A 72089-nucleotide genomic window follows, 5' to 3' on the forward strand; every position below is an offset into this window, starting at 1 on the left:
GTGACGCCGCTGCTGCAGGAGAGCTATAAAGTGTATATAAACCTCCGACAGTAATCAAAATCAGCAGGCATCAAATAAGCGAGGAGCGCAGGTGTCACCCCTCATACAGATTCCGTGCTCGAGTTGAGTACACTTAAAATGAAAATACGCTGCAGATTAATGCCAGAGGCGCAGGAACCGGCTAATCGACGAGGACGAGCTTCAGATGATTGTGAGAAGAATCTGCAGCTGGAGGAGCGACTGCAAATCCAAACAGCAGCGAGCGCGGTGTGCCGAGAGTAACCGCTTCCCTGCCGGGCAGAACCACCGCGGTGTGCCGAGAGTAACCGCTTCCCTGCCGGGCAGAACCACCGCGGTGTGCCGAGAGTAACAGCTTCCCTGCTGGGCAGAACCACCGCCGTGTGCCGAGAGTAACAGCTTCCCTGCTGGGCAGAACCACCGCCGTGTGCCGAGAGTAACCGCTTCCCTGCCGGGCAGAACCACCGCGGTGTGCCGAGAGTAACCGCTTCCCTGCCGGGCAGAACCACTGCAGTGTGCCGAGAGTAACCGCTTCCCTGCCGGGCAGAACCACCGCCGTGTGCCGAGAGTAACCGCTTCCCTGCCGGGCAGAACCACCGCGGTGTGCCGAGAGTAACCGCTTCCCTGCCGGGCAGAACCACCGCGGTGTGCCGAGAGTAACCGCTTCCCTGCCGGGCAGAACCACCGCCGTGTGCCGAGAGTAACCGCTTCCCTGCCGGGCAGAACCACCGCCGTGTGCCGAGAGTAACCGCTTCCCTGCCGGGCAGAACCACCGCGGTGTGCCGAGAGTAACCGCTTCCCTGCCGGGCAGAACCACCGCGGTGTGCCGAGAGTAACCGCTTCCCTGCCGGGCAGAACCACCGCCGTGTGCCGAGAGTAACCGCTTCCCTGCCGGGCAGAACCACCGCAGTGTGCCGAGAGTAACCGCTTCCCTGCCGGGCAGAACCACCGCGGTGTGCCGAGAGTAACCGCTTCCCTGCCGGGCAGAACCACTGTGGTGTGCCGAGAGTAACCGCTTCCCTGCCGGGCAGAACCACCGCAGTGTGCCGAAAGTAACCGCTTCCCTGCCGGGCAGAACCACCGCGGTGTGCCGAGAGTAACCGCTTCCCTGCCGGGCAGAACCACTGCGGTGTGCCGAGAGTAACCGCTTCCCTGCCGGGCAGAACCACCGCCATGTGCCGAGAGTAACCGCTTCCCTGCCGGGCAGAACCACCGCGGTGTGCCGAGAGTAACCGCTTCCCTGCCAGGCAGAACCACCGTGGTGTGCCGAGAGTAACCGCTTCCCTGCCAGGCAGAACCACCGCTGTGTGCTGAAAGTAACCGCTTCCCTGCCGGGCAGAACCACCGTGGTGTGCCGAGAGTAACCGCTTCCCTGCAGGGCAGAACCACTGCCGTGTGCCGAGAGTAACCGCTTCCCTGCCAGGCAGAAGCACTGCGGTGTGCCGAGAGTAACCGCTTCCCTGCCGGGCAGAACCACCGCGGTGTGCCGAGAGTAACTGCTGCCCTGCCAGGCAGAACCACCGCGGTGTGCCGAGAGCAACCGCTTCCCTGCTGGGCAGAACCACCGCAGTGTGCCGAGAGTAACCGCTTCCCTGCCAGGAAGAATCACCGCGATGTACGGAGAGTACCCACTTCCCTGCCAGGATGAATCACCGCAGTGTGCCGAGAGTAACCGCTTCCCTGCCGGGCAGAACCACTGCGGTTTGCCAAGAGAAACCGCTTCCCTGCTGGGCAGAACCACCGCGGTGTGCCAAGAGTAACCGCTTCCCTACCAGGCAGAACCACCGCGGTTTGCCAAGAGTAACCGCTTCCCTGCTGGGCAGAACCACCGCGGTGTGCCGAGAGCAACCGCTTCCCTGCCAGGAAGAATCACCGCGATGTACGGACAGTACCCACTTCCCTGCCAGGATGAATCACCGTGGTGTGCCGAGAGTAACCGCTTCCCTGCCGGGCAGAGCCGCAGCCATGTGTGGTGAAAGGACAGCCAATGATACTCACATTGTCACTCTCTCACTACTTTGTGGCGATTATGTGACAAGACTATGCGCAGTATCACTGATCAGAATGAGCACAGGAGTGATGGTACGGCAAATTGCCGAGAGCGGCTGAGGTTCAGGATAACCATGACCCGGCTTCTCCCATTGTACATCTTTTCATCTATTACACTGAGGCACAGAAAGGCTGTATGGCAGGAATGGCACACCAGTCTCATAAGGGGATCCGGGTCACAGGGGCCGGCTCTGGCCGCATGGTGCTGATGGCACATCCATCACAGATAGGCTGTATGGCAGGAATAGCACACCAGTCACATGAGGGGATCCGGGTCACAGGGGCCGGCTCTGGCCGCATGGTGCTGATGGCACATCCATCACAGATAGGCTGTATGGCAGGAATAGCACACCAGTCACATGGGGGGATCCGGGTCACAGGGGCCGGCTCTGGCCGCATGGTGCTGATGGCACATCCATCACAGATAGGTTTTATGGCAGGAACGGCACACCAGTCACATGTGGTGATCCGGGTCACAGGGGCCGGCTCTGGCCGCATGGTGCTGATGACACATCCATCACAGATAGGCTGTATGGCGGGAATGGCACACCAGTCACATGGGGGGATCCGGGTCACAGGGGCCGGCTCTGGACCGCATGGTGCTGATGGCACATCCATCACAGATAGGCTGTATGGCGGGAATGGCACACCAGTCACATGAGGGGATCCGGGTCACAGGGGCCGGCTCTGGCCGCATGGTGCTGATGGCACATCCATGACAGATAGGCTGTATGGCAGGAATGGCACACCAGTCACATGAGGGGATCCGGGTCACAGGGGCCGGCTCTGGACGCATGGTGCTGATGGCACATCCATGACAGATAGGCTGTATGGCAGGAATAGCACACCAGTCACATGAGGGGATCCGGGTCACAGGGGCCGGCTCTGACCGCATGGTGCTGATGGCACATCCATGACAGATAGGCTGTATGGCAGGAATGGCACACCAGTCACATGAGGGGATCCGGGTCACAGGCACCGGCTCTGGACCGCATGGTGCTGATGGCACATCCATCACAGATAGGCTGTATGGCAGGAATGGCACACCAGTCACATGAGGGGATCCGGGTTACAGGCACCGGCTCTGGCCGCATGGTGCTGATGACACATCCATCACAGATAGGCTGTATGGCAGGAATAGCACACCAGTCACATGAGGGGATCCGGGTCACAGGGGCCGGCTCTGGACCGCATGGTGCTGATGGCTCATCTGTACCGCAGATGCTGGAGGTTACACATCGTCACTGATCAGAGGTTATTTGTCAAAGATGATGTTTTGTTTCATTATCTAATTTATATTAATGACTTTTTTAAGTAATTTATGTATAACGAGGACGGGGGTAATGAACATAACGCTCATCTGGTTTGTGACAACTACCATACACAACGATGATGATGATGATGATGATGATGGTGGTTACAGTGATGGCACCTGTGAAGATAAGTGACCTTCCCCCATAGGACTTCACAGTGGGACGCACGTTTCATCACTTATCATAGGAGACGCTGGTGGTGCTGCTGTGCTCAGCGTGTTCGCCTTTGCATCATCCGGTAGCCGAGGGCCATCGTCTGCCATTCTGGAAGGACTCTGACTTGGATGCCGCTCCATAGTCCCTGCAGGAAGCTGCCATTTTTCTGCCAGGTGCAGCTGTCAGCGATGTCCTGATCAGGGTCTGCTGGTTGTGGGCTGGTGGGGGTGATGGGCTGCAGATGTCCTCACATCTAGGGCCAGGAAATCATATGAAGACTTTCAGGAAGCCTTCTATATATACACATGAAGAAGAGATTGTGAAGAGCCACGAGTCCATCATCAGGAACCCAGATCCTGCAGCAATCAGCAGCTGCACATGTATAACCCACCATTGTAGCATCAGGGAAGGTGCAATGAAAGGGTTAATCTGTGCCCCCAAGCACCCTGTGCTCCAAACTCCCTGTGCCCACAAACATCCTGTGCTCCCAAATACTCTGTGCTCCAAACATCCTGTGCCCACAAACACCCTGTGCCCCCAATACTGTCCCCACAAACATCCTGTGCTCCCAAACACCCTGTGGCCCCAAACTCCCTGTGCCCCCAAACACCCTGTGCTCCAAACTCCCTGTGCCCCCAAACACCCTGTGCTCCAAACTCCCTGTGCCCCCAAACACCCTGTGCTCCAAACTCCCTGTGCCCCCAAACATCCTGTGATCCCAAATACTCTGTCCCCACAAACACCCTGTGCCCCCAAACACTGCTCCTCCAACAGCCTGTGACCCAAACACCCTGTGCCCCCAAATACTTTGTGCTCCCAAACACCTTGTCCCCCTAAACACCCTGCAATCCCAACACCCTGCGACCCCAAATGCCATGCAACCCCAACATCCTGTGCCCCCAAACACCCTGTGCCCCCAAACATCCTGTGCTCCAAACTCCCTGTGCCCCCAAACACCCTGTGCCCCCAAACATCCTGTGCTCCAAACTCCCTGTGCCCCCAAACACCCTGTGCTCCAAACTCCCTCTGCCCAAAAACATCCTGTGCCCCCACATACAGTGTCCTCCAAAACACTGTGTGCCCACAAACACTCTGTGCCCCAAACACCCTGCGCCCCAAACTCCCTGTGCTCCCAAATACTCGGTCCCCCCAAACATCCTGTGGCCCTAAACACTCTGCTCCTCCAACACCCTGTGCCCCCAGACACCTTGTGACCTGCCATCTCCCTGTGCCCCCAAAGATCCTGCTCCTCCAACACCCTGCCAGTAGAGCCGCTGTGCCCGGCTCTGGATGAGGTGGTCACAGCGGCTAACAGGAGATGGCCAAAAATACCGAGAGTGACGAACATGAGCGAGAGAAAGTGGTGATTCCAGGTCTTATAGGAAGAGAAAAGAAGCAGACCTGCATGGAAAGTGGCCGAATAAGAGCAGAGCGGCTGTGAGAGGAAATGGTGAAATTCAAAGTGGATGATCAAACTTGGGGATGTCACCCCTAAACCGGCTCATTACAGTGTACACATATATCAACGTACACTGCAGAAATATTCAGATTTTTTTTAAACCTAGAGCTGATACAATGACTCACCGGTCACCAGATACCAGGGACGGAGGACACGGGCGGTCACCGGATACTGAGGATGGAGGACACAGGTGGTCACTGAATACTGAGGATGGAGGAGACTGGTGGTCACTGAATACTGAGGATGGAGGAGACTGGTGGTCACTGAATACTGAGGACGGAGGAGACGGGCGGTCACTGAATACTGAGGACGGAGGAGACGGGCGGACACTGAATACTGAGGACGGAGGAGACAGGCAGTCACCGAATACTGAGGACGGAGAAGACGGGCGGTCACCGAATACTGAGGACGGAGAAGACGGGCAGTCACTGAATACTGAGGACGGAGGAAATGGGCGGTCACTGGATACTGAGGACGGAGAAGACGGGCGGTCACTGAATACTGAGGACGGAGGAAATGGGCGGTCACTGAATACTGAGGAAGGAGGAGACGGGCAGTCACCGAATACTGAGGACGGAGGAGACGGGCAGTCACCGAATACTGAGGACGGAGGAGACGGGAGGTCAAAGGGGATTTACATTTTTCTTTTCTTCATTGACTTTGTGTTTTTGCAATTGATGATAATAGATAATACACAGTGCTATGCGAGTGTGTGTATATGTTTGTGTATACAGTATATATATATATATTGTCACGCTCCCCGGGTCCTCGGCTCCCCTCCCCGGGTCCTCTGCCCCGCTCCCCGGGTCCTCAGCCCCGCTCCCCGGCTCACCTGCCACGCTCCCCGCTCTCCAGCCTCCGGTGCCCGTCCTTCCCAGGTTCCCTGGCCTCCGATCCCGGCGTCTGACGGCTTCCCAGGCCCTGGCCGGCTCCCCTGCGTCCTCCCCTCAGCTTCCTTCCCTGGCTTCTGGCACCCGGGCGGCGCGCATGCGCATTAGGGCGCGCGCGCGGTCACTGACCCTTTCTTAAAGGGCCAGCGTCCATTAACAGGAAATGAAGCTAAACAGGTACAGGGTATATAAGGGTTTATTGTCCAAGGGGGCGGGGCCTGATCTTCGTGTTTTCCAAGCTAGGAGTCAGGTCTCCTTGTGTCTCCTTGCCATACTCACGTATCTCTCTTCTAGAGCTGATCCTGCCTCGGCATCCGGTCCTGCTGAATCCCGAACCCCGCACGCTGTCCGTCTGCCATCTGACAGTCCGTACCATCTCGGATCCCTGCGGTGACCCGTCATCTCGCTCCAAAGGTTCCGGACCCCGCCTGACCTCATCTCGGCTTCCGAACCTGAGCTACGTCACCCGGACTACCATCTGTGACTCCGTGGTCCCAGGGACTTCTCCGTTACACTCACTTGCACGGACTGTTCTGCTGCCCATAGTGCTTCAGCTACCGGACTCCTTACCACCATCTTAGAGTTCGGACCAGTGGATCCACCTCCTGGGTCTGCCCGACCGCCTGGCCCTGCCAGTAAGATCAGGCCATGGATCCCGCTGCAGCACTAGCGGCCTTGCAAGAGGAACTCCAACGCCAGCGTGAAGTCCAGACCCGCATGTTGGACTTTATGACTTCCGTGGACACCCGCCTGTACACGTTACAAGCGGCAGTTACGCCTTCAACATTCCGGGCCTCCACTAGTCAATCCACGGCTCCCGCACCCGTGTCAGCCTCTTCGGATGCTTCCCGACTCCGTTTGGCTTCACCACCTCGTTATGCCGGAGATCCCAAGACCTGCAGGGGCTTCATAAACCAATGCTCCCTTCATTTCACGCAGCTGCCACATTTGTTTGCCTCCGACCAAGCCAAGGTCGCCTTCATCATGTCTCACCTAGAGGGCGAGGCACTGGCGTGGATGAATCCCTTGTGGGAGAAGGAGGACCCTATGACCAAGGACCTTCAAGAGTTCCTGCAGGCCTTTCGCAGCACCTTCGACGAGCCGGGACGCGCCTCTGCGTCTGCTTCATCCCTTCTCCGCTTACGTCAAGGAACACTGACGGTAGGCCAATATGCCATCCGTTTCCGCACTTTGGCTTCAGAACTCGGGTGGAATAATGAGGCCCTAACAGCCGCCTTCTGGGAAGGACTCTCGAGTCGCATCAAAGACGAGTTGGCGGGTCGTGACGTGCCCTCCACCCTAGATGCCCTGATTGCCCTAGCAACTCGAGTGGACATTCGTTTTCAGGAGCGCTCCAAAGAGCTATCTCGTGAGAGACGTCCGGTACGGCATTCCTCTCCTCCACGGAAGCCCTCCGTACCTCAGTCATCAACAGCTGGGATTCCCGTCCACGAGCCCATGCAGATTGACCGAGTACGGCGGTCTGAACAACGTCGAGCAGAGCGGCTCGCCAAGGGTCTCTGCTTTTACTGCGGAGAGGACACACACCTGCTACGCTCCTGTCCAGAGAGGCCGGGAAACTCCAAAGCCTAGGGTTGGTAGGAGAGGCCACCCTAGGTGCTGGGACTCTCTCAGACCCGGTTACATGGACTGTGCAAGTGTCAGCGGGAGAGACGCGCTTCACGGCTGAGGCATACCTCGACTCTGGAGCAGCAGGCAATTTCATCCAGCAGGCCACGGTGGACAAGTACCAGTTGCCTGTTACTCTACTCGATAAGCCCCTAGTGATTGCCTCTGTGGATGGGAGACCCCTCGCTGATACCATCTCCTGGGTCACCAGGCCGGTCGAACTGCGTATCGGTGCCCTGCACACCGAGAACATCGCTCTCTACGTTCTTCCACACATGTCCCATCAAATCCTGCTGGGACTTCCCTGGTTGCGGACACACGAACCATCAGTCAGCTGGGGCACTGGCGAAATCACCCGATGGGGCTCCGCCTGTCATGAGAGGTGTCTGAAGTCTATACAACCCATCCGACGACCTCCGGTTCCAGAGAACCTACCGGAACTGCCCTCGGCCTATTGGTCCTTCGCAGACGTTTTTGACAAGAAGGAGTCTGAGGTACTTCCGCCACACCGTCCCTACGATTGCGCCATCGACTTGCTCCCAGGAACAACACCACCTCGAGGACGGATATATCCGTTGTCTCCAGCCGAAACCAGGGCCATGTCTACCTACATCACAGAAAGCCTGGCAAAGGGATTCATCCGGAGATCCTCCTCTCCTGCGGGAGCAGGCTTCTTCTTCGTTAAGAAGAAAGAGGGTGACCTACGCCCATGCATTGACTACCGGGGTTTGAATCAGATCACCATAAAAAACAAGTACCCCCTGCCGCTCATCCCCGAATTGTTCGACCGGCTCAGAGGAGCCCGTGTGTTCACCAAACTGGATCTTCGGGGTGCCTACAACCTAGTTCGTATCCGCTCTGGGGACGAATGGAAGACCGCGTTTAATACTCGCGATGGGCACTATGAATACTGCGTAATGCCCTTCGGTCTGTGTAACGCTCCTGCCGTATTCCAAGAATTGGTGAACGACATTTTCCGGGACCTCCTCTACATCTGTGTAGTAGTTTATCTGGATGACATCCTTGTCTTCTCTCCGGACCTCCAGACCCACAGAGAGAACGTACGGCTGGTTCTACAGAGACTGAGAGAGAATCGTCTCTACGCCAAATATGAGAAGTGTGTCTTTGAGCAGTCTTCTCTCCCTTTCCTGGGATACATCATCTCGGGTACAGGGCTGCAGATGGATCCAAAGAAGGTCTCCTCCATTCTCAACTGGCCTCCCCCTTCTGGACTGAAGGCAATCCAACGGTTCCTGGGATTCGCCAACTACTACCGCCAGTTTATCCCTCACTTCTCTGCCCTGACTGCTCCTCTCTCCGCCTTGACCAAGAAGGAGGCTAATCCAAAGGACTGGTCACCTGCGGCCGACGCCGCGTTTTGCTCTCTGAAGCGAGCATTTGCCTCCTCTCCTGTACTCCACCGACCGGAGTTAAACGGCCAGTTCACCTTGGAGGTGGATGCCTCCTCCTCAGGAGCCGGAGCAGTGCTCATGCAGAAGTCCTCCTCCGGGAAGATGGTGACTTGCAGTTTTTTCTCCAAGAGCTTCTCAGCGCCTGAACGCAACTACACCATCGGTGACCGAGAACTATTGGCGGTCAAACTGGCTCTGGAGGAGTGGCGCTACCTCCTGGAAGGAGCAGTGTACCCCGTGATTATCTACACGGACCACAAGAACCTGGAATACCTTCGGTCCGCTCAGCGACTGAACCCACGGCAAGCCAGGTGGTCCTTATTCTTTGCCCGGTTTGATTTCCAGCTCCATTTCCGACCCGCGGACAAGAATGTACGCGCTGATGCCCTGTCTAGGTCTCTCATGCCCATGGAGCAGGAGGAAGAGAGTACCCAACCTATCATCTCTCCTAGCAAGATTATTCCGGTGGCTCCTGTCACCCTGGCCCAGATACCGCCCGGGAAGACCTATGTCTCTGAGACCGACAGGCAAAAAGTCTTACACTGGGGTCATGCCTCAAAAACAGCCGGTCATGCAGGTCAGAAGAGAACATGGGGTGCGATTGTACGCCATTACTGGTGGCCATCCCTTCGCACGGACGTCGCTGCTTTCGTCTCTGCCTGCTCCTCTTGTGCCAGGAACAAGACGCCCAAGCACCTGCCATATGGCCGTCTTCTGCCTCTGCCTATACCCTCAGTTCCATGGCAACACATAGCGATGGACTTTATTACGGACTTGCCATTATCCTCCGGGCACACAGTCATATGGGTCGTGGTGGACCGGTTCTCCAAAATGGCTCACTTCGTCCCTATGGCCGGACTGCCCTCTGCTCAGGAACTCGCGGAAGCCTATATACATCACATCTTCCGCTTGCATGGCTTTCCATCCCACATCGTGTCCGACAGGGGAACTCAGTTCACCTCCCGCTTCTGGAGGGCGCTCTGCAAACATCTGGGAGTGACTCTGGACTTTTCTTCTGCTTACCATCCTCAGTCTAATGGCCAAGTGGAGAGGGTCAATCAAATCTTGACCTCCTTCTTACGTCACTATGTCAACGCCCATCACGACGACTGGTCCACGCTTCTGCCTTGGGCTGAATTCTCCCATAACCACCACATCAGTGAGTCGTCCTCCAAGTCTCCCTTCCATGTCGTTTACGGACTTCAGCCCTCCATCCCGTTGCCTATATCCCCTTCTTCGGATGTCCCTGCTGCTGATACTGTAGCCCGTGACTTCGCTACCATTTGGGACTCTGTCAAGGCGTCCCTTGGGCGCGCTTCCCAGCGGATGAAGAAACACGCCGACAAGAGGCGCCTGGACCCTCCGTGTTTCTCCCCTGGTGACCTGGTCTGGCTTGCTTCCCAGTACATCCGATTGAAGATACCTTCCTACAAGCTGGGTCCTCGCTACATCGGGCCGTTTAAGGTCCTCAGCAAGATCAATGAGGTCTCCTACAAACTGAGGCTTCCGGCCACGATGCGGATTCCCAACTCCTTCCACGTCTCTCTGCTCAAGCCGGTTTTCCTTGGTCCCTTCTCCTCTGCTGCCAGTCCGGCTCCTCCTCCTATTGCCGAAGACGACATCTATGCGGTAAGGGATATCGTGGCCATGAAGACTGTTCGAGGCCGACAGTTCTTCCTGGTGGACTGGGAGGGGTATGGTCCTGAGGATAGGTCCTGGGAGCCCAGGGAGAACGTGGGCACTCCTCTGATCCGTGCCTTCATGTCCCGGTTGCGGGGTGGGGGGGGGGTACTGTCACGCTCCCCGGGTCCTCGGCTCCCCTCCCCGGGTCCTCTGCCCCGCTCCCCGGGTCCTCAGCCCCGCTCCCCGGCTCACCTGCCACGCTCCCCGCTCTCCAGCCTCCGGTGCCCGTCCTTCCCAGGTTCCCTGGCCTCCGATCCCGGCGTCTGACGGCTTCCCAGGCCCTGGCCGGCTCCCCTGCGTCCTCCCCTCAGCTTCCTTCCCTGGCTTCTGGCACCCGGGCGGCGCGCATGCGCATTAGGGCGCGCGCGCGGTCACTGACCCTTTCTTAAAGGGCCAGCGTCCATTAACAGGAAATGAAGCTAAACAGGTACAGGGTATATAAGGGTTTATTGTCCAAGGGGGCGGGGCCTGATCTTCGTGTTTTCCAAGCTAGGAGTCAGGTCTCCTTGTGTCTCCTTGCCATACTCACGTATCTCTCTTCTAGAGCTGATCCTGCCTCGGCATCCGGTCCTGCTGAATCCCGAACCCCGCACGCTGTCCGTCTGCCATCTGACAGTCCGTACCATCTCGGATCCCTGCGGTGACCCGTCATCTCGCTCCAAAGGTTCCGGACCCCGCCTGACCTCATCTCGGCTTCCGAACCTGAGCTACGTCACCCGGACTACCATCTGTGACTCCGTGGTCCCAGGGACTTCTCCGTTACACTCACTTGCACGGACTGTTCTGCTGCCCATAGTGCTTCAGCTACCGGACTCCTTACCACCATCTTAGAGTTCGGACCAGTGGATCCACCTCCTGGGTCTGCCCGACCGCCTGGCCCTGACATATATATACACAAAACTAAACCTTAGCAGGATTTTTCGACCTTTTTGGAGTACGCTTAAAATATACGTTCTACTCCAAAAATAAGCCGTAGCTGCATACTATGCTGTGATAGCATCCTGATATAGGGTTTATGCAGCCCTTTCGGGATATGTAACTGTTACTGGTGTACGCTGCCCTGTTGTGTTGCTGTAAGTGCCTAAAGTTAATGGAAAATAAGTATTCACCCCCTTCCCCCGCCCATATTCCTGTCTATCCCTCTGTGCAGCGTCCTTGATTCAGTAAGACTGCCGTATTACTGCCGAGGATGGCGGCACAATGCTCGGACCGGCCGGCAGCTGCGTAGAAATAGACGCTGACACACCTGGGTCAGAAGAGCCGCCGGTCCGAGCATTGTGCCGCCATCCTCGGTCAGTCTGACTGAATCAAGGACGCTGCACAGAGGGGTGGCCGGGATTATGGGGGAAGGGGGTGAATATTCATTAGTCTTTAACACACGTTGCAATCACTGATACAGGGGGGAGGGCGGGGGAAGGGGTAAACATTTTCCATTAATGAGCGATCAGTAATAATATAAGACCGTGCCTTATTTTTGGGGATACGCGGTATATGGAGACATCTGTACACGTCCACTTTCTGACAGCGGGGATACACATACATTTGGTGTGTTTGGTGCTGTGATTCCGCCGTCGTCCCTGTTACAGCAGATGAATTTCGGTATGTGCTGAATGTTGAGCAGGTCGGAGCAGATGTGACCTGCAATTTGTGAAATGGAAACAAACCGAAGAAAAAGTGTTTGCCATCTGTGGATCCAACATGGCAGTCTGGCAGCGCAGCCCTCCTGGAGCAGACCTGCGGTGATCTCATCTGTGCGCGGCGGCCGGGGTCAGACCATTCTATGCAGATCCGCGGAGACGAGTGACGATAAAAGAGCGCTTTATCCCACAAGTGTAAATGATGCTGATTATTATAATGTCAGATCTGTACATGTTTCTTCAGGACATTAAGGCTGGCGGATATTTAATGAGCGGCGGCCGCTATTGTTTACCCTGGAGAGAGGCGAGATTGTGCAAAGATACAAAACACTGTTATTAAGAAGCCTGGACATCATTATTACTGTGATTAGCACAGCACAGCCGACACAGGGGAATGAAGGTCACACAATCCAGATGTATAGACGCTCATGTCACTTCCCGTAGGGTGTGTAACTCCAGGGTGCCTGAATCCCGGCCATATCCAGCCCTGTGCCCCCTGTAGACACTGATACACTATGGTATCATACAGCAGATGCAGGCTTATGCTGGGGACCGTGTTCAGCAGATGGTGCTTAGTGAATAGCTTGAGAGCGCTGCACTTTGTGGCCCCTTTGGCCTTGTTTGTGTCAGTTCTTTCCTCTTTGGCCTTGTTTGTGTCAGATCTTTCCTCTTTGGCCTTGTTTGTGTCACTTCTTTCCTCTTTGGCCTTGTTTGTGTCAGTTGTTTCCTCTTTGGCCTTGTTTGTGTCAGTTGTTTCCTCTTTGGCCTTGTTTGTGTCAGTTCTTTCCTCTTTGGCCTTTTGTTTGTGTCAGTTCTTTCCTCTTTGGCCTTGTTTGTGTCAGTTGTTTCCTCTTTGGCCCTGTTTGTGTCAGTTGTTTCCTCTTTGGCCTTGTTTGTGTCAGTTGTTTCCTCTTTGGCCTTGTTTGTGTCAGTTGTTTCCTCTTTGGCCTTGTTTGTGTCACTTCTTTCCTCTTTGGCCTTGTTTGTGTCAGTTGTTTCCTCTTTGGCCGTGTTTGTGTCATTTCTTTCCTCTTTGGCCTTGTTTGTCTCACTTCTTTCCTCTTTGGCCTTGTTTGTCTCACCTTTTTCCTCTTTGGCCTTGTCTGTGTCACTTCTTTCCTCTTTGGCCTTGTTTGTGTCAGTTGTTTCCTCTTTGGCCTTGTTTGTGTCAGTTGTTTCCTCTTTGGCCTTGTTTGTGTCAGTTCTTTCCTCTTTGGCCTTTTGTTTGTGTCAGTTCTTTCCTCTTTGGCCTTGTTTGTGTCAGTTGTTTCCTATTTGGCCCTGTTTGTGTCAGTTGTTTCCTCTTTGGCCTTGTTTGTGTCAGTTGTTTCCTCTTTGGCCTTGTTTGTGTCAGTTGTTTCCTCTTTGGCCTTGTTTGTGTCACTTCTTTCCTCTTTGGCCTTATTTGTGTCAGTTGTTTCCTCTTTGGCCTTGTTTGTGTCATTTCTTTCCTCTTTGGCCTTGTTTGTCTCACTTCTTTCCTCTTTGGCCTTGTTTGTCTCACTTCTTTCCTCTTTGGCCTTGTCTGTGTCACTTCTTTCCTCTTTGGCCTTGTTTGTGTCAGTTGTTTCCTCTTTGGCCTTGTTTGTGTCACTTCTTTCCTCTTTGGCCTTGTTTGTGTCAGTTCTTTCCTCTTTGGCCTTGTTTGTCTCACTTCTTTCCTCTTTGGCCTTGTTTGTGTCACTTCTTTCCTCTTTGGCCTTGTTTGTGTCAGTTGTTTCCTCTTTGGCATTGTTTGTGTCAGTTGTTTCCTCTTTGGCATTGTTTGTGTCAGTTGTTTCCTCTTTGGCCTTGTTTGTGTCACTTCTTTCCTCTTTGGCCTTGTTTGTCTCACTTCTTTCCTCTTTGGCCTTGTCTGTGTCACTTCTTTCCTCTTTGGCCTTGTTTGTGTCAGTTCTTTCCTCTTTGGCATTGTTTGTGTCAGTTGTTTCCTCTTTGGCTTTGTTTGTGTCACTTCTTTCCTCTTTGGCCTTGTTTGTGTCAGTTGTTTCCTCTTTGGCCCTGTTTGTGTCAGTTGTTTCCTCTTTGGCCTTGTTTGTGTCAGTTGTTTCCTCTTTGGCCTTGTTTGTGTCAGTTGTTTCCTCTTTGGCCTTGTTTGTGTCAGTTGTTTCCTCTTTGGCATTGTTTGTGTCAGTTGTTTCCTCTTTGGCATTGTTTGTGTCAGTTGTTTCCTCTTTGGCCTTGTTTGTGTCACTTCTTTCCTCTTTGGCCTTGTTTGTCTCACTTCTTTCCTCTTTGGCCTTGTCTGTGTCACTTCTTTCCTCTTTGGCCTTGTTTGTGTCAGTTCTTTCCTCTTTGGCATTGTTTGTCTCACTTCTTTCCTCTTTGGCCTTGTTTGTGTCAGTTGTTTCCTCTTTGGCCTTGTTTGTGTCACTTCTTTCCTCTTTGGCCTTATTTGTGTCAGTTGTTTCCTCTTTGGCCTTGTTTGTGTCATTTCTTTCCTCTTTGGCCTTGTTTGTCTCACTTCTTTCCTCTTTGGCCTTGTTTGTCTCACTTCTTTCCTCTTTGGCCTTGTCTGTGTCACTTCTTTCCTCTTTGGCCTTGTTTGTGTCAGTTGTTTCCTCTTTGGCCTTGTTTGTGTCACTTCTTTCCTCTTTGGCCTTGTTTGTGTCAGTTCTTTCCTCTTTGGCCTTGTTTGTCTCACTTCTTTCCTCTTTGGCCTTGTTTGTGTCACTTCTTTCCTCTTTGGCCTTGTTTGTGTCAGTTGTTTCCTCTTTGGCATTGTTTGTGTCAGTTGTTTCCTCTTTGGCATTGTTTGTGTCAGTTGTTTCCTCTTTGGCCTTGTTTGTGTCACTTCTTTCCTCTTTGGCCTTGTTTGTCTCACTTCTTTCCTCTTTGGCCTTGTCTGTGTCACTTCTTTCCTCTTTGGCCTTGTTTGTGTCAGTTCTTTCCTCTTTGGCATTGTTTGTGTCAGTTGTTTCCTCTTTGGCTTTGTTTGTGTCACTTCTTTCCTCTTTGGCCTTGTTTGTGTCAGTTGTTTCCTCTTTGGCCCTGTTTGTGTCAGTTGTTTCCTCTTTGGCCTTGTTTGTGTCAGTTGTTTCCTCTTTGGCCTTGTTTGTGTCAGTTGTTTCCTCTTTGGCCTTGTTTGTGTCAGTTGTTTCCTCTTTGGCATTGTTTGTGTCAGTTGTTTCCTCTTTGGCATTGTTTGTGTCAGTTGTTTCCTCTTTGGCCTTGTTTGTGTCACTTCTTTCCTCTTTGGCCTTGTTTGTCTCACTTCTTTCCTCTTTGGCCTTGTCTGTGTCACTTCTTTCCTCTTTGGCCTTGTTTGTGTCAGTTCTTTCCTCTTTGGCATTGTTTGTCTCACTTCTTTCCTCTTTGGCCTTGTTTGTGTCAGTTGTTTCCTCTTTGGCCTTGTTTGTGTCATTTCTTTCCTCTTTGGCCTTGTTTGTGTCAGTTGTTTCCTCTTTGGCCCTGTTTGTGTCAGTTGTTTCCTCTTTGGCCTTGTTTGTGTCAGTTGTTTCCTCTTTGGCCTTGTTTGTGTCATTTCTTTCCTCTTTGGCCTTGTTTGTGTCAGTTGTTTCCTCTTTGGCCCTGTTTGTGTCAGTTGTTTCCTCTTTGGCCTTGTTTGTGTCAGTTGTTTCCTCTTTGGCCTTGTTTGTGTCAGTTGTTTCCTCTTTGGCCTTGTTTGTGTCACTTCTTTCCTCTTTGGCCTTGTTTGTCTCACTTCTTTCCTCTTTGGCCTTGTCTGTGTCACTTCTTTCCTCTTTGGCCTTGTTTGTGTCAGTTGTTTCCTCTTTGGCCTTGTTTGTGTCAGTTGTTTCCTCTTTGGCCTTGTTTGTGTCAGTTCTTTCCTCTTTGGCCTTTTGTTTGTGTCAGTTCTTTCCTCTTTGGCCTTGTTTGTGTCAGTTGTTTCCTCTTTGGCCCTGTTTGTGTCAGTTGTTTCCTCTTTGGCCTTGTTTGTGTCAGTTGTTTCCTCTTTGGCCTTGTTTGTGTCAGTTGTTTCCTCTTTGGCCTTGTTTGTGTCACTTCTTTCCTCTTTGGCCTTGTTTGTGTCAGTTGTTTCCTCTTTGGCCTTGTTTGTGTCATTTCTTTCCTCTTTGGCCTTGTTTGTGTCAGTTCTTTCCTCTTTGGCCTTGTTTGTCTCACTTCTTTCCTCTTTGGCCTTGTCTGTGTCACTTCTTTCCTCTTTGGCCTTGTTTGTGTCAGTTGTTTCCTCTTTGGCATTGTTTGTGTCAGTTGTTTCCTCTTTGGCCTTGTTTGTGTCACTTCTTTCCTCTTTGGCCTTGTTTGTGTCAGTTCTTTCCTCTTTGGCCTTGTTTGTCTCACTTCTTTCCTCTTTGGCCTTGTCTGTGTCACTTCTTTCCTCTTTGGCCTTGTTTGTGTCAGTTCTTTCCTCTTTGGCATTGTTTGTGTCAGTTGTTTCCTCTTTGGCTTTGTTTGTGTCACTTCTTTCCTCTTTGGCCTTGTTTGTGTCAGTTGTTTCCTCTTTGGCCCTGTTTGTGTCAGTTGTTTCCTCTTTGGCCTTGTTTGTGTCAGTTGTTTCCTCTTTGGCCCTGTTTGTGTCAGTTCTTTCCTCTTTGGCCCTGTTTGTGTCAGTTCTTTCCTCTTTGGCCTTTTGTTTGTGTCAGTTCTTTCCTCTTTGGCCTTGTTTGTGTCAGTTGTTTCCTCTTTGGCCTTGTTTGTGTCAGTTGTTTCCTCTTTGGCCTTGTTTGTGTCAGTTCTTTCCTCTTTGGCCTTGTTTGTGTCAGTTCTTTCCTCTTTGGCCTTGTTTGTGTCCGTTCTTTCCTCTTTGGCCTTGTTTGTCTCACTTCTTTCCTCTTTGGCCTTGTTTGTGTCAGTTGTTTCCTCTTTGGCCTTGTTTGTGTCACTTCTTTCCTCTTTGGCCTTGTTTGTGTCACTTCTTTCCTCTTTGGCCTTGTTTGTGCCAGTTCTTTCCTCTTTGGCCTTGTTTGTCTCACTTCTTTCCTCTTTGGCCTTGTCTGTGTCACTTCTTTCCTCTTTGGCCTTGTTTGTGTCAGTTGTTTCCTCTTTGGCCTTGTTTGTGTCAGTTGTTTCCTCTTTGGCCTTGTTTATGTCAGTTGTTTCCTCTTTGGCCTTGTTTGTGTCACTTCTTTCCTCTTTGGCCTTGTTTGTCTCACTTCTTTCCTCTTTGGCCTTGTTTGTCTCACTTCTTTCCTCTTTGGCCTTGTTTGTGTCAGTTCTTTCCTCTTTGGCCTTGTTTGTGTCAGTTCTTTCCTCTTTGGCCTTGTTTGTGTCAGTTCTTTCCTCTTTGGCCTTGTTTGTGTCCGTTCTTTCCTCTTTGGCCTTGTTTGTCTCACTTCTTTCCTCTTTGGCCTTGTTTGTGTCACTTCTTTCCTCTTTGGCCTTTTGTTTGTGTCACTTCTTTCCTGTTTGGCCTTGTTTGTGTCACTTCTTTCCTCTTTGGCCTTGTTTGTGTCAGTTGTTTCCTCTTTGGCCTTGTTTGTGTCAGTTTCACAGTTTCACAGTTTCACAGTTTTTAAGGTTGAAGGGAGACTCTAAGTCCATCTAGTTCAACCCGTAGCCTAACATGTTGATCCAGAGGAAGGCAAAAAAACCCCAATGTGTCAAATAAGCTCCAATGGGGAAAAAAATTCCTTCCTGACTCCACATACGGCAATCAGACTAGTTCCCTGGATCAACACCCTGTCATAAAATCCAATATACATAACTGGTAATATTATATTTTTCAATTAATGCGATCAGGCTCTGCTTAAATTTTACTTGTGAATCCCTCAATACAACATCATACGGCAGAGAGCTCCATAGTCTCACTGCTCGTACAGTAAAGAGTCCTCATCTGTGATTATGATTAAACATTCTTTCCTCAAGACGTAGCGGATGCCCCCGTGTTCCAGTCGCAGGCCTAGGTGTAAAGAGATCTTTGGAAAGGTCTCTGTACTGTCCCCTCATATATTTATACATTGTGATTAGATCCCCCTAAGCCTTTGTTTTTCCTAACTAACTAACCCCAAGTTTAATAACCTGTCTTGGTATTGCAGCCCACCCATTCCTCTAATAATCTTGGTCGCTCTTCTATCTACCTGTAAGATTATGCTATTTATAACCTTCTATACTTTTGCTAACAAGAAATGCATCCATTCCTCTCTTAAATTCATTCAGTGAGTTGGCCATCACCACTTCCTCAGGAAGAGAGTTCCAGAGCCTCACTGCTCTTACCGTGAAGAACCCTCTTCTATGCTGATGTAGGAATTTTCTTTCCTCCAGTTGTTTCCTCTTTGGCTTTGTTTGTGTCAGTTCTTTCCTCTATGGCCTTGTTTGTGTCACTTCTTTCCTCTTTGGCCTTGTTTGTGTCACTTCTTTCCTCTTTGGCCTTGTTTGTGTCACTTCTTTCCTCTTTGGCCTTTTGTTTGTGTCACTTCTTTCCTCTTTGGCCTTGTTTGTGTCAGTTGTTTCCTCTTTGGCCTTGTTTGTCTCAGTTCTTTCCTCTTTGGCCTTGTTTGTGTCAGTTCTTTCCTCTATGGCCTTGTTTGTGTCACTTCTTTCCTCTTTGGCCTTGTTTGTCTCAGTTCTTTCCTCTTTGGCCTTGTTTGTGTCACTTTTCTCTTTGGCCTTGTTTGTGTCAGTTGTTTCCTCTTTGGCCTTGTTTGTGTCACTTCTTTCCTCTTTGGCCTTGTTTGTGTCAGTTCTTTCCTCTATGGCCTTGTTTGTGTCACTTCTTTCCTCTTTGGCCTTGTTTGTGTCACTTCTTTCCTCTTTGGCCTTGTTTGTGTCACTTCTTTCCTCTTTGGCCTTTTGTTTGTGTCACTTCTTTCCTCTTTGGCCTTGTTTGTGTCAGTTGTTTCCTCTTTGGCCTTGTTTGTCTCAGTTCTTTCCTCTTTGGCCTTGTTTGTGTCAGTTCTTTCCTCTATGGCTTGTTTGTGTCACTTCTTTCCTCTTTGGCCTTGTTTGTCTCAGTTCTTTCCTCTTTGGCCTTGTTTGTGTCACTTTTCTCTTTGGCCTTGTTTGTGTCACTTCTTTCCTCTTTGGCCTTGTTTGTGTCACTTCTTTCCTCTTTGGCCTTGTTTGTCTCAGTTCTTTCCTCTTTGGCCTTGTTTGTGTCACTTTTCTCTTTGGCCTTGTTTGTGTCACTTCTTTCCTCTTTGGCCTTGTTTGTGTCAGTTGTTTCCTCTTTGGCCTTGTTTGTGTCAGTTGTTTCCTCTTTGGCCTTGTTTGTGTCAGTTGTTTCCTCTTTGGCCTTGTTTGTGTCAGTTGTTTCCTCTTTGGCCTTGTTTGTGTCAGTTGTTTCCTCTTTGGCCTTGTTTGTGTCACTTCTTTCCTCTTTGGCCTTGTTTGTGTCAGTTCTTTCCTCTTTGGCATTGTTTGTGTCAGTTGTTTCCTCTTTGGCTTTGTTTGTGTCACTTCTTTCCTCTTTGGCCTTGTTTGTGTCAGTTGTTTCCTCTTTGGCCCTGTTTGTGTCAGTTGTTTCCTCTTTGGCCTTGTTTGTGTCAGTTGTTTCCTCTTTGGCCTTGTTTGTGTCAGTTGTTTCCTCTTTGGCCCTGTTTGTGTCAGTTCTTTCCTCTTTGGCCTTTTGTTTGTGTCAGTTCTTTCCTCTTTGGCCTTGTTTGTGTCAGTTGTTTCCTCTTTGGCCTTGTTTGTGTCAGTTGTTTCCTCTTTGGCCTTGTTTGTGTCACTTCTTTCCTCTTTGGCCTTGTTTGTGTCACTTCTTTCCTCTTTGGCCTTGTTTGTGCCAGTTCTTTCCTCTTTGGCCTTGTTTGTCTCACTTCTTTCCTCTTTGGCCTTGTCTGTGTCACTTCTTTCCTCTTTGGCCTTGTTTGTGTCAGTTGTTTCCTCTTTGGCCTTGTTTGTGTCAGTTGTTTCCTCTTTGGCCTTGTTTATGTCAGTTGTTTCCTCTTTGGCCTTATTTGTGTCACTTCTTTCCTCTTTGGCCTTGTTTGTCTCACTTCTTTCCTCTTTGGCCTTGTTTGTCTCACTTCTTTCCTCTTTGGCCTTGTTTGTGTCAGTTGTTTCCTCTTTGGCCTTGTTTGTGTCATTTCTTTCCTCTTTGGCCTTGTTTGTGTCAGTTGTTTCCTCTTTGGCCCTGTTTGTGTCAGTTGTTTCCTCTTTGGCCTTGTTTGTGTCAGTTGTTTCCTCTTTGGCCTTGTTTGTGTCAGTTGTTTCCTCTTTGGCCTTGTTTGTGTCACTTCTTTCCTCTTTGGCCTTGTTTGTCTCACTTCTTTCCTCTTTGGCCTTGTCTGTGTCACTTCTTTCCTCTTTGGCCTTGTTTGTGTCAGTTGTTTCCTCTTTGGCCTTGTTTGTGTCAGTTGTTTCCTCTTTGGCCTTGTTTGTGTCAGTTCTTTCCTCTTTGGCCTTTTGTTTGTGTCAGTTCTTTCCTCTTTGGCCTTGTTTGTGTCAGTTGTTTCCTCTTTGGCCCTGTTTGTGTCAGTTGTTTCCTCTTTGGCCTTGTTTGTGTCAGTTGTTTCCTCTTTGGCCTTGTTTGTGTCAGTTGTTTCCTCTTTGGCCTTGTTTGTGTCACTTCTTTCCTCTTTGGCCTTGTTTGTGTCAGTTGTTTCCTCTTTGGCCTTGTTTGTGTCATTTCTTTCCTCTTTGGCCTTGTTTGTCTCACTTCTTTCCTCTTTGGCCTTGTTTGTCTCACTTCTTTCCTCTTTGGCCTTGTCTGTGTCACTTCTTTCCTCTTTGGCCTTGTTTGTGTCAGTTGTTTCCTCTTTGGCCTTGTTTGTGTCACTTCTTTCCTCTTTGGCCTTGTTTGTGTCAGTTCTTTCCTCTTTGGCCTTGTTTGTCTCACTTCTTTCCTCTTTGGCCTTGTCTGTGTCACTTCTTTCCTCTTTGGCCTTGTTTGTGTCAGTTGTTTCCTCTTTGGCATTGTTTGTGTCAGTTGTTTCCTCTTTGGCCTTGTTTGTGTCACTTCTTTCCTCTTTGGCCTTGTTTGTGTCAGTTCTTTCCTCTTTGGCCTTGTTTGTCTCACTTCTTTCCTCTTTGGCCTTGTCTGTGTCACTTCTTTCCTCTTTGGCCTTGTTTGTGTCAGTTCTTTCCTCTTTGGCATTGTTTGTGTCAGTTGTTTCCTCTTTGGCTTTGTTTGTGTCACTTCTTTCCTCTTTGGCCTTGTTTGTGTCAGTTGTTTCCTCTTTGGCCCTGTTTGTGTCAGTTGTTTCCTCTTTGGCCTTGTTTGTGTCAGTTGTTTCCTCTTTGGCCCTGTTTGTGTCAGTTCTTTCCTCTTTGGCCTTTTGTTTGTGTCAGTTCTTTCCTCTTTGGCCTTGTTTGTGTCAGTTGTTTCCTCTTTGGCCTTGTTTGTGTCAGTTGTTTGCTCTTTGGCCTTGTTTGTGTCAGTTCTTTCCTCTTTGGCCTTGTTTGTGTCAGTTCTTTCCTCTTTGGCCTTGTTTGTGTCAGTTCTTTCCTCTTTGGCCTTGTTTGTGTCCGTTCTTTCCTCTTTGGCCTTGTTTGTCTCACTTCTTTCCTCTTTGGCCTTGTTTGTGTCAGTTGTTTCCTCTTTGGCCTTGTTTGTGTCACTTCTTTCCTCTTTGGCCTTGTTTGTGTCACTTCTTTCCTCTTTGGCCTTGTTTGTGCCAGTTCTTTCCTCTTTGGCCTTGTTTGTCTCACTTCTTTCCTCTTTGGCCTTGTCTGTGTCACTTCTTTCCTCTTTGGCCTTGTTTGTGTCAGTTGTTTCCTCTTTGGCCTTGTTTGTGTCAGTTGTTTCCTCTTTGGCCTTGTTTATGTCAGTTGTTTCCTCTTTGGCCTTGTTTGTGTCACTTCTTTCCTCTTTGGCCTTGTTTGTCTCACTTCTTTCCTCTTTGGCCTTGTTTGTCTCACTTCTTTCCTCTTTGGCCTTGTTTGTGTCAGTTCTTTCCTCTTTGGCCTTGTTTGTGTCAGTTCTTTCCTCTTTGGCCTTGTTTGTGTCAGTTCTTTCCTCTTTGGCCTTGTTTGTGTCCGTTCTTTCCTCTTTGGCCTTGTTTGTCTCACTTCTTTCCTCTTTGGCCTTGTTTGTGTCACTTCTTTCCTCTTTGGCCTTTTGTTTGTGTCACTTCTTTCCTGTTTGGCCTTGTTTGTGTCACTTCTTTCCTCTTTGGCCTTGTTTGTGTCAGTTGTTTCCTCTTTGGCCTTGTTTGTGTCAGTTGTTTCCTCTTTGGCCTTGTTTGTGTCAGTTCTTTCCTCTTTGGCCTTGTTTGTCTCACTTCTTTCCTCTTTGGCCTTGTTTGTCTCACTTCTTTCCTCTTTGGCCTTGTTTGTGTCAGTTCTTTCCTCTTTGGCCTTGTTTGTGTCAGTTCTTTCCTCTTTGGCCTTGTTTGTGTCAGTTCTTTCCTCTTTGGCCTTGTTTGTGTCCGTTCTTTCCTCTTTGGTCTTGTTTGTCTCACTTCTTTCCTCTTTGGCCTTGTTTGTGTCACTTCTTTCCTCTTTGGCCTTTTGTTTGTGTCACTTCTTTCCTGTTTGGCCTTGTTTGTGTCACTTCTTTCCTCTTTGGCCTTGTTTGTGTCAGTTGTTTCCTCTTTGGCCTTGTTTGTGTCAGTTGTTTCCTCTTTGGCCTTGTTTGTGTCAGTTCTTTCCTCTTTGGCCTTTTGTTTGTGTCAGTTCTTTCCTCTTTGGCCTTGTTTGTGTCAGTTGTTTCCTCTTTGGCCCTGTTTGTGTCAGTTGTTTCCTCTTTGGCCTTGTTTGTGTCAGTTGTTTCCTCTTTGGCCTTGTTTGTGTCACTTCTTTCCTCTTTGGCCTTGTTTGTGTCACTTCTTTCCTCTTTGGCCTTGTTTGTGTCAGTTGTTTCCTCTTTGGCCTTGTTTGTGTCATTTCTTTCCTCTTTGGCCTTGTTTGTCTCACTTCTTTCCTCTTTGGCCTTGTTTGTCTCACTTCTTTCCTCTTTGGCCTTGTCTGTGTCACTTCTTTCCTCTTTGGCCTTGTTTGTGTCAGTTGTTTCCTCTTTGGCCTTGTTTGTGTCACTTCTTTCCTCTTTGGCCTTGTTTGTGTCAGTTCTTTCCTCTTTGGCCTTGTTTGTCTCACTTCTTTCCTCTTTGGCCTTGTCTGTGTCACTTCTTTCCTCTTTGGCCTTGTTTGTGTCAGTTGTTTCCTCTTTGGCATTGTTTGTGTCAGTTGTTTCCTCTTTGGCCTTGTTTGTGTCACTTCTTTCCTCTTTGGCCTTGTTTGTGTCAGTTCTTTCCTCTTTGGCCTTGTTTGTCTCACTTCTTTCCTCTTTGGCCTTGTTTGTGTCAGTTGTTTCCTCTTTGGCCTTGTTTGTGTCAGTTGTTTCCTCTTTGGCTTTGTTTGTGTCAGTTCTTTCCTCTATGGCCTTGTTTGTGTCACTTCTTTCCTCTTTGGCCTTGTTTGTGTCACTTCTTTCCTCTTTGGCCTTGTTTGTGTCACTTCTTTCCTCTTTGGCCTTTTGTTTGTGTCACTTCTTTCCTCTTTGGCCTTGTTTGTGTCAGTTGTTTCCTCTTTGGCCTTGTTTGTCTCAGTTCTTTCCTCTTTGGCCTTGTTTGTGTCAGTTCTTTCCTCTATGGCCTTGTTTGTGTCACTTCTTTCCTCTTTGGCCTTGTTTGTCTCAGTTCTTTCCTCTTTGGCCTTGTTTGTGTCACTTTTCTCTTTGGCCTTGTTTGTGTCAGTTGTTTCCTCTTTGGCCTTGTTTGTGTCACTTCTTTCCTCTTTGGCCTTGTTTGTGTCAGTTCTTTCCTCTATGGCCTTGTTTGTGTCACTTCTTTCCTCTTTGGCCTTGTTTGTGTCACTTCTTTCCTCTTTGGCCTTGTTTGTGTCACTTCTTTCCTCTTTGGCCTTTTGTTTGTGTCACTTCTTTCCTCTTTGGCCTTGTTTGTGTCAGTTGTTTCCTCTTTGGCCTTGTTTGTCTCAGTTCTTTCCTCTTTGGCCTTGTTTGTGTCAGTTCTTTCCTCTATGGCTTGTTTGTGTCACTTCTTTCCTCTTTGGCCTTGTTTGTCTCAGTTCTTTCCTCTTTGGCCTTGTTTGTGTCACTTTTCTCTTTGGCCTTGTTTGTGTCACTTCTTTCCTCTTTGGCCTTGTTTGTGTCACTTCTTTCCTCTTTGGCCTTGTTTGTCTCAGTTCTTTCCTCTTTGGCCTTGTTTGTGTCACTTTTCTCTTTGGCCTTGTTTGTGTCACTTCTTTCCTCTTTGGCCTTGTTTGTGTCAGTTGTTTCCTCTTTGGCCTTGTTTGTGTCAGTTGTTTCCTCTTTGGCCTTGTTTGTGTCAGTTGTTTCCTCTTTGGCCTTGTTTGTGTCAGTTGTTTCCTTTTTGGCCTTGTTTGTGTCAGTTGTTTCCTCTTTGGCCTTGTTTGTGTCACTTCTTTCCTCTTTGGCCTTGTTTGTGTCAGTTGTTTCCTCTTTGGCCTTGTTTGTGTCAGTTGTTTCCTCTTTGGCCTTGTTTGTGTCAGTTGTTTCCTCTTTGGCCTTGTTTGTGTCAGTTGTTTCCTCTTTGGCCTTGTTTGTGTCAGTTGTTTCCTCTTTGGCCTTGTTTGTGTCAGTTGTTTCCTCTTTGGCCTTGTTTGTGTCAGTTCTTTCCTCTTTGGCCTTGTTTGTGTCACTTCTTTCCTCTTTGGCCTTGTTTCTGTCAGTTGTTTCCTCTTTGGCCTTGTTTGTGTCAGTTGTTTCCTCTTTGGCCTTGTTTGTGTCAGTTGTTTCCTCTTTGGCCTTGTTTGTGTCACTTCTTTCCTCTTTGGCCTTGTTTGTGTCAGTTCTTTCCTCTTTGGCCTTGTTTGTGTCACTTCTTTCCTCTTTGGCCTTGTTTGTGTCAGTTCTTTCCTCTTTGGCCTTGTTTATGTCAGTTGTTTCATCTTTGGCCTTGTTTGTGTCACTTCTTTCCTCTTTGGCCTTGTTTGTGTCACTTCTTTCCTCTTTGGCCTTGTTTGTCTCACTTCTTTTATGTTGTCCTTTATGTTGTGATGATGAAGATAATTGTTGTTTTATGTTCCAAGTAAAACATTTAATTCTCAAACAATACCTGAGTGCCCAAGATTCTGCTGAAAGCTGAGATCTGCATGTTATGTTATGTCTGATGTGTTATGTACTCATAGTGCTAACTAACCCGCCAGGACCTGGTGTTGTGCGTCATTTATAGGCCTTAATTCAGACACTGTGCGTCTCGTGTATCCGTGCGAGATGCACCTATATAGTGCTGTTTTGCCCGCCTGACCTGGGTTTCTGGCGTCATTTATAGGTTACAGTTCAGACACTGTGCATTTCACTCATTATATGATGGGCTCCCATTGCAAGCCTTATTAGTGTGCATGTCTTATGCTAAGCAGCCGCCCCTCCCCTCTAGTGTGGAGGTTGAGTGGCTGTGACATCAGCATCTTGCACCTTGGCTGCAGCCATCTTTATGAGGAAGGCTCACCACATTCTGTGTGTGCACATATCATTTGTCTTGGCTCCTTTTTGGTGTTTTTTTGAGATCTGCAGCAGTGTCTAGACTGTAAGAAGAAACATTCGGCCCAAACAGGTTTCCCGCCTGTGGATGTACACAAGAATATTTCCGTTCAATGACAGCAACCAGATATTGAGACACAAAGTATACCAGAAAGTAGAGAACCTTCATGTGATACAGGGAAGCTGTTATGGTCCCTGGGCGAGCACAGTATTATTGGGTCCACTGGACTGAAAGTACCGTTCACGTGCCTGGAGAAGTGAACTGGACTGGCCACCGAGTCTTCACTATTGCCAATGGAGGTGGCAGCAGGTGCATGTGCTGGTAAGCTGCCGGCAGAGGGCAATGCCAGGGGATCTGCGGTACCATGGTAGCTGGTGCCACGGATACCATACAGCCGCTGATTGAAGCAGCAGCAGGCGGAGTCATGGATCTGTCTGGTACGGATGGATGGATACAGCAGCAGCAACCGGCGTGGATACTTGCACCACCGGGTATATAGGTAGCCAGCTAGTGTGGATGATCGTAGCATCAACAGATTAGGATAGCACTGAATTATAAACATGAGTCAGCAGCAGCACTAAGGACCTGAGAACTAGCAACATAACTAGCTCATTGCCCAGGCAACTCCCTTAAGGGGAAGGTGCCTAAAATACCTGACACCTCTCAGCTGACCTGAGAGGCACTTCTGGATCAGTGCGCACTGGCCCTTTAAGAAATGGGGTGTGTACGTGCATGCCCTATGGGCATTTCCAGGAGGCCTGTGTGTTGTGTGCAGGCCCTGGAGGACAGCAGCATGATACGAGGATGGGGCAGTCAAGCAGGTGAGAGAACCATTGTTCCAGCCAGGGGAGGGATGCAGGACAGTATAGGGATGCTGGTATGGGCGTTACAGAAGCTTTATTTCTGAAAATTGGACGGGCACTTTAAGAATGGAAACCGCCTCCACCAGAATCTTAATTTGGGATAAGAAGTTGTGAATGTTTTCTCCAATTGTGAAGATAGATGAATGCGTTAATGATGCTGATGATGGCTCCCGGGATCGTCCTCTTACCACTTCATTATACAACAGAGATTTACCCAAGAAATGCAGAAAACTTTCAAGACGTTGTGGATCTCGGTCAATGAGCTCTGAAAAGCACCTGAGCTCCTGACTAATGAGCAAATTATTTGCAGAAGATTAGATGTCGTCTTCCGCCCCATTTCCTGCCAGTTAGTGATTCTTCATGGATGAAGCTTGAGTAAAAGGTTTAGTAATTATTCAGTGCAGGGAGCAGGTGCCGTCACATACATCGGGAGGACCGGATGTGTCTTCTGTGGCTCTCATGGTCAAACCACGCTCCAGAAAACAGGCAAAACTCGGAATATGACTTCAACAACGGATGCCATGTATCGTGTGCGAGAAATGGGCTTGGTAAGGAACTCGCGACAGTTGTACTAATCCTGTCACCGAGTTCTCATTTGCACAGTCTGAATGTTGCAGTCGTCATATCTGATAGGTTCCAAAACGTTGTAAGTGTCACAAAAATTGTCAAGAAGAAGCTGAGTGTGAATACCATCCAGACGGCACAGGCCGGTGCGCTGATGGATGCTCCCTACAGTACCTGCTGCGCTGGGTTATAAGACGTCTGGAGCGCGGTGGTAATGGGATCCGGTGACAGTAAGCATCTTATCGGATGTATATCAGCGACTCAGGAGTCTAGAAATGTTCAGATACTTTGTTGTTCTCATTTTTTCCTCTCCCGATAAGAAACAATCCAGAGGCTGCAGCATAACGCCCTGTATGTGTAGACCGGCTCGCTGTGCTTCATGCACGGTCTCCGTCTGTTCATCATCTTCAGCCACTTTTACCTCTTCTACATAGGTGGTCCGGGATTGTGGTCAGGGGACATGTCGTATCGTGCCGTAATGTTTAAGTGCTTTATTTACTAACGAAACTCTGAAGATTTTGTTGATTTTTCATTTAATTTTAGGATGTAAAGGTTCATCATTCAGATAAAGTGACAATGGTGGAGGATTAGGAGTCTGCAGAGCAATGTAGTGGTGGCCATGGATCGCCTACATATTTGCTGCTTGGCGGTTAATAGCCTTTTTAGACAGGCAAACTGCATTCGACAGATATGCGCTGACACTTTTCTGAATAGCGCATTGACCTGTTTAAGACAATGTGCAGCCGAAAATGAGGATTTTTAAGCAACTTTAACTATGAGCAAATCAACAATGAAGTCCCAGGACAAGGTCATCAAATCCAGGAACATTTCACTTATGATGAAGACTCGGCTTGTACATAGTCTGGTCTTTTCTGTAGTCACTTATAGATGCGAAACCTGGACAATAAAGAAACAAGACAAAGAAGAATCAACGCCTTTGAAATGTTCTGGAGAAGGATGTTACCAATACCAGGGATGGAAAGAAGAACAATCAAATCAATTCTGGGACAAATCAAGCCAGACATGTCAGTCAAAGCAAGGATCACCAGGCTACGACTCGTCTACACATCATACACAGAGAGCAATCGCTGGAGAAGGATATAATGGTCTGAAGAAGTGAATGAACAACATGAAGAGGAACAACAGCAACCCGATGGCTTGATACCATCAAGACAATGCAGAGAAGACCCTGGTGGGCCTATCTAGGTGGAGAGGACTCTGATGAACCTATCTCAGCAAAGAAGATCCTCATGGACCTATCTCGGCAAAGAAGACCCTGATGGACCTGTAACGTGGCGTGGGGTGGTAGTCGTGGGCGAGGCAATCGTCTGCCACACCCTGGCACACTACATACAAATAGAGGTCCTGGCTGGGTGTGTGGTGTTGTACTCTGGAGGCTATATGCATTGGCAGGCCGCATGTTGCTGATGGTTTTGGTCGGCCAGGACCAGATGGTACACAGTTCATTCAGGGAGACCACAAGTTCATAAAAAACATAGCTTTACTGAACAATAACTTGGTAACAACAATGTACATTAGATAGCGGGCACAAATCTTCTTGCACATTTCAATATCACAGAGGAGCATTAAGCACATTCTTCACTTTAGTTGTTCCAACCTCCATAAATCCTTTTCTCCCCGGCCTGGTCCTACATCCCAGTCCTTGGAAGTCATTCTCGTCCTCAAGCAGTTCCACGTCTTTTCCCTCCTAGAGGGATATTGCCAACATGGCTGGACGAGCTATAAGCTACTGAAGACACCTCAGGGACACTCCCTGAAGACACTCACTTTGTTCCTTGTCCTGCTCTTTCTTGCACCAGGACTCGTCTCTATCGGTCACTCGTTCCTTTGGTCTGTGTCACTCCGTGTCACGGTCACTTCCTTCTCTCTCAGCTGTCTCCTCTTTTCCTCGGTCACACTATCCTATGTACCGATCCGCTCTCTTCAGGACACCCACGTCATGCGGCTCTGCTGCTCCTCACACCTGAGCTCTGCTCCTGTCACAGACCGGGTTCTGACTGACGTTTCCACAGCAACCGTTTCTCTCTCTCAGCACTAGCTTATCCCCTGTTGGCTAATCCTAGAATCCCAACTGTCACCTGTCTGTCACCGGGCACCGGGCAGATTTCACTTTTCACCTGCACCTATAACACTATCAATACCTTATTAACCTCATAACGACGGCAGTACGACTTAAAACGTCGGCAAAACAGGGTACTTATTCTGTTCCGCCGCTTTAAAGTGGCGGCCCGAAAAAACCCTGTAGCGCCCCCCAGCGACCGAAAATCTCGGGGGTTTCAGCTACCGGGGGTAGCTGAGACCCCCCAGATTATGAATCGGGGTGGTTTTTTTTTACCCCGATAATGTGATGGCCGCTATACACCGTATACCGACGAACACATGAAAAAAAAAAGAAATGACCGGTAAAACTGATTTCTTTTTCATCTGACATGATCAAACGTGTCAGATGAGAAAGAAATATAAACCCCTAGTGCCCCCAAAGCCCCCGGTACCGGAAAGTCCCCTCCCACCCCCCCTCCGGAACAGTCAAAATGGCGCCGAAGCGCACAAAAAACTGCCGCCGCCGCTGGCTCTGCATTCATTTCCCTCCGATCTGAAATGATCAAACATTTCAGATCGGAGGGAAATGTCCTCCACCTGACCCCTCCTCCGGTCCACTGGAGCCCTCTGGTCCACCGGAGCCCCTCCGGTACTCTAGAGCGCTCACCCTTCCCCCCTCCGGAGCATGCAAGATTGCGGCGCGCGGCGCCAGCGCGCGGCCGCATTCATCCTGCTCTTCTGCCGCATGTGACACGTCACATGCGACAGAAAAGTCGTCCCCAGGTCCCGCCGCCAGCCCCCGGTCAGCTCCGTTACCTGGCTTCTGCTCCGTCCCCACGATCACTCCGCCTGCTAGAAAGCTGGCGGCGCATGCGCAGACAGCGGCTGTCAGCTGGATCCTTGCAAGCAGGGACGCTGACCTCGCTGCTGCACTGTGGACCGGGGGAGAGTGAGTGCAGTAATCTGCAGCCACACTCCTCACATGGAGAGCCTGCTGTTCTAGAAAATGGGGGGTACGTTCTGTGAGCGTGCCCCTCATATTCTGGAATGAGGTTACTGCAGGTCACACCGGGGCAGTGTGAGTGCAGTATTCTCAGATTACTGCACCCACACTGCTCATGGAGAGCTTGCTCTTCCAGAAAATGGGGGATACGTTCCCTGAACGTGCCCCCCATATTCTAGAAGGTCCAGAGTCGCCGAGGGACCTCCAAAATGGATTACAGCGACCGAAATTTATTTATTTTCAATAAATTGGTGAAAGAGGAATGTTTCGGGGAGTTTTTTTTTCAAATACATTTTTTTTTTGTCTTTATTTTTTTCTATTACTGACTGGGTTAGTGATGTCGGGTATCTGTTTAGATGCCGTGACATCACCAACCCCAGGGCTTGATGCAAGGTGACATTACAGCTGGTATCAACCCCGTATATTGCCCCGTTTGCCACCGCACCAGGGCGCGGGATGAGCTGGGGCGAAGCGCCAGGATTGGCGCATCTAATGGACGCGCCACTTCTGGGGCGGCTGCAGCCTGCTATTTTTAGGCTGGGAAGAGTCCAATAACCATGGCTCTTCCCACCCTGATAATACCAGACCCCAGCTGTCCGCTTCACCTTGGCTGGTGATCTAATTTGGGGGGGACCCCACGTTTGTTTTTGGTTTTTTTTTAAAAAAACGCCTGGGGAGCCCTCCAAATTGATCACCAGCCAAGGTGAAGCTGTCAGCTGTGGTTTGCAGGCTACAGCTGTCTGCTTTACCCTAGCTGGCTATCAAAAATAGGGGGGACCCTACGTCGTTTATTTTAATTATTAATTTTTGGGGGGGCTAAATACAAGGCTAGGCACCCTTTAGTGCCACATGAAAGGCACTAAAGGGCGCCAGCTTAGAATATGCAGGGGGGTGGGACGTTATATATGTTTGACATCTATCCATTCATCCATTGTAGCATTTTAGGCTGTGTGCCCACGATCAGGGTTTGCAGCGGTTTGGGCGCAGAGTGTTTTCCCTGCGTCCATAACGCTGCGTTGTTCAGTAGAAGCACAGTGGAAGGATTTTTAGAAATCCTATGCCTAATCTGCTTCTTTTCTCCGCAACATAAACCGACCTGTGGCGCAGCTTCCCGAGCCTCAGCATGTCAGTTTATGCTGCGGAGACAAGAGTGTTCTCTACAGGTAGCATAGAGCTCCACAGCAGCCTGAACCCAAATCGTGGGCATGGGCAGCTGCGTTCTCCCGTGGACAACACTCATATCTCTGCAGGAGGCTGACACTGTGTACTAGACGCCGTGTCGCTGGATCATGGCCACATAGCCTAAAAGTGACAAATTTGTTGTTACAGCAACATTTTTGTGAAGTACCTGTTGATTCAAAATGCTTACTATACTCCTGAATAAAATCCAGTTTCCAAAATGGGGTCACTTGTGGGGGGTTTCTGCTGTATAGGTACCCAAGGGGCCCTGCTAATGTGACATGGTGCCCGCAATTTATTTCAACTTTTCCAGAATTCAAATGGTGCTCCTTCCATTCCAAGCCCTCCCATTTATCCAAACAGAGGTTTTTGGCCACATGTGGGGTATCCCTGTGCTCATAAGACATTGGATAACAACCTGTGGGGTCCACAGTGTGTTGTTGCCTCTTGAAAAAGTAAGAAATATGATGCTAAAGCAACATTTTTGTGAACAAAATGAACATTTTCAATATGGCAACCAAAGCTTATCAAATTCTGTGAAGTACTCTTGGATTCAAACTGCTCAATATACACCTAGATAAAAGCCTTGAGGTGTCTTGTTTCCAGAATGGGGTCACTTGTGAGAGACCTCCACTGTTTAGGCACCTTAGGGGCTTTTCAAATGCAACATAGCGTCCGCTAATGATTGAAGCCAATTGTGCAGTCAAATGGCGCTCCTTCCCTTCTGAGCCCTGCTGTGCACCCAAACAGTTGATTTCCACCACACATAAGGTATCAGCATACTCAGGAGAAATTGCACAATAAATTTTATGCTGAATTTTTTCCTTTTACACTTGTAAAAAAAAAGCTACCTGGTTGAAGTAACAATTTTGTGGTAAAAATGTATTTTTTTATTTTCACAGCTCAACATTATAAACTTCTGTGAAGCACCTGGGGGTTCAGGGTACTCACCAAACATCTAGATAAATTCCTTCAGGGGTCTATTTTCCAAAATGGGGCCACATGTTGGGGAGCTTCACTGTTTAGGCACCTCAGGGGCTCTCCTAATGCAACATAGCGTCCGCTATTGATTCCAGCCTATTTTGCAGTCAAATGGCACTCCTTCCCTTCCGAGCCCTGTCATGCACCCAAACAGTTGATTTCCACCACATATAAGGTATCACCAAACTCAGGAGAAATTGCACAATAAATTTCATGGTGATTTTTTTCCTGTTACCCTTGTGAAAAAAAAGCTACCTGGTTGAAATAACAATTTTGTGGTAAAAGTTTATTTTTTTATTTTCATGGCTCAACATTATAAAATTCTGTGAAGCACCTGAGGGTTCAGGGTACTCACCAAACATCTAGATAAATTCCTTGAGGGGCCTAGTTTCCAAAATGGGGCCACTTGTGCGGGGTTTCTGCTGTTTAGGTACCTTAGGGGACCTCCAAATGCGACATGGTGCCCGCAATCTTTTTCAGCCAAATTTCCTTTCCAAAATTCAAATATTGCTCCTTTCGTTCCAAGCCCTCCCATTTGTCCAAACAAAGGTTTAAGACCACATGTGAGGTATCACCGCGCTCATAAAAAAGTGGGTAACAAACCTTGAGGTCACATTTTTGGAATTACCTCTTGAAAAAGTGAGAAAATTGATGCTAAAGCAACATTTTTGAGAAAATTCTTAAAATTTTCAATATGACAACGTAACGTTAACAAAATCTGTGAAGTACCTGTGGATCCAAAATGCTCACTATACCCCTAGATAGAAGCCTTGAGGGGTCTAGTTTCCAAAATGGCGTCACTTGTGAGGGGTTTCTTCTGTTTAGGTAACTTAGCGGACCTGTAAATGCAACATGGTGCCCGCAATCTATTTCAGCCAAATTTGCTTTCCAAAATTCAAATATTGCTCCTTCTGTTCCGAGCCCTCCAATTTGTCCAAACAGAGGTTTCTGACCACATGTGGGGTATCGGCACGCTCATAAGAAAGTGGGGAACAAGTTTTGGGGTCCATTTTGTTGTGTTATTTCTTGTAAAAGTGAATAAATTTGGGTTAGAGCAACATTTTTAGGTAAAATTTAATTTTTCCTTTTTTTCATTCCACATTGCTTTTGTTCATGTGAAGCACCTGAAGGGTTAATAAACTTCTTGAATGTGGTTTTGAGTACTTTGGGGGGTGCAGTTTTTAGAATGGTGTCACTTTTGGGTATTTTCTGTCATCTAGGCCTATCGAAGTCACTTCAAATGTGATGTGGTCCCTAAAAAAATGGTTTTGTAAATTTTGATGTAAAAATGAGAAATCGCTGATAAACTTTGAACTCTTCTAACTTCCTAACAAAAAAAAATTTTGTACCCAAAATTGTGCTGATGTAAAGTAGACATGTGGGAAATGTTATTTATTAACTATTTTGTGTCACAGAAATCTCTGGTTTGACGGTATAAAAATTCAAAAGTTGAAAATTGCTAAATTTTCAAAATTTTTGCAAAAATTCAATTTTTTTCATAAATAAACGCAAAAAATATTGTCCTAAATTTGGTAGTAACATGAAGTCCAATATGTGATGAAAACACAGTCTCAGAATCACCGGGATCCGTTGAAGCGTTCCAGAGTTATAACCTCATGAAGAGACACTGGTCAGAATTGCAAAATTTGGTCTGGTAATTAAGGTGAAAATTAGCTCCGTCACTAAGGGGTTAAGCATCCTACATTATATACTACATAACATTACACCTTATCACATATATATATATATATATATAAAAGAACATATTTCGTGTCTTCAAGGTTAGGAACTCGACCACCATCTTATAGACCCATCTATGTGGAGAAGACCCTGGTGGACCCAACTAGGCAGAGAAGGCCCTGCTGGACCTATCTATGCGGAGAAGACCCTGGTGGACCTATCTAGGTGGAGAAGACCCTCTCTCTAGGAAGAGAATATTGGATATTACATGACCATCTAACGTCAAAATGTGGCTGATTGGTGGTCGCTTAATGGCCGCCATCAGCCCGTGTTGTCCTTTCCTAGCTCGCCCCTCCAGTTTTCCATTGTGTGAGATGTAATGATTGCACCAGACCCTATAGTTGTCACAGTCTTCTCTTTTTGAGATTAGTGACAGGCTCAGGGTTGGACTCTCATTTATCATCTGATGCCATACACATTAAACATGTTTTTCGTTTGGCAGTTGCAGGGTTAATGTCAGTTCTCCTTGCTAGCAGCAAGCTCATTAACCTTGCCCGGGTGTTTTCTCTGATGACCACTTCCGGTCTGGATAAAAACCCTCTGCCCCCAGCAGGGGGTGCCGGTTATTCAGTTCAGTCTGAAGCAAGGCCTGGAGATGAGAGGACGCTGTTTTTGCTGTCTGCTGTGTTGTGTGAAAGTAGCCAGTTTTGTTACTTTCTCCTTTACTTTGTTACCCCTCCCTTTTAACCTTTTGTAGTTCCCTGGTGCTGGTTTTAGGTGTGCGTGAGTCTTGTTGTTACCCCGTCTGTCTGTATCTGTTGGTGGGGTTTTCGACTTCTGTCCTCGCCCTTCCCCTTGGGTGGTTGGTTGTGGCGGGAATCTTAAGATCAGGGTCAAGGACAGGAGATAGGGAGACGCTGGGGGCTCAGACCTCGCTACCTTCAAGCGTACCTCTGGGTTGAGGGATAGCCTAGGGTTTGCTTGCATAGAGGGCAAGCGCAGGGGCTCCCTTCCAGTCACCCCTTTCTGTCACTTACGTGACAATAGATCAATAGTGTACAACCTGTGAAAACAAAAACGCTCACCATGTGACAGGCAGTGCATGCTGGTAGTTGTAGTTTCCCAGTAGCTGCAGCCGGAGCAGTATATCAGGGGAGCTGTGACATATTGTTTTGGGTGTATATTGGTGCAGTACTGATCGCAGCTTTGGATGTGACTTGAGGATCAGTACTTATGTAAATGTGCGGTGCAAAGTCAAATATCCCACTTTACATGATCTTGTTCCCGGCATATATTTGCAATTCTTCGCTTTGACTTTCACATCAGATTTTCGCCTCCTCTTAACATATGAGCTGTGGCTTTATTGAAGTGGATGTGGCGGGGGCGAGGGGGAGATTTATAACTGACTGTGCTGCAATTAAAAGCGGCTCCATCACCTTTATCTTCGCGGCGTTTGTGAAGAGGCAATGTGGGAGGATTACGGCGAGTCCGCGGAGAGACGCGCTCAGCTCTATGTGGCTGATGAAATTGAGATTTTATAATAATTTTCTTAGACGGAGGAATTAAGCAGAGATATGTTATAATGCACATTTTTTATCATTTCAAGTGGATTTTTTTCTTTTTTTGTCTGAGCCATAAAATCCTTCTGTGTAACCCTTTCAGGACCGCGGTCGGCCATCCTGCCACAGTGAGAGCACGGAGTGGAAAGGTTGTGGAGCCTGGAGCGACGGGTGCAGACTGTCCGAAAACTCCAGGACGGCCACAACTATTGTCCTGTTTTATATTTTCCAATTTATCAGGGATTTTTGAATAAGGTAAATCAGTTTCAGAAAATCAGTTTGTTAGCGCTGCTTGGAGATCGGCGGCTCCCCATAATATACCGCCATGACATTCCCGTCTTTATCACCTCTAATATTTAACTTCGACAGATGCTGCGAGGAACATTAAAGCCGAGGTTTCATCGGTTCATGTTTCCAAGGGAACAATTAGATTGGAGAGAACTGAGGAACGATAAATATTAATATTATTATTTGCTGGTGCAGCTTTGACCCTGCAATCCTCGTCCCCGGCACTGATATGATAAGGAGGCAGCAGGGACAGGACGGCAGCTGGCGCTGACCAAGGTGCTGACTGCGAGCGGAGCCGAGTCCGCAGGAAGACAACGTCTTATATCAGGATCGTCCTGAAGAAGAGCAGGAAGATAAGAGAGTCACCCCCTGTAAAGCCCCCTGGAGGGCTGTGTTCCCGGACACATGATGTATACTGGGGTACAGAATGGTGGAGGGGCAGAGAATCCACCGGACAGAGCAGAAGGTGGATTTCAGGCAATCTCTGACTCCTGTAGACAGGACAGCTGAGCTGGAGTCCCGGACATTGTGCAATTATTGAGCAGAGATTGAAGGGAACCTGTCACCAGATTTTTGCCATCTAAACTAAAACTATCACAATAAGCAGCGCCTGTGCTGCATTCTATAAAGGTGCACGTTACCCCCTGATCCCCACCTGCAGGCCCCACTGATACCTTTATAAAATCTCCCGCCATGTATGTAAATCGTCTGCTCCATTGGGCGTTCTAATCTGTGCCTCCTGTCCCTCCTTTTAGCGTCCCCCTGAGCTGAGCGACATGGATGATGCCTTGGGCACCATCAATGTAGGCGGGTAAAATCGTGCGCCTGCGCAGACACATTTGTGGCTCGTGCAAGCGCACTTCACTCTGCCCTATTGCAGGCAGAACCAAAAACATAGGTGCGCCTACGCGAATAGGCATATTCTCTGCGCAGGCACGAGATTTTGCCTGGCGATATGTAAAACGAGGATGATGTCATCAACATCCCCGGGCAAAATGTCACGCCTGCGCAGAGAACTCGCCGGCATGTTTTGTTCTGTGTCCGCAAAAGGGTAGAGCGAAAAGAGCCTGTGCAAGCCGGGAATGTGTCTGCCCAGGTGCGAGCATTTGCCCGCCTACGCAGGTGGCGCTGAAGTGTCATCCATATCAATCAGCACGGGAAGATGGCAAAACGAGGGACAAGGGGCACAGATTAGGACGCCCATCGTACCGGACTGGGCAATTTGCATGCATGGCGGGAGATTTTATAAAGGTATTTACTGGGTCTATAGGGTGGTCATGGGGTAACGTGTGCCTTTGTGGAATGCACACAGGTGCTGCTTAAGGTGCTAGTTTTAGTTTAGAAGCCAAAATCTGGTGACAGGTTCCCTTCAAATAAAACAAATGGACTGTAAACAGGGCGAGTGTCCGCTCACATTCTGCATTAAGGCCCACTTACCTTCAGATTTACCTAGTCCTGCAATATTATTTTTTTATGCTCCATTTATTCCAGAATTCCAGGGTCCTGTACATGTGGGGAAGGTTCATATACCTATAATACATATATAATCATACAAGTATGAGAAAGAAAGTAACAGACAGTCTGGTGGTGGGGGAGAGGACCCGACCCTCGCAGAAATACCCAAACTCCGGACTCGGGGAGAATAGATGTTGTTTTCTTCACATTTTGCTGGGTTGAACGACTTTCTAATTGTCTTTTGTGAAGCAGAAGAAGCAATTTGCACAATTCAGATTTCATTCCAAACTCTCAATGAACTTCTCGAGTAATTTTCCTCCATTGTGCTCAGATCCTGGGAATCTCGCTGCCAGAACTGGAGAGAAAACACGAGAATGAAGCTGGAAGAGAATTCATGTTACAAGGTGATGAGTAATTTTGCTTCACATAAGAACATTGATGTTACAACTGAACCCTAACACTCTCACGGGGACGGACAAACCATGGGAGGTGGAAAACCAAAAATCCTGCACAAACTCGCCCCCCTTAAGACAATTTGCAGATTGCCCCTTTTTTGGCCCAATCACTGGCAACCATAAGATCCCTTTTGACCTCCTTAGAGACTTTTATCACATGAGGAAGAAAAATTCTCCTCCACTGTCACAGAGCACTGCAACCCAGAAAAATTCTCCTCCTCTGGCACGGAGAACTGCAACCCAGAAAAATTCCTAAATAATGGCCGAAAACCCCCAACCAAAAGAAATGGTGAGGTTCCGGTAGCCGTGGAAGTACGATTACTTAATGCAAATTCAGCAAGTGGTAAAACCACCCAGACTCCTAATTAGATAAAATAAGACACCTCAATTATTGCTCTCTCTTTTGGTTCATCCTTCCAGTCTGTCCATTAGTCTTGGGATGGCACCCTGAGGGAACCGACAACTTGATACCCAATATGGATCAAAAACTATGCCAAAAGCTAGCCAAGAACTGAAGTCCTCTATGGGGAAAAATATTTATTGGGAACACCATGTAGTCTAATGATATAAGAAATAAACAATGTAGCTAAACTCTTTGCAGAAGACAACTTAGGAAGTGGGACTAAGTGGACCATGTTGCAGAAACGGTCCACCACCACCACACAGCGGTATTTCCACCAGAACTAGGTAAATAAGCAACAAAATCCATGGACAAGTGATCCAGTGCTGTAACGCAATCTCGTTAGGCAGGAGATAACCCGCCTGGGGTGGACGAGAAGATTTAGCCCTGGCACAGGCCCTGCATTTCCAGACATACTCATCCACGTCCATATGAAGCATTCTGACACCAAAACAATGAAGAAAGAGATCTCCAAGTAGCAGAAGAACCCAGATGCCCAGCCAAAACAGAATCAAGGAGCTCCTGAAGAAGATCCCTGCGTAAAGATGATGGAACATGCAGTTAATTTACAGGCAAACCCTCCGGCGCACTGTCCTGCGCTCTCTGATATCGATCCTCAGAGCAGCCACCACAAGAATTGTCATCCCTCAACTCCTGAACAAAACTGCAAGACAAAGCATCAGCATTAATATTCTTAGATCGGTCACTGAGAAATCAAATTGAGAAGAGCCTACTGGGCCTGTCTGGTATTTAGACACTTAGCAGCATCAATATATAGTAGGTGTCATGGGTATGTCCTGCACGGGGGAGCCCTCTGGTGACTCTAGGTCCAGAAGGCCATAACGCCTTAGTATGGATCTGCAGCTTGTGTGTAAATGTAGCTGCTTTCTTTGTCTGGCTATCGTTTGTAGCCTTGATCTCATGTGCAGCTCTTTGTCATCACTCCTCTTCACTATAAAAGGTCACATGTCTTACCACCTGATGCCGGTTATAGAGTCTTCATTTCTAAGCTGTCCATTTTGGATGGAGCCAGTCTCTGGAAGAAGCTGAGGTGTTGTGACAATTGCAGCCATGGTGTTTAGCTCAATTAGATGAGTTTGGAGTGTTTCCTTATTGTGTCTGTTTTTCCCCTGACTGTCTCCCTTTCCTGTGCTGTGTTATTGTAGTGGTGAGACTAGTGCTCTCACCGCCTTCTTACTAACCAAGGTGACTTCAGGACAAGCCAGGGCCTAGGCACGTGATCGGCGAAAGGGAGAAGGACCTTTATAGGGACGTTGCTGAGTGCAGGGATCAGCCTCAGGTGAGTGCAGGAGGTGTCCCTGCTCCCCTCTCCCTAGCGCCTGGTCTCACCATTGTATCATGTTCCTGATGTACCCTGTGTGTTGCGGCACTCACCGGGGGTTCCCTTGTTACTGGCAAAACTCCGGTAGTCGCTGCGTGACAGTAAGTTGTTATGATTGGCAAAGACTGGTACCTTATGCCTAGCCCCCTCCAACCAGTGTCTCCATTCCTCAAAGGCCCTCTAGACTGCCAAACCTCACGCTCCCCAATATCACAGATTCAGCTTGAGAGAACCTCTGAGAATAAAGGCTGCTTTACACGCAGCGATATCGCTGGTGATAGCACCTGCCCCCCATCGTTTGTGCGTCACGGGCAAATCGCTTCCCGTGGCGCACAATATCGTTAGTCCCCGTCACACATATTTACCTGCCTAGCAACGATGCTGTGGCCGGAAAACTGCCTCTTTTCTAAGGGGGCGGTTCGTGCGGCGTCACAGCGACGTCACACGGCAGGCGTCCAATCGAAGCGGAGGGGCGGAGAGCAGCCGCATGAAAGTCACGCCCACCTCGTTGCCGGAGGACACAGGAACGCTGTTGTTCGTTGTTCCTGGGGTGTCACACGGAACGATGTGTGCTGCCTCAGGAACAACGAACAACCTGCGTCCAGCACCAGCAACGATATTTGGGATTAGAACGATGTGTCAACGATCAACGATTAGGTGAGTATTTTTGATCGTTAGCGGTCGCTCGTATGTGTCACATGCAACGACGTCCCTAACGAGGCCGGATGCGCGTCACGAATTCTGTGACCCCAACGACATCTTGTCAGCGATGTCGTTGCGTGTAAAGCCCCCTTAAGAGTCACAAGGATGAAGGTAACCATTCTTTTTCTATGAAAGAACATCCCCCATCTCTACAGCAGAAGCATCTACATCAACCACAAAAAACAGCTAAATATTGGGTTGACTGAAAACAGGAGCTTTAGTAAAATACTGTCGTGAGGGCAGGAAAGGCCTTCTCTGTCTCAGCTGACCATAAAGAAACGTCAGTCCCCTTCTCGTTCATGTCAGTTATCGGTTTAGTCATGATCGAAGAAATTCTTAATGAACTTCTGGTAATGAAAACCTAAAAATGTCTGCAAAGGTTAGACGGTTGAACCCACTCAAGGATGGCCGGCACCTTAACGAGATCTATTTAAAACCCTAAAGCAGAAACCAGATGACAAAAAAAATGGACCTGCTGCACTTCAAGAACCGTTTTCTCCTGGTTAGTAAATAAATGATTGTCACAAAGAATCTGACGGACCTACCGGACATGTCCCCGATGTTCCCCCTGGGAACGTGAGTAAATCAAAATCTCATCAAGATATATCACCCCAAATCTACCCACAAGAGAGCAAAAGATGTCATTTATTACATTTTGAAAAAACACAGGAGCGTTGATCAAACCAAACAGCATCACCAGATTTCCAAAAAGATCCTCCGGTGTATTAAATGTTGTTTTCCGTTCGTCACTCTGTCGAATGCGTATAAGGTTATATGTGCCCCTAAAGTCAAGTTTAGAAATCCATTTAGCTCCTGCTAACTGATTATACAGGTCTGGTGTAAGGGATAAGGATTGCGGTGTGGACTGTGATTTTAATAATCTCTCTAAAGTCCATACATGGGCGCCACCCATCATCCTTTTTTTTTTTTTACAATTAAAAGCCCTTCGGCCCCAGAAGACTTGGATGACCATGTATGCCCCTTGGTCAGACTCTTCTGAATATATTCTTTCAAGGCTCTGAGGAGGAGAGAGATTAAATAAATGAGGCTTAGGCATTTTTGCTCCTGGTAAGAATTTGATAGCACAATCCTTTGTCCTATGCGGTGGGAGAACTTCACACTCAGACTCAGAAACTACCTCATCAAAATCCGGAATGAAATCTAGAAGGTGAGCCCTTACAGAAGACAAGGGTCTAAATAGACAGCTAGCAAAACATTAGTCCCTCCAAGACTTGCCCTCCTGAGTCTCCCAGTTGAAAGCAGGATTGTGCTTGACTAGCCAAGGCAAACCCAACACCAAATTTGCAGATAAGGAGGGAAACAATAATTTAAATGAATTCAGAATGTAACACCTCTAGCTTAATAAATACACTCTTGACCTTTGAAGTCACGTGGCTTTCGGAAAGAAGAGTTATCAATCGCTGAAACTTGAATGGAATTAGCAAGGGAAGAGACATAAGCACACTTAATAGCAAAGTCCTGATCAATAAGATTCAGAGCAGAACCTGAATCTACAAATGCAGGAGTAAAAGTAAAACCTTTTTTAGACTCCAAGGACACCTGTTAAAGAAAGACTGATGTTTGTACCAGAGATAATCTCAAACTCTTGGAATAAGCATCCTCAAAGACTGCAGATTGGAATTGTAAATCATCCTGTCCTTGATCTGATCAGACCGTCTTACACTCTGAAGAGTAGGGTCATTCCACAGCCCATCGTCTAAACTCGGAGCAGTAGTCCTCCACTCTGCGAACTCCCTGGACCAATCCACAAATCTTGAATTCAGCAATGGCGATCTTATCAAGATCGTCATAAATGAGACTGAGATCGAGAGAAATGCCACTACAGAGGCCAACTGTGGAGAATCCTCAGGCAAGGAGAAAGCCCAAGCCTATGGATCACCACGAAGCAAAGGCAAAATAAAGCCTACTTGCTGACTTTCGAACACAAAGGATATCGAATGTAAAGGGAAGTATGTCTCAATTGAAGCAGAAGAAACGGAGAACTTACTTCAGTCACTGTCGAAGCAATCCGGCATCTTTACCTTTTGTTCCAACTAAATACACTGATGACCATGATCACTAGTCTCAGCTGAACGTGCATTCTGTTATTGGTCCCTAATTTAAGCTATCTCCAATGACAAGGCCTGTAGTTGTGTGGCCATGGAGCAAACCAGAACCATAACGAAGCCTCCAGAATGCACCAAATGGGCTGGCTATAATGTTATGACTGAGCCCTAACCCTTTCAGCGATGGACAAACCAGGGGGAATGTAAAACCAAAAATCCACAGGTTTAGTACTTGACCTAGATCTGACCCTGATATATCCATGCCTGACAATGGAGGGTGGCGCCCCCACTCATTGACAGCTGACACTGCATGTCCTGAACTGCACCCTAAACTATAACCCAAGTGTAACACAAAAACAACGAGAAACGTAAATGAAGTGCACACAAGCAGAGGGCGAGACACGGATAGGAACGTGAAAATACAGTCATACAGGAATGATGGAATAAAAGAAAACAAAAACAATATCAGAATATGTGGAAACCCTCCCAAACCCACATGAAACAAAATATGAGATAACTGGGAAGGGATATGCACAAAGTACAAGGAATAACAATGTCTCAGAAAGAAAACCTTAACCAAGGAGCTGGGACTCCAGACAACCCTCCATCCAAATATATATCCAGCACTGAGGCATGTGATTAGTGAGTATAAATAGCCCCTCCCAATATGGGATTGGGCAAACAAGTGAGAAAGTGCAAGCACCTGCAAAGAAGTGAAACAGGAAGGCAGAGGATAAGAAAAAAATACAAGAGATCCTTCATCAGTTGCACCAAAAGGCTGTGGTGCAACCAAGAGGGAAACCAACCAACAACCAGAGATCACCGGATGGAAGCCAAACCACTGATCTTGCCAGAGACAAACAGTTTTATCTACAGTCTTCAGCATCTCAGGACAGAGCTGTCAGTCCTCCCCACAACCTGCATCCTCCCAGGACAGAGCTGTCAGTCCTCCCCACAACTTGCATCATCTCAGGACAGAGCTGTCAGTCCTCCCTACAACCTGCATCCTCCCAGGACAGAGCTGTCAGTCCTCCCCACAACTTGCATCATCTCAGGACAGAGCTGTCAGTCCTCCCCACAACCTGCATCCTCCCAGGACAGAGCTGTCAGTCCTCCCCACAACTTGCATCATCTCAGGACAGAGCTGTCAGTCCTCCCTACAACCTGCATCCTCCCAGGACAGAGCTGTCAGTCCTCCCCACAACCTGCAGCATCTCAGGGCAGAGCTGTCAGTCCTCCCCACAACATGCAGCATCTCAGGACAGAGCTGTCAGTCCTCCCCACAACCTGCAGCATCTGAGGACAGAGCTATCAGTCCTCCCCACAACCTGCATCATCTCAGGACAGAGCTATCAGTCCTCCCCACAACTTGCATCATCTCAGGACAGAGCTGTCAGTCCTCCCCACAACCTGCATCATCTCAGGACAGAGCTGTCAGTCCTCCCCACAACCTGCAGCATCTGAGGACAGAGCTATCAGTCCTCCCCACAACCTGCATCATCTCAGGACAGAGCTATCAGTCCTCCCCACAACCTGCATCCTCCCAGGACAGAGCTGTCAGTCCTCCCCACAACCTGCAGCATCTGAGGACAGAGCTGTCAGTCCTCCCCACAACCTGCATCATCTCAGGACAGAGCTATCAGTCCTCCCCACAACCTGCATCCTCCCAGGACAGAGCTGTCAGTCCTCCCCACAACTTGCATCATCTCAGGACAGAGCTGTCAGTCCTCCCCACAACTTGCATCATCTCAGGACAGAGCTGTCAGTCCTCCCCACAACCTGCAGCATCTCAGGACAGAGCTGTCAGTCCTCCCCACAACCTGCATCATCTCAGGACAGAGCTGTCAGTCCTCCCCACAACCTGCAGCATCTGAGGACAGAGCTATCAGTCCTCCCCACAACCTGCATCATCTCAGGACAGAGCTGTCAGTCCTCCCCACAACCTGCAGCATCTGAGGACAGAGCTATCAGTCCTCCCCACAACCTGCATCCTCCCAGGACAGAGCTGTCAGTCCTCCCCACAACTTGCATCATCTCAGGACAGAGCTGTCAGTCCTCCCCACAACCTGCATCATCTCAGGACAGAGCTGTCAGTCCTCCCCACAACCTGCAGCATCTCAGGACAGAGCTGTCAGTCCTCCCCACAACCTGCATCATCTCAGGACAGAGCTATCAGTCCTCCCCACAACCTGCATCCTCCCAGGACAGAGCTGTCAGTCCTCCCCACAACTTGCATCATCTCAGGACAGAGCTGTCAGTCCTCCCCACAACCTGCAGCATCTCAGGACAGAGCTGTCAGTCCTCCCCACAACCTGCAGCATCTCAGGACAGAGCTGTCAGTCCTCCCCACAACCTGCATCATCTCAGGACAGAGCTGTCAGTCCTCCCCACAACCTGCATCCTCCCAGGACAGAGCTGTCAGTCCTCCCCACAACCTGCAGCATCTCAGGACAGAGCTGTCAGTCCTCCCCACAACCTGCAGCATCTCAGGACAGAGCTGTCAGTCCTCCCTACAACCTGCATCCTCCCAGGACAGAGCTGTCAGTCCTCCCCACAACTTGCATCATCTCAGGACAGAGCTGTCAGTCCTCCCCACAACCTGCATCATCTCAGGACAGAGCTGTCAGTCCTCCCCACAACCTGCATCATCTCAGGACAGAGCTATCAGTCCTCCCCACAACCTGCATCCTCCCAGGACAGAGCTGTCAGTCCTCCCCACAACCTGCAGCATCTCAGGACAGAGCTGTCAGTCCTCCCCACAACTTGCATCATCTCAGGACAGAGCTGTCAGTCCTCCCCACAACCTGCATCATCTCAGGACAGAGCTGTCAGTCCTCCCCACAACCTGCAGCATCTGAGGACAGAGCTATCAGTCCTCCCCACAACCTGCATCATCTCAGGACAGAGCTGTCAGTCCTCCCCACAACCTGCATCCTCCCAGGACAGAGCTGTCAGTCCTCCCCACAACCTGCAGCATCTGAGGACAGAGCTATCAGTCCTCCCCACAACCTGCAGCATCTCAGGACAGAGCTATCAGTCCTCCCCACAACCTGCATCATCTCAGGACAGAGCTATCAGTCCTCCCCACAACATGCAGCATCTCAGGACAGAGCTGTCAGTCCTCCCCACAACCTGCAGCATCTGAGGACAGAGCTGTCAGTCCTCCCCACAACCTGCAGCATCTCAGGACAGAGCTGTCAGTCCTCCCCACAACCTGCAGCATCTCAGGACAGAGCTGTCAGTCCTCCACACACCCTGCAGAATCTCAGGACAGAGCTGTCAGTCCTCCCCACAACCTGCAGCATCTCAGGACAGAGCTGTCAGTCCTCCCCACAACCTGCATCATCTCAGGACAGAGCTGTCAGTCCTCCCCACAACCTGCATCATCTCAGGACAGAGCTGTCAGTCCTCCCCACAACCTGCAGCATCTGAGGACAGAGCTGTCAGTCCTCCCCACAACCTGCAGCATCTCAGGACAGAGCTGTCAGTCCTCCCCACAACCTGCATCATCTCAGGACAGAGCTGTCAGTCCTCCCCACAACCTGCATCCTCCCAGGACAGAGCTGTCAGTCCTCCCCACAACTTGCATCATCTCAGGACAGAGCTGTCAGTCCTCCCCACAACCTGCATCATCTCAGGACAGAGCTGTCAGTCCTCCCCACAACCTGCAGCATCTCAGGACAGAGCTGTCAGTCCTCCCCACACCCTGCATCATCTCAGGACAGAGCTGTCAGTCCTCCCCACAACCTGCAGCATCTCAGGACAGAGCTGTCAGTCCTCCCCACAACCTGCAGCATCTCAGGACAGAGCTGTCAGTCCTCCACACACCCTGCAGAATCTCAGGACAGAGCTGTCAGTCCTCCCCACAACCTGCAGCATCTCAGGACAGAGCTGTCAGTCCTCCCCACAACCTGCATCATCTCAGGACAGAGCTGTCAGTCCTCCCCACAACCTGCATCATCTCAGGACAGAGCTGTCAGTCCTCCCCACAACCTGCAGCATCTGAGGACAGAGCTGTCAGTCCTCCCCACAACCTGCAGCATCTCAGGACAGAGCTGTCAGTCCTCCCCACAACCTGCATCATCTCAGGACAGAGCTGTCAGTCCTCCCCACAACCTGCATCATCTCAGGACAGAGCTGTCAGTCCTCCCCACAACCTGCATCATCTCAGGACAGAGCTGTCAGTCCTCCCCACAACCTGCAGCATCTCAGGACAGAGCTGTCAGTCCTCCCCACAACCTGCAGCATCTCAGGACAGAGCTGTCAGTCCTCCCCACAACCTGCAGCATCTCAGGACAGAGCTGTCAGTCCTCCCTACAACCTGCATCATCTCAGGACAGAGCTGTCAGTCCTCCCCACAACCTGCATCATCTCAGGACAGAGCTGTCAGTCCTCCCCACAACCTGCAGCCTCTCAGGACAGAGCTGTCAGTCCTCCCCACAACCTGCAGCATCTCAGGACAGAGCTGTCAGTGCACCCCACAACCTGCAGCCTCTCAGGACAGAGCTGTCAGTGCACCCCACAACCTGCAGCCTCTCAGGACAGAGCTGTCAGTCCTCCCCACAACCTGCAGCCTCTCAGGACAGAGCTGTCAGTCTTCCCCACAACCTGCAGCATCTCAGGACAGAGCTGTCAGTCCTCCCCACAACCTGCAGCCTCTCAGGACAGAGCTGTCAGTCCTCCCCACAACCTTCAGAATCTCAGGACAGAGCTGTCAGTCTTCCCCACAACCTGCAGCCTCTCAGGACAGAGCTGTCAGTCCTCCCCACAACCTGCAGCATCTCAGGACAGAGCTATGAATCCTGTGCCCTGTAGAGAGCTTGCTAATTGGTCACATGATTTTTGACAACTTGCCCAACTCCCTGCTGAATTATGAATGCAGCTCCTGATGTGACTGTAATGTAGGCTATCATGTAGTATTATGAATGCAGCTCTAGATGAGACTGAAGTGCAAGTTGTTGGGATGAAGGTCAGCATCAGATGCATGGAGGCATTGCCAAGGTCCCTCTGTGTTATTTGCGGATTATATCTGAGCTTACATTAATACATGGCGTTTAGTATTTATAGCTGCTTGACATTTATGCAGTTTCTGGCAGTTTTTGGGCTCTGAGCTTTTTCCCAAATAGGAATCAGCAGTGGCAGATATATAGATTCTTGACAGATATATATGTTACAGTTCACGTCCTCCGCAGGTCACATGATCTCCATATTCTGCCCTTTAATGAATCCCGCAGGAGTCTGCACACATCTGCTCAGACAGGATATACCGCACTCAGTGCAAAATGCAAAAGCGGGACCACGCGCCCCTCGCTGCTGAGCTCAGACTCAGGGTTCACCTCCAACAAATGGGCTTAGATGAAATTACCAGGCCTAAAAACTTCCTCCCATGGAAGGGGCTGGAATTCTCATCCCCGAACTTACAACCCCCATTGGATATAACACGTAGAAGGCTCCAAACTGAGCGCGGATATTTCTCTGCACATGTCCGATGTGTGAAGGATTTCCTGATAGTCTGTTATTTAATCACCAATTTCAAGATCTCTGCTTGTGAAAGCGGCTTAGATCCGGTCTTCACATAATTCCTGAGCGTTCTCTACAATTGTATGCAGTCTGGAAGCATGGACCCAGGACTGATACTACAAACTCAGGACAGGGATTTGTGGGACAGATCCTGGACACTGGAGACAATTGTAACAAAAAAAGAGTTGCACTCTGAAATGCCAACGCATGCAAGCACTAAATGCAATAATATAGATTTGCATCAGGCTGCTTTCACACCTCCGGTTTTAGCAGAGGCGGCCAATCCGGCTCTAAAACCTATGCAACGGATACGGCGACAAAACCGCGTCCTTTGTATACGTTTTTTACATGCGGCTCGTCCGGTTTTTGCCGCTTGCGGCAGGCTACTGAGCATGCACAGTGGAAAAAACGCATGCGGCGCGATGCGGTTTTTTTGCCGGACAAAAAAACGTGCCAGGCAATGTTCCATCCGGCCGCCGCATCGGCTAAATCTGCCGCATGTGGCAAAAAACGGACGGAACGCAAGCCCATGCGGCACAATACGGCACTAATGTAAGTCCATGCAAAAAAAACGCAATCGGCGGCAAAAAAAACCAATTGCGTTTTTTCTGCAAAGCACCAGATTGTGCCGCACAGGAGAAACCAGATGTGTGAAAGCAGCCTTTACTCTTTAAGGAAATATAGGAAAAATTGAGATATTTAGCATACAAAAATGGCCATTTCAAAATCTGCCCAGTAGCCACATCCAGGCATATGTCGCTACTGCGAGCCTTCTCTAAACTGAAGCCTCCCTGTGGGTTACAAACCTCCATGTGTATATGGGCATGTAAAAACCTGCTGCTGAAGAATAACATCACCTGTGGCTAATGGGGGAGGGGTGCACAGTCAGGGGGCATGACTCCATAAGGGTGCTTTCACACATCAGTTTTTTAATATCAGGCAAAATCCGGCAAAAACCTGAAAAAACTGATAGGGCGGCTTCTCACTTGCGAGTTTCTCGCAGTAGAGCAATGCGAGAATGTCATGTTAGTGAATGATTCAGTCCAAATCGGACTGAGAAAAAAATCGCAGCCTGCTGCTTTTTTGCGAGTTTCTACTGCGAGTCTCTCCAATGCAAGTCTATGGGAGCGTGTAAATAATCGGATGTCACGGGACGGCACTCACCATCCTAGTGACATCCGATTTTCTAAATACATTTATCACTTGTTTCCTAAAACACTGGAAACGAGTGATGTGTCACAATGCCTGTCAATCACTAATCTCTGTCAGTCGGTCTCTCCCTCTCGCTCTCTAATCTCTCTCTGTCTGTCTGTCGGTCCATCACTATCTCTGTCCCTCTCTCACAGTCTGTCGGTCATTTTCCCCTCCTCTCTCATACTCACCTATCCCCGATCCCCGGCGCTGCACGGCATTCACACTGCTCCGACGGCTTTTACTATTTTGAAAAAGCCGGCCGCTCATTAAATAATCTCATATTCCCTGCTTTCCCCGCCCACAGGCGCCTATGATTGGTTGCAGTGAGACACGCCCCCACGCTGAGTGACAGGTGTCTCACTGCACCCGATCACAGCAGCCGCTGGGCGTGTCTATACTGTGCAGTGAAATAAATAATTAAATAATTAAAAAAACGGCGTGCGGTCCCCCCCAATTTTAATATCAGCCAGATAAAGCCATACGGCTGAAGGCTGGTATTCTCAGGATGGGGAGCTCCACGTTATGGGGAGCCCCCCAGCCTAACAATATCAGTCAGCAGCCGCCCAGAATTGCTGCATACATTAGATGCGACAGTTCTGGGACTGTACCCGGCTCTTCCCGATTTGCCCTGGTGCATTGGCAAATCGGGGTATTAAGGAGTTAATGGCAGCCCATAGCTGCCACTAAATCCTAGATTAATCATGTCAGGCGTCTCCCCGAGATACCTTCCATGATTAATCTGTAAGTTACAGTAAATAAACACAAAAATAAACTCCCGAAAAAACTCATTTATTAGAAATAAAAAACACTAACAAATTCCCTCATTACCAATTTAATAAGCCCCAAAAAGCCCTCCATGTCCGGCGTAATCCACGGACCTCCAGCGTCACATCCAGCTCTGCTGCATGGAGGTGACCGGAGCTGCAGAAGACACCGCCGCTCCTGTCAGCTCCACGCAGCAAATGAGGTGAGTAGCTGAGCTGTCACTGAGGTTACCTGGATCCAGTGGCGGCCACCAGGTAACCTCAGTGACAGCTCAGCTGATCGTGCTACTCACCTCATTTGCTGCGTGGAGCTGACAGGAGCGGCGGTGTCTTCTGCAGCTCCGGTCACCTCCATGCAGCAGAGCTGGATGTGACGCTGGAGGTCCGTGGATTACGCCGGACATGGAGGGCTTTTTGGGGCTGATTAAAGTGGTTAACCAGGGTATATGTTTGTGTTTTTTATTTCTAATAAAGGATTTTTTCGGGTGTGTGTTTATTTACTAAAAAAAATTGTTTAAAAGAACAGAGAGTCCTCAGTGGTTGATACCTTTTAATGGCTAACTGAAAAGATGGTAATAATTGCAAGCTTTCGAGACTACTCAGGTCTCGAAAGCTTGCAATTATTACCATCTTTTCAGTTAGCCATTAAAAGGTATCAACCACTGAGGACTCTCTGTTCTTTTAAACAATTTTTTTTATCTCTACTGGCTAACACGGTACAAAGATATGTTTATTTACTGTAACTTACAGATTAATCATGGAAGGTATCTCGGGCGGCTGCTGGCTGATATTGTTAGGCTGGGGGGCTCCCCATATCGTGGAGCTCCCCATCCTGAGAATACCAACCTTCAGCCGTATGGCTTTATCTGGCTGGTATTAAAATTGGGGGGGACCGCACGCCGTTTGTTTTAATTATTTAATTATTTATTTCACTGCACAGTATAGACACGCCCAGGGAATACGAGATTGTTTAATGAGTGGCCGGCTTTTTCAAAATAATAAAAGCCGCCGCAGCGGTGTGAATGCCGTGCAGCGCCGGGGATCGGTGAGTATGAGAGAGGGCTGCTAACTTCAGTCACTCAGGGGATTAGCGGTCACTGGTGAGACCTTCACAGGTGACTGCTAATCAGTACGCGGCACAGACAGAGCCGCAGCATGACAATGAAGTCGGGTGAAGTTCACCCGAGTTCATTCTTTTTTTATTGTGCGGCTCTTTCTGTGTCTGCTGTCATCTGCCATTCAGCTCTGCTACATGGCTGTCTGTGTCTGCTGTCATCTGCAATTCAGCTCTGCTACATGGCTGTTTGTGTCTGCTGTCAGCGGCCATGTAGCAGAGCTGAATGGCAGATGACATAGTAAAAAATACGCATTACACACGCATTACACACACTAGTAAAATCATTAATTTATTCAGAAAAAGTATCGCACTTGCGTTGCACTTGGACCTAACGTGAACTAAAATCAGCCGAGTTTTTTTCAGCCCAGTCTGACCGATTTTACTCGCATAGATGTGTTTCCAGCCATACAGCATCTGTTGCTGCCGGATCCGTTTTTTCCCCCATAGACTTTTATTAGCGCCGGATGGCCTTGCGTTCCCTCCAGCTTTCGCCGGCAAAATTTGCTTCTCCGGCGGCCGGATGGAACGCTGAGAGGAGCGTTTTTTGTCTCCGTCGAAAAACCGTATTGCGCCGGGTGCAGCACCATACAGTGTATTTTATAATAGAAGCCTATAGACGCCGTATCCGGCGTAATGTGGCAAAAAAACCCAGATACGGCTTATTGAACTCAGCATGCTCAGTATCACAACGGATCTGTAAAAAAACTGAAGGAACTGATTGAAAAAACTGATGCAACTGATCCGTTTTTTTTGCCAGATCCGTCGCATCAGTTTTTTCACTGGATCGTGCCTGATGGCAAAAAACTGCTGTGTGAAAACAGCCTAATCTAGACGACAAGACTCACGGCACTCCCAAAATGCAGTCTGAACAGGTACAAAACTGAGCATGACATATAATAAAAAGAGACAGTTGCACGCTGAAATTTTAAAGACATTTTTGTATGGTGTATATCTCAATTTTTCCTAGATTTCCTTAAGGTTACTTTCACACTTGCGTTCAGCGAAGTCCGTCACTATGGAGAATAGCGCAGTCCGTTAACGCACTGCGCTATTCTCCATAGGCTTGTATGGACGACGCACTGTAACGCAAGTGTCAGCGTTGCATCCGCCGGACGACGCAGCGTCATTATTTTGACGCTGCGTCGGGTGGAAGGAACGCAGCATGTAACGTTTTTTTGAGCAGTGGAATCCTTTGGATTTCACTGCTCATGCTCTCTCTGGCTCCCTGCACCCGTAACCAGGGTACACATCGGGTAACCAAGGAACCCTGGTTACGTGTGCCGGGAGCCCGACACTTCCCCGCTCGGCTCCGCCCCCTTCCGCACTCCGTATGTATACACACACACACACAAAATCGCACACACACAATCGCACACACACACTCTCACACTCACTCACCTGTCCCCCAGCGATGCAGTCCCCGTGGCACTGACGTCCTCAGCCATGGCCCCGCTCGGCTCCACCCACTTCGCACTCCGCCCCCTGCTCTCTCCCTCCGCACACATTGTCGGCAACTGAACAATCAGTTGATCACCCGGCGGCCGCTACTGTGAGTGATCGGCTGATCACCCGGCGGCCGGCGACTGTGAGTGATCAGCTGATCACCCGGCGGCCGGCTACTGTGAGTGATCAGTTGATCACCCGGCGGCCGGCTGCTGTGAGTGATCAGCTGATCACCCGGCGGCCGGCTACTGTGAGTGATCAGCTGATCACCCGGCGGCCGCTACTGTGAGTGATCAGCTGATCACCCGGCGGCCGGCTACTGTGAGTGATCGGCTGATCACCCGGCGGCGACTACTGTTAGCGATCAGCTGCTGTCAGTCAGGTAACTCGCGGCCACCGCTGGATCCAGCGGTGGCCGCGGGTAACCTCAGTGACAGCAGCTGATCGTGCTACTCATCTCATTAGCTGTGTGGAGGTGACCGGAGCGGCGGTGTCTTCTGCTGCTCCTGTCACCTCCATGCAGCAGAGCTGGAAGCGACGCTGGAGGTCCGTGGATTACGCCGGACATGGAGGACTTTGTCGGGGTTAATAAATTGGTAATGAGGGAATTTGTTTGTGTTTTTTATTTCTAATAAATGATTTTTTCAGGTGTGTGTGTGTTTATTTACTGTCACTTACAGATTAATCATGGAAGGTATCTCGGGGAGACGCCTGACATGATTAATCTAGGATTTAGTGGCAGCTATGGGCTGCCATTAACTCCTTAATACCCCGATTTGCCAACGCACCAGGGCAAATCGGGAAGAGCCGGGTACAGTCCCAGAACTGTCGCATCTAATGTATGCAGCAATTCTGGGCGGCTGCTGACTGATATTGTTAGGCTGGGGGGCTCCCCATAACGTGGAGCTCCCCATCCTGAGAATACCAGCCTTCAGCCGTATGGCTTTATCTGGCTGATATTAAAATTGGGGGGGACCGCACGCCGTTTTTTTAATTATTTAATTATTTATTTCACTGCACAGTATAGACACGCCCAGCGGCTGCTGTGATTGGGTGCAGTGAGACACCTGTCACTCAGCGTGGTGGGCGTGTGTGACTGCAACCAATCACAGGCGCCGGTGGGCGGGGAAAGCAGGGAATATGAGATTGTTTAATGAGCGGCCGGCTTTTTCAAAATAGTAAAAGCCGTCGGAGCAGTGTGAATGCCGTGCAGCGCCGCGCCGAGGATCGGGGAACGGTGATTATGAGAGAGGGGGGGAAACTGACCGACAGACTGTGAGAGAGGGACAGAGATAGTGACAGACTAACAGACAGACAGAGAGAGATTAGAGAGCGAGAGGGAGAGACCGACTGACAGAGATTAGTGATTGACAGACATTGTGACACATCACTCGTTTCCAGTGTTTTAGGAAACAAGTGATAAATGTATTTAGAAAATCGGATGTCACTAGGATGGTGAGTGCCGTCCCGTGACATCCGATTATTTACACGCTCCCATAGACTTGCATTGGAGAGACTCGCAGTAGAAACTCGCAAAAAAGCAGCAGGCTGCGATTTTTTTCTCAGTCCGATTTGGACTGAATCATTCACTAACATGTTTAATGAACGGCCGGCATTTTCAAATTAGAAAAAGCCGCGGGAGCCGTGTGAATGCCGTGCAGCGCCGGTGATCGGGGATCGGTGAGTATGAGAGAGGGGGGACACTTCAGTCACTCGGGGGATTAGCGGTCACCGGTGAATCCTTCACAGGTGACCGCTAATCAGTACACGGCACAGACAGAGCCGCGGCATGACAATGAAGTCGGGTGAAGTTCACCCGAGTTCATTCTCATCCCGCTACTCTGTCTTCCGACATGTAGTAACGACATTTTGCATCACACACGTACATTTCACACGGACAACACACACACATGTCAGTTATTTCACTCACGCACACACGGACATTCCACACGCACATACGGCTAGCATACGGGATACACACGCAGGCCACACATACCATAAAAATGGACCTAAAAAACGGACCCGAAAAACGGCCCGTTTTACACGGACGTGGTTTTCACGGATGTGTGTTTCAGGCCTAAACCAGAGCGTGGAAGTGAAGAATGTGTCCTGGAATTAGAGTAGTGCTGTGCGGATGAAGAGGAAGAAGAAGAGGAAGGAATGAGCAAAAGAAGAAAAAGGGAAGGCTGTGTGCGCACTTTGCATTTTTACCTGCGTTTTTACCTGCGTTTCCGCAGCGTTTTTATGCCAAAAGGCATGCGTTTTGAATTTCAAGCAACGTCTATGGGAAATGAGGATTTCTTGTGCGCACTTTGCTGTTCAAAACAAAGCATTTAATTTGCATAATTTTGGGCAAAAACTCAGCGTTCAAAGAAGCAGCATGTCAATTGTTTTTGCCATTTGGGCTGCGTTTTGCTAACATTGAAGTCAATGCGAAATTGTAACAAGCAATAAACATCAAAATTCCAGCGTTTACCTGCTTTTTAACTGCAGAAAACATGCGTTTATGACATCAAAATAATGGAATGATTTGTCCCTTTACACACACACATAGTCCGACAATTAAATTAATGGAAAATATTAATTTATTGTTATTTTAGCCATAAATAGTATAAAACCGCTATAATTATATTATATACTAGAAGGTGGCCGGATTCTAACGCATCGGGTATTCTAGAATTTATTGTGTAGTTAATGTATGATTTGTGTTATATATATAGATGTTGTTGTGTGTGTTGTATTGTTTGTGGAGCACTGTGTGTCTGCAGCGTTGTGTGTGTGTGTGTGTTGCGTTGTGTGTGTTGCATTGTTTGTGGAGCACTGTGTGTCTGCAGCATTGTGTGTGTGTGTGTGTTGCGTTGTGTGTGTTGCGTTGTTTGTGGAGCGCTGTGTGTCTGCAGCGTTGTGTGTGTGTGTGTGTTGCGTTGTGTGTGTTGCGTTGTTTGTGGAGAGCTGTGTGTCTGCAGCGTTGTGTGTGTGTGTGTTGCGTTGTGTGTGTTGTATTGTTTGTGGAGCGCTGTGTGTCTGCAGCGTTATGTGTGTGTGTTGCGTTGTGTGTGGAGCGTTGTATGTGGAGCGCTGTGTGTCTGCAGTGTTGTGTGTGTGTTGCGTTGTGTGTGGAGCGCTGTGTGTCTGCAGCGTTGTGTGTGTGTGTGTGTTGCGTTGTGTGTGTTGCGTTGTTTGTGGAGAGCTGTGTGTCTGCAGCGTTGTGTGTGTGTGTGTTGCGTTGTGTGTGTTGTATTGTTTGTGGAGCGCTGTGTGTCTGCAGCGTTATGTGTGTGTTGCGTTGTGTGTGGAGCGTTGTATGTGGAGCGCTGTGTGTCTGCAGTGTTGTGTGTGTGTTGCGTTGTGTGTGGAGCGCTGTGTGTCTGCAGCGTTGTGTGTGTGTGTGTGTGTGTGGTGCTGTGTGTGTTGCGCGGTTTGTGTGATGTTACGGGATTGGATCCTACTCAAGTACCCACACTCTGAAGTGCCGTATTTTCTTTATAGTGCACAGCTGTGGATACGACTGAAGGATAAAAGCGTGAATGTAAAAGCAGAATAGTGACCGCAGCTCTGGAGGTGACTGGAGGATAAGACATGTAGCAGCAGAATAGTAACTGAAGCTCTGGAGGTGACTGGAGGATAAGACATGATGTAACAGCAGAATACTGACTGCAGCTCTGGAGGTGACTGGAGGATAAGACATGTAGCAGCAGAATAGTGACTGCAGCTCTGGAGGTGACTGAAGGATAAGACATGATGTCATAGCAGAATAGTGACTGCAGCTTTGGAGGTGACTGGAGGCTAATACACAATGTAACAGCAGAATAGTGCCTGCAGCTCTGGAGGTGACTGGAGGATAAGACATGATGTCACAGCAGATTAGTGACTGCAGCTTTGGAGGTGACTGCAGGATAATACACAATGTAACAGCAGAATAGTGACTGCAGCTCTGGAGGTGACTGGAGGATAAGACATGATATAACAGAAGAATAGTGACTGCAGCTCTGGAGGTGACTGGAGGATAAGACATGATATAACAGCAGAATAGTGACTGCAGCTCTGGAGGTGCCTAGAGGATAAAATCTAATATATAAAGCTGAGTGTATGGCTGGTTTCAGACGTCCGTGTTTAATCAGGTACCAGTCACACGCATGGTTATGGTCATATATGTGTCATACGTGTGTCACGCGTGTGTCACGCGTGTGACATCTGTGTGTGCATACGTGTGACACGTACCGGGTAAAACATGTGTCTGTAATGAAAAGATGTTCTATATTTACCTGTATCCAGCGATGCTGTCTTCTGCTCTGCTGCCTCCCGCTCCTGATCCCCGCTCATTATTTTCATTGATTATTCACTGCCTGAGGATCTGGAAGCCGGAGCATCGCGGGGACAGGCTGGGTACAGCACAGCCGAGGACAGCAGCGCCGGGGACATCACCAGGGACATCGCCGGTGACAGGTGAGTATACAGCAGTTTGTGCAGTGACATCCAGGGGAGGTCATCGGAGTTCCCAATGAACTCTCATGAACCCCTGGAAGTCACCATCGTGACACTCGCTGTAACGCAGTTGTTGCAGGGTGTCATCAGGAGGTCCTCAGAGTTCATTGGGAAATCCAATGAGCTCCTGGACGTCCCTGCACACACAGTGCTGGCAGGATACTCACCTGTCACTAGCAATGTCCCCAGCGATGCTGTCCTCGGCGGTGCTGTCCTCGGCGGTGCTGTCCTCGGCGGTGCTGTCTCCGCTGTCACCACGATGCCCCTGCTCTCAGCTGCTCAACGCGGTGAATAATCAATGAAAATAATGAGCGGGGGTCAGGAGCGGGGGTCAGGAGCGGGAGGCAGCAGAGCCGGAGACAGCATCGCTGGACACAGGTAAATATAGAAAATCTTACCCGTGTTTTCTCCGGTACGTGTCACACTGATGTCACACGGATCATATCAGTGTGCAGTCCGTGTGACATCCGTGCTGCTGGAGAAAAAACAGGCACATCTCCGTGTGAAATAGCGGGGCCACACGGTCCGTGTGAAAACACACAAGAGGGTAACATGGGTACGTGTGACATCCGTGTTAAAAACAGATGTCACACGTACGTAAAATACAGACGTCTGAAACCAGCCTATGTGTGTATGTCCGCTAAAGGAATCCGCACCGTCGCATTTACACATTTACATTTATCACGAAATTTTGCACAGACACTCCATGTGACTCAGGGAACGTCATAGACTATGTTTGGGTGGGAAAATTTAACCCCGTGCTTTCCAGTTACTCTACAAAAATCCTGCATCCATTAAACTGAATGGAGCTGGGAGCTGCAGGATATAATTAGCAACTATCAGTGGTTGCTATAGGAACAAAATAAACTGTTAGTATAAGAAGCTTATGTGTGAGATAATATGATGTCGGTGGGGAGACAGAGAGAGACAGAAAGAGACAGACAGAGACAGACATGGAAAGAGACAGACAGAGACAGACCTGGAAAGAGACAGACAGAGACAGACCTGGAAAGAGACAGACAGAGACAGACCTGGAAAGAGACAGGGAAAGAGACAGACCTGGAAAGAGACAGACCGGGAAAGAGACAGACCGGGAAAGAGACAGACCGGGAAAGAGACAGACCTGGAAAGAGACAGACCGAGAAAGAGACAGCCCTGGAAAGAGACAGACTGGGAAAGAGACAGACAGGCACAGAGACAGTCCTGGAGAGAGACAGCCCTGGAAAGAGACAGATGGGCGAAGAGGCAGACGGGCAAAGGGACAGACCTGGAAAGAGACAGACGGGGAAAGAGACAGACAAGCAAAGAGACAGTCCAAGAAAGAGACAGACCGGGAAAGAGACAGCCGGGCAAAGAGACAGCCGGGCAAAGAGACAGCTGGGCAAAGAGACAGACCTGTAAAGAGACAGTCCAGGAAAGAGACAGACCGGTAAAGAGACAGCTGGGCAAAGAGACAGACCTGTAAAGAGACAGACCTGTAAAGAGACAGATCAGGAAAGAGACAGACCGGGAAAGAGACAGACCGGGAAAGAGGCAGCCCTGGAAAGAGACAGACTGAGAAAGAGACAGACCGGAAAAGAGACAGATGCGGAAAAAGAAAGACAGGAAAAGAGACAGCCCTAGAACGAGACTGACCGGGAAAGAGACAGACGCAGAGATAGAGAGAGACAGACAGATACAGAGATTGAGACAGATAGACTGATGGAAATACAGACAAAGATAGAAACAGACAGCCCTGGAAAGAGACAGACAGCGACAGACAGAGACTGGGAGAGAGACAGTTACTATCCCGGGCAATGCCGGGTGCTGCAGCTAGTATGATATAAATGCAGAGTTCTGACTTCTGCTGCGTGTCAGTGGGATAAGAGATCGATATCACTGATGGTTGATATTTGCACTTTCCCTAATGTTATATGTAAATACCAGTGGGAATTGTGACATTTGCAGGCTCCAGACTGGGCTGTTTCTGATAAAGAGGTGATGAGATGTGACAATGATGGGGCCGCCGGCTTCTTGCCTTTCATTCCTTTCTTCTGAGCACTTGTTTGGCTCTTTCCAGGTGATGATCGGAGTCCTCCGTGGAGTGATGGGACCCCTGTGTGTGGACGTCTGCGTCCCCCGATCACCTGTCGTTTAGCAGTGAGCCCATCCATCTCTGTACCGGGCGTTTCGCCTGGCCGGCTCTGCTGGTATTTGGAGCAGCACCTGAACTTCTGATGAATCGTACATCATTGCTGCGGAGCGGCCACAAAGGTAAGGTTCAGCGGAGAGCGGCGCATTTCCACAGCTCAGGGGTTTCTTCCCCTATAATTTCAATAATAATGGTAGAAATACGGCGTCTCGTCATGTCCCCGAGCATCGTTATTACCCATCATGTGAAAATGTCAGGGAGCAGATAAAGCACTCGGAGGAGCCGTCCTGGCAGCTGCTGCCAAGCGATCGCTCATCTGCGGCGCTGCCACTTTAATGTTCTGTCATCGGAGACGCTAACATTTGGAAGTCGATTGTGTTCTTAATACTTTTATGGGAGTTTAAAGTTCTTTGTCGCCCGTCTGTGGAAACTCAATCACCGCAGAGATGTCTCCCAGCTCCAGGACTTATCATAAGGACTCGTCAGAACATTAGCAGACTTCTGAAACTTTCTAGACTTGGTTTTTGGATTCCTCCTTATTTAGGTGATCGGGAACATTGGTGTTCATATACAGAGGCCGAAAAATCCATCCTGTCCCTCATCCCAACCATACAGCAGAGGACTCGTTACAATGTGTCACTGCAGATCACAGCTATCCGCTTCTTTCCAGGACTGGGCAGACGTTGGTATTGCTGCTGGGTTTATGGAGGATTGTTCCCGGTGATACACTGTAACAGACATCAGAGCTGGGAGTGGACATCATCAGCATGGAGTCTCCATCCAAGAAAACGATTAGAAACTGAGGCATAAAGTATATTTCATATCTGCAGACCTCACTATGGAGGGAATACGCATCGTGACTGCAAGAAAGAAGAGGAGTTTCCTGAGGTAAGGTCTCCGGGGTCCGGCAGCCGCGTACCCGAGCCATGAACATAGCACTTGTTTGCAGCTAATGAATGAGAGCAGCCATACTTAGTCATTATTTTCTGCCTCTGAAGTCGATGTCATCATCCAGGAAACTGTTACCAGATCAGGCCATCCTCACTGCCAAGTCCGACCGCAGCCGGACAGCGATTAGCAAACACGTGAGCGATAACAGGTTAATTGTGCTCAGATGTGGCGTATTCCAGGGTCCTCCGGCGCAGCCGTGGGCTGAACACACTTCCTATGATGGAGAGGTACGGCGCGGCCTCATTCACACAGTCTGATGACATTCATTGGGACATTGAGGGAAAGTATTGCCAGGCATCATTACCGGGGGAGGACGAAGGGGAAACCCTGTGTATAGGGAAGGGTGAGATGGTGACCCCTGACCAAGCCTACCACTGGGCCCTGGCTTCCCTCACCACCCTAAATAGATTCCGCACCTATGCGCCGAGCAGGATATCTGACGCTGGCTGACCCTGAAGTAGGTCCTAGGTATGGAGCGGATGGGATGAGCACTCCATACATATATATATGAGCGCTTAGTCAGCCCCACTAAGCTGTAAAGAAGACAAAGGGATAACAAACAGGGGGAAGTAAACAAACAACTTACCTTCAGATGACTCAGGGAGAGATTCTCCAGATGTATGAAAGCCGCCTGCTTGCACTGAAGAATTGTTAAGGGTATATGAGCCATCATCAGCACCAAGTACTAGAAAGTGAAGATATATACAGACACCAAGGGAAGTGCTGATGAAAAACAGATGAAAGGCTAAGGAACTCCGCAGGGTCCTAAAGGGAAAGGAGAAAAAACAAACAGAAATAACAGAAGGTCAAGGAGCAGTTTGTGCAGCCAAACACTGTGACCTTCTATAGCCGGACACCGCAGGACTGTCTGTCACCTGTGACACTTACAAACAATCTGATAGGAGGGCGCCGCTTATCATGTGACCGCTGTGCAGGTCGCACATTTCATAGATTTGTAGCAGCAGCACAGCCCTCACTCCTCTTTGTATCTGTTGAATTGTGCTACTCTGTAATGTCTTGACAATTCATATACACAGAGACCATACCGTGCTATGGAATATGTTGGCGCTATAGAAATAACCTTTATTATTACGAGCATTGCTTCAGATGCTCTAGCGGTCCCCGGGTGATCTCAGGATCCGCAGCTTCAGATCTCGCTGATTATTATGGTCTCTGACAGCTGCAATTATAGTTGTGATCATTTCATTCCCGACTCTTAGAAGATCTGTAGCGCGCGGAGTCTCTGGGATGAGACGGCCGCTAAGTGCACATTATCCAGGGCAGCGCTGATCTCGCACAGGCCTGCGCTCTCCCGCTGCCGGTAAATCAGGCGCTGCAGTGTCAGGTATTTTCTCCACCAGCACAATAGGTAATAATTGAGCAGTAAGTAGTAAATGATATGTATGCAGTGAGCGACAGAGAAGTGACAGCGAGGGCGGCGCGACCGGGCGCAGCCAGAGTGAAGGTCTGCGAATAATGGCGAATCACAGTAACAGGAAGCCAGAGTCAGCACAATCACCGCTATTATCTCCATGTTGTCTCACTCACCAGCTGCACGCACAACGCCGCCACTTATACAGCGATGCCGCTCCACCCCGACACACAACATCGCACAGGGTTATAGTATGGAAAATGCAGAGATTACAGGTGTTTATTCTATCCCCGACACCTGAGGTGCAGCTCCACCTGAAACAGTCACCACCGCGCACAGGTGGATGTCAGCTCCATATTTCACTTCAATAGGAGATAAAGTGCAGTACCCAAAAGCCACCACTAAACATTGCATGGCGCTGTGCCAGTGCTGCACATTGTATACATCCAGCCACCGCCAAAGAAAAAAACGGGATGGGGGGGTCGCACCCTTTCAAGCTCATAGTCATGAACTTGTTAGTCCTTATAGTGGCAACCAAAAGCTTAACATTTTCTTTAAAATCGTGATGACTTCTGTCTGGCTGTTGCCATTTTCCTGGTAATTTTAGTAAATCGGAAGCGAATGGTCGTCAGCTCTAAGGATGAACATTGTGTGTGACGTTGTTTTATCCCTTTATGTGTTACTTTTCCACATTTGCTGGGACAAATGTTTTGCATATTTTGTCATGGGTCGTCTACTTTTGCCTAAAAAAATGTTTATTTTTTTGTTTGTGTGTTTGTTGGAGAAAACATGGAAAACACAAAGCCAAATTTATCACCAAATGTCAGGAAGCTTCTTATTCTGAGAGTGACGTCAGGAAAAGGAAAAAAGAGGCAGAGATGGAAGCAACTGTTCTCAGAGTCAGGTGCCACGTGTAAGAAAGAAAGAGAAGGTTCTGGAACAGCCGAGAAACCTAGAAGCGGAAAACCACCGAAAACTTCCTCCAAACTTCATCACATTATTAAGAAAAACTCATAGAAGAGCTGCACAGATTTCACACGAAATGAAGGAAGAATATGGGGTGAAAGTGTCGCCAAACTGTGGAGCAATGGCTGAGAGCTAGAGGATGAATGTACGAGGTCCAGACAAGAAGCAATGGAAAGAGACAGATTGGACTGAGATGATGTGGTCACATGAATCCAAGTTCAGTCTGTTTGGTAGTGATGGCAGCACTGTATATACCGCCCAATTGGAAAACGTAATGCTAGAAGGCACCACACACCTACAATGAAGCATGGTGGAGGCAATGTCATGGTTTGGGGCTGTTTTTCTGCATCTGCCATTGGCTATCTGCATAGAATTGATGGAATATGAATACTTCCATGCACAAGGATATACTGGAGAATGTAATGCTGCCACATGGTGAAACCAAAGCAACACAATGATCCTAAGCACACATCCAATTTAGAAAAAGAAGAAAAAAAATTTGGGTTAGCAAAGAAAAATGTTGACCTGTTGCAATGGCCAATCCGATCCCATGATTTACACCCTATAGAGCACCATAGGATGAGCTAGGGCCACGAGTTATGGCCAAACTCAGAGCAATCAAGAGGAATTGTTTGCAGATTTGGAAATGGAGCAAGATCCCTCAAGTTGCCTTGAAGACTCGAGTGGCATCAATGCCCTGTCGGTGCGGTGCTGTAATTACAGCAAGAGGTTATGTTACAAAATACTAAGTTATGGCATTGTTACTCGCTATGTTGTGAGCAATAAATTGTAGATGCAAAACTTCTGTCAGTCTTCTGTAATGAAGTGACCAGACCGATATTCACAAGCATTTTGGTTAAAATTAAAGTCTTGTATGATGACAACTTCATGCACTTTCACTTCATCACCAGGAAAATGTCATCACAACAACCAGACAGAAGGAAACACAGTGCAAACATTTTGGACGCTACTGTATGTACAGTATACTGATCAGAATATCATCACATCAACCACAGCATATAGTTCAAGATATTTGGACTACTCTGTCTAATTGTTAGAATTTGTTACTAAAATGTCTATAACACGCACCTACCCTGACCCTGACGGCTAAAAACTGCACCTGCCCTCACAGTGATGATGACTTTAATTCTACACCTCCCCTCACACTGATAATGACTATAAACTGGTCACATGTACTAATAAAGGAGAATTCTTTGAGTACACCATACTAAGCTTGTTTGCTTTATTGATTTCCCTAGCGCTCGTAAAGTAAATGTTATTAATTTGAAGTTCAAGAGACATAGAATGCATTTCACTCAAAGAATTTGGTGCCGAAACCCGGGACAGACTGCATAACATTATCCAGGTCTCGAGTGAGAGTTGATTTTTTAGAAAAAGCTGGAGAATAAGTTAAGAAGCTTATTCTTACATTATTGCCTTAATTTTTCTAATTGGTCTATCTCAAACCCAGGTGATTTTTTGCATTAAATAGTCTGGTCCAAGAACTGGGAAAAGTTGCATATGCCTTTGTGAACTGTGTTCATGTGATGAGATTAGTGTAAAAGTGTGGAACATAGTGGTACTTGTACTTGGAGGATTGCTGTGTCTTGTTCGACTGTTGAGTTTGATGAACTCAACAGAGGGGTATCTTGTAGTCTGTTTGTAGGATTTTGTGTCTTTGTGACTATGCAGTACATGTAGGGTTTTAAGTGGCTTTGATGACTTTATGAATATTATAAAATCTTGGCTGTGGTGCCTACCTACATGGGAAAATGTGTGCTAGCACTGATACAAGCTCTGAGGAAGTTTGTGGGGCAAGTATGGAAGCTTGCTTTAGTAAATGGATACAGAAATTTAGAGGAAAGACAGCAAAGAGAAAAGTGTTCAGATAATGTGAAGACATTGATTGCATAGAGAGAGCAGTCCAAAAATCTTATATGATGTATCTCAGAGAAAGATGCAATGATAAAAAAAATTGCCATTTGTAGATGAATTGAATAGCTCTAAGAGTCATATGTTGTGAACAGTCTTCGAATAAAAAAAAAAAAGCCTAATCATGAGGGGCTTGTAAACGTGTGTCTTGAAGAGGGAAGATTTTAAAAGGCCTTTTTGTCACTGCCTGAGGGGAGGAGCAGGACTTGATTCAAACTTGTAGAACAAAATGCAGTAAGTTTTTTACCTTACAGGGAGGAAGAAAACAAAAAGAAGCCACAATCAACTAACATGGCTGAAAGCACATGGTTCTAATGTCTGTTACAACCTAAAGGACGGCAAAAAAATACCCTTTAAACAAGAGTTGTCCCTACATTCAACAATTCATTGTAAATTATTTTTCTCACCTAAGGATATTGGACAAATTATTATCAATAGTTTTGTTTATTTTACTGATCTTACTCCAATGAATAAATTAACTTGTTTAGATTTCTTAATAGATACTTGAGCAGGGAGGTCTGTTTATTCAAATAGTGTTCTTTAGGAAATCATCAACGCATTATATAGTGATTTACTTGGAAAATTAATTTTTATTCTTTGCCTCTGTTCCCAGATTGTTAGTATTTATTTGTTTGTTTTTTCTCTCTTCATTGGCATAAAGAGGTTATAGTATAAAAGGACAATGTTATCACAAGGTGCCCACAATTCACTGATAATGTATATTGCTTGCTGAAATGTCCTCAATTTTACAAACATGGACTCCTCCATATCTGGAGATTGTGTTGCCTTAGGGTACCTTCACACTAAGCGATGCAGCAGCGATCCGACCAGCGATCTGACCTGGTCAGGATCGCTGCTGCATAGCTACATGGTCGCTGGTGAGCTGTCAAACAGGCAGATCTCACCAGCGACCAGTGAACAGCCCCCAGCCAGCAGCGACGTGCAAGCGACGCTGCGCTTGCACGGAGCCGCCGTCTGGAAGCTGCGGAGACTGGTAACTAAGGTAAACATCGGGTATGGTTACCCGATGTTTACATTAGTTACAAGCGCACACCGCTTAGCTGTGTGTGAAGGGAGCAGGGAGCCGCGCACACTGAGCGCTGGCTCCTTGCTCTCCTAGCTACAGTACACATCGGGTTAATTAACCCGATGTGTAATGCAGCTACATGTGCAGAGAGGAGAGAGCCGCGCACACTGCTTAGCGCTGGCTCCTTGCTCTCCTAGCTGCTGTACACATCGGGTTAATTAACCCGATGTGTACAGCAGCTACATGTGCAGAGAGCCGGAGCCGGCAGCACAGGCAGCGTGAGAGCTGCAGAGGCTGGTAACTAAGGTAAATATCGGGTAACCACCTTGGTTACCCGATGTTTATCTTGGTTACAAGCTTACCTCGGCTGTCAGACGCTGGCTCCTGCTCGCTTCATTTGTCGCTCTCTCGCTGTCACACACAGCGATCTGTGTGTCACAGTGGGAGAGCGCCTTTGAAGAAAACGAACCAGGGCTGTGTGTAACGAGCAGCGATCTCGCAGCAGGGGCCAGATCCAGTGTCACACACAGCGAGATCGCTAATGAGGTCACTGCTGCGTCACAAAAAGCGTGACTCAGCAGCGATCTCGGCAGTGAGCTCGCTGTGTGTGAAGCACCCCTAAGTTTACAGTATATAGATAATTTATGGCTTTCTGTCTATTTCACATCTTATCCTTGGAGTTATCTATTTTCCTTTTGTGTTTCCCAGCACAGAACAAACTACAGCTCTGTCACTAGACATTAGTATCATAGAGGAAAGAAAGATTACAATATAGAAGCCTAAATTGGCCCAAAAACATGGTTTACAGCAGAGACCTGTGGCTTATTATCCACGTAGTCTGGACCTGTTACCAGGGCTGCATTTCTTGTATCAGAGCCATTTCTGTGGTTCAAGCCAAGGTTGAAAAGGTCACAAAAATGGTTCTCCATTACAAAGTTACAGTAAGCATGATATTTATGGTGTTCTCAGTTACAATCTAGACACAATGTGACTTTCTTATGCCCCAAATGTAGAACTCAAGTGGCACATAGTTTTGAATCCAGCTATGCTTTGGATACTGAATTCAAAAAGGGGGGAAAGATGTGGAAAGTCACCTATTTTAATTGTTCACCTATTTTACGTTTTTAATTGTTCACCTATTTTAAGTTTTTAATTTTTACGTTTTTTTCAAGTTTTCTTTATATATTTTTTATCTCTAATGGAGGATACAGCTGTCATACATGTATCTCATGATTCCTCTGATGCAATAAGAAATGGCAGGGTTTGAGTTTTTTTGTAGATGGGTCCAGATACCAAGATGCTGGTTGATTCTGCACTGGATATGCTGAGGTTACACAACATGAGATAATAAAAGCCGAATCACTTTCTCTTCTATTCGTGTAGGAGGCAAAAATGAAGATACTCAATCACTGTAGCGTGTAGAGCGGCAAAAGGTAATATAGCCAAATGTATAAGATTTTTCCTAATGTCACATGAGAAACCTATAAAGACTGTAGTGTGTGTCTCTCCTGTTATCAAATGAGCCTGGCACAGTGAAGATAAAGCTCAGACCTGAGCTGACACTGATGGAGCCTGAGGAGATGCTCTCACAAATGTAACTGACAAAGAATCAGTGAACAGGCTTAAGGCCCCGTTACACGCTACGATTTATGTGACGATCTCAGTAGCGATGTGAGACGCCCAGATTGTAGTTACAATTTGCCGAGATCGCACATAGGTCGTTTATTAGCGGTCACACGTAACGATCTCACAAGCGACGCAAAATCGTTCAATGATATATTGTTTGACCAAGGCGGTCGTGTGGATGTTGTTCGTCCTTTGCAGGGTGTCAAACGTATTAATTTGTCTGCTGCGTTCCAAACGATGGACAATATTTTGAAACTGAACAATGTGTCAACGATCAACGATTTTCAACCTATTTGCGATCGATCGGAGTCGCACGTAGGTGTCACACGCAACGACGAAGCTAAGGATGCCGGATGTGCATCACGGAATCCGTGACCCCGACGACATATCGTCAGATAAATCGTAGCGTGTAACGCCGCCTTTAGAGTTGAGAGTCTTTTACCAATGCAGACCAGCACCTCAGAGGCACCTTTCACTTCAGTGACACCTGTCACTCCTAATGTCCTTAAATCTCTACAGAAACAAGCAGTTCAACAAAGAATGGAGTGTGAGATGCAGGGAGCCACCTGACTGAGAAAAGTCTTTGGATAAAGGGCAGTAAGCTTTCTCTGTTACAAGCTCTGTACTCATTTATGGCCCAGATAACCCATGGACTAACACATCTGACATACACAGTTGTAAGTGTGGTGGTGGACAAAGTATGGGTGGTACCAGTTTTCAGTACTCAGATGGCCAGACGCATCCAGTCTTGTAATATGTGTGCCTAATACAATGTAGGAAAAATGGTAAAGACCTCTCCGAAACCCCCCCTCATCCGCTCTACTGCTCCGGAGATTGCAGATTGTCCATATACATCTACCATGAGTAGGTTTATGTGAGTTTGTGTGTGTTGTGTACATTTCTTTGCACGGTTGATCTGAAGCATATCCGGAGCAGAAAAATAATGTTACTGCTGAAAACTCATGATGGAGGTCGTATATAAAAATGGGATTCTGGAAGTGGCAAAGTGCATATTTTATAGGAAATGTCATTATAGAGATCTTACAGTTTCTGGGAAGTAGCAGCTTTCCACACTCCTCACCCTCCACAGATCATTGGGAAGGGGGAAAGGCTGAATGGGACATTCAGGTTAAAAGAACATAAAAGGTGGACACTGGCCAGTCATGGACCGAATACTTGCTTTTCTTTTCTTAATAAATATGTATCCATGCAAGATATTTTTTGGTTTAGCACTTAGTATAAGATTATATTTCCCACAAATACTTCAGATTCACCAGGATATAGTGATCGGGGATGTATGAGCCTTATATGATTGACTAAATAGTGTGATAAACAGGTGTATTCTCCAATTCCAGATCCTAAATCGGTGTCAGGAGCATGTGGTCTCAGTCCAGGAGACTGAGTGACCCTAAAAAGACAAGCGAGAACGAGCCATGAGCCAAGACTAGATGGGCCGATCCAGCTTCTCCTGACCACAGATACCTCCATGGAGCTTGAGGTAAAACCCATCTGGATACACAGCAGTGACTGTAAAGAGTCATATCACCAGTGGAATGAGGGTCACGACACACATAGTGCTGGACTATCTCACATAGGACCTTATGGGAAATCTCCAGATTGGGGTTGATATATTGGAAATAGCCAAAATAAGGGAACAATGGTTACAGGAACACGACGCAAACAAGGATTCATGGAGGGAGGGACACACCTTCTCATTGAAAGAGTTTTCTTTATTTTTATGACTCTGAAAATTGCAGATTCACATTGAAGGCATCAAAACTATGAATAACACATGTGGAATGAAATACTTAACAAAAAAGTGTGACACAACTGAAAATATGTCATATTCTAGGTTCTTCACAGTCGCCACCTTTTGCTTTGATTACTGCTTTGCACACTCTTGGCATTCTCTTGATGAGTTTCAAGAGGTGGTCACCGGAAATGGTTCTCACTTCACAGGTGCGTCCTGTCAGGTTTAATAAGTGGTATTTCTTGCCTTATATATGGGGTTGGGACCATCAGTTGTGTTGTGCAGAAGTCTGGTGGATGCACAGCTGATAATCCTACTGAATAGACTGGTAGAATTTGTATTATGGCAAGAAAAAAGCAGCTAAGAAAAACGAGCGGCCATCATTACTTTAAGAAATGAAGGTCAGTCAGTCCGAAAAATTGTGAAAACTTTGAAAGTGTCCCCAAGTGCAGTGGCAAAAACCATCAAACGCTACAAAGAAACTGGCTCACATGAGGACCGCCCCAGGAAAGGACGACCAAGAGTCACCTCTGCTGCGGAGGATAAGTTTATCCGAGTCACCAGCCTCAGAAATCGCAGGTTAACAGCAGCTCAGATTAGAGACCAGGTCAATGCCACACAGAGTTCTAGCAGCAGACACATCTCTAGAACAACTGTTAAGAGGAGACTTTGTGCAGCAGCCTTCATGGTAAAATAGCTGCTAGCAAACCACTGCTAAGGACAGGCAAAAAGCAGAAGAGAACACAAGGAATGGACATTAGACCAGTGGCAATCTGTGCCAGACCTGAACCCAATCGAGATGGTTTGGGGTGAGCTGGACCGCAGACTGAAGGCAAAAGGGCCAACAAGTGCTAAGCATCTCTGGGAACTCATTCAAGACTGTTGGAAGACCATTTCCGGTGACCACCTCCTGAAGCTCATCAAGAGAATGCTAAGAGTGTGCAAAGCAGTAATCATAGCAAAAGGCGGCGACTGTGAAGAACCTAGAATATAAGACATATTTTCAGTTGTGTCACACTTTTTTGTTAAGTATTTCATTCCACATGTGATAATTCATAGTTTTGATGCCTTTAATGTGAATCTGCAATTTTCAGTCATGAAAATAAAGAAAACTCTTTGAATGAGGTGTGTCCAAACTTTTGGTGTGCACTGTATTTGTATTTACCGGTATATAGAATATAATGGTGAACACTTGTCACATTGTTATATATGTCCCTCACATTTGATCCCTTTTTTGTGCAGAGTCGCCGTCCGCTCGGCTATTTCAGCCTTTAAACATAACAAATGTATAATTGGCTCGTTTTTTTTTACCATTGCTGTCTATGGAAGACAAATGTAAACCTGTTGTCATAGATTTGCATTTTTTTTTCACGTTTTTTTGCCAGCAGAGAACAAGTCACATGATCTCCTGCCGCTCCCCTCCCCCCGTGCCATTTAAAAAAAAGTAAAAGAAAAAATAAAAATCAATTTTTAAAAAAAAAAGAACAGATGCAGCGTATAGGTTAGAAGATCAGATTTTCTTACTTTAATGCATGGGGCCGTTGGGATCAGTTTTAATATGGATCAGTTTTTGTCTTTACCATATATAAACATAAGACTGTTAAAAATGGTAAAACTCGTGGTGTGAATCCGGAGTTCTACCGCTGCGAGGGAAGCGAGATAACACCGAAGCCCAGGGCCGGCCGCTGCCGATAACCCCTCCGCTTTACATTGCATTGCTGTTTACTCATTTGCTCAGCTCCATGCTGCTCAATGGCACATAGAGTAATTACTTTTTAATGACTTTTTTGTATTCTATTGATTTTCAGAACTTTACAGACAGCAGCTCTGGAAGAAATGTGAAGCCGAACGGTGCTAATTATTTCCAGAGACAATACAAAGCCTTATACTCAGAGAAACAAGAGCAGCAACAAAGGTGCGATGTAGTATACGATTAATTACCACTAAATAGTAAATGCCAATCACAAGAGAAAGCAGTGTTATAGCAGTTATATTCTTGTACATAGGGGGCACTATTATAGTAGTTATATTCTTGTACATAGGGGCAGTATTATAGTAGTTATATACTTGTACATAGGGGGCAGTATTATAGTAGTTATATTCTTGTACATAGGGGCAGTATTATAGTAGTTATATTCTTGTACATAGGAGCAGTATTATAGTAGTTATATTCTTGTACATAGGGGCAGTATTATAGTAGTTATATTCTTGTACATAGGGGCAGTATTATAGTAGTTATATTCCTGTACATAGGGGGCAGTATTATAGTAGGTATATTCTTGTACATAGGAGCAGTATTATAGTAGTTATAGTCTTGTACATAGGCGCAGTATTATAGTAGTTATATTCTTGTACATAGGAGCAGTATTATAGTAGTTATATTCTTGTACATAGGGGCAGTATTATAGTAGTTATATTCTTGTACATAGGGGCAGTATTATAGTAGTTATATTCCTGTACATAGGGGCAGTATTATAGTAGTTATATTCTTGTACATAGGGGCAGTATTATAGTAGTTATATTCTTGTACATAGGGGCAGTATTATAGTAGTTATAGTCTTGTACATAGGGGGCAGTATTATAGTAGTTATATTCCTGTACATAGGGGCAGTATTATAGTAGTTATAGTCTTGTACATAGGGGCAGTATTATAGTAGTTATATTCCTGTACATAGGGGCAGTATTATAGTAGTTATATTCTTGTACATAGGGGCAGTATTATAGTAGTTATATTCTTGTATATAGGGGCAGTATTATAGTAGTTATATTCTTGTACATAGGGGCAGTATTATAGTAGTTATATTCCTGTATATACGGGGCAGTATTATAGTAGTTATATTCTTGTACATAGGAGCAGTATTATAGTAGTTATATTCTTGTACATAGGGGGCAGTATTATAGTAGTTATATTCTTGTATATACGGGGCAGTATTATAGTAGTTATATTCTTGTACATAGGGGCAGTATTATAGTAGTTATATTCCTGTATATACGGGGCAGTATTATAGTAGTTATATTCTTGTACATAGGAGCAGTATTATAGTAGTTATATTCTTGTACATAGGGGGCAGTATTATAGTAGTTATATTCCTGTATATACGGGGCAGTATTATAGTAGTTATATTCTTGTATATAGGGGGCAGTATTATAGTAGTTATATTCTTGTACATAGGAGCAGTATTATAGTAGTTATATTCTTATATATAGGAGCAGTATTATAGTAGTTATATTCTTGTACATAGGGGCAGTATTATAGCAGTTATATTTTACTAGATTTCAAATAGTGGATTGAACAAAGCTGTGATTTTGGTTGATCTTCAGACTTTATGCTGTCGGTCGGAGGGTCAGTCTACATAGCATAAACCGGCCGTATTATGGATATGTCAGTAGCTTTGATCTACTTCCTAATATTTTACTTCTTATACATTTTTTTCTTAGTTTATCTTTCAACCATAAAGTATGAAATATTTTGAAATATTACAGTTTTTTTTCTATTTTCTCCATTTCGTATCAGAAATTCATTATATTTTGGTTGAAAAATGTCCCCAATAAATTGATAGGAAACTCCTAATGCATTTTTTACTGGTTAAACCCCTCCGGAGCGTGTGTGATGGTGCGTTATTTGTTATAAGTGATTGCACAATGAGAAATGGCGTAATTTAGCTTGTTTCACGATGATCACTCTGCGGCTTCCAAGGA

Source organism: Anomaloglossus baeobatrachus, chromosome 12 (genome assembly GCF_048569485.1).
Source record: "Anomaloglossus baeobatrachus isolate aAnoBae1 chromosome 12, aAnoBae1.hap1, whole genome shotgun sequence".
NCBI classification, from domain to species: Eukaryota; Metazoa; Chordata; class Amphibia; order Anura; family Aromobatidae; genus Anomaloglossus; species Anomaloglossus baeobatrachus.